Source organism: Amphiura filiformis, chromosome 14 (genome assembly GCF_039555335.1).
Source record: "Amphiura filiformis chromosome 14, Afil_fr2py, whole genome shotgun sequence".
Taxonomy (NCBI): domain Eukaryota; kingdom Metazoa; phylum Echinodermata; class Ophiuroidea; order Amphilepidida; family Amphiuridae; genus Amphiura; species Amphiura filiformis.
In genome coordinates this window covers 65,108,569-65,180,657 of record NC_092641.1, presented here as the reverse complement: position 1 = coordinate 65,180,657, position 72,089 = coordinate 65,108,569, and the positions used below count along the sequence as shown (strand labels likewise).

The 72,089-nt window shown below is 38.4% G+C and overlaps 4 protein-coding genes and 1 non-coding gene across 5 annotated transcripts; 4 read left to right on the top strand and 1 right to left on the bottom strand.

Annotated features, from left to right (window-relative positions):
- The first annotated feature begins 7,965 nt into the window (after window positions 1-7,965).
- Window positions 7,966-17,396, top strand: LOC140170449 (uncharacterized). The gene is made up of 6 exons (XM_072193817.1): window positions 7,966-8,124; window positions 8,731-9,653; window positions 10,623-10,850; window positions 11,488-11,589; window positions 12,036-12,236; window positions 16,557-17,396. Exons 2-6 carry the CDS (start codon window positions 8,783-8,785, stop codon window positions 16,841-16,843), a joined length of 1,689 nt encoding a protein of 562 aa, XP_072049918.1. The 5' UTR covers window positions 7,966-8,124; window positions 8,731-8,782; the 3' UTR covers window positions 16,844-17,396.
- A 2,532-nt stretch (window positions 17,397-19,928) lies between these two features.
- LOC140170448 (uncharacterized) lies at window positions 19,929-40,639 on the bottom strand. The gene is made up of 20 exons (XM_072193816.1): window positions 40,534-40,639; window positions 39,675-39,869; window positions 39,020-39,319; window positions 38,194-38,319; window positions 35,970-36,071; window positions 35,387-35,611; window positions 33,893-34,021; window positions 33,245-33,466; window positions 31,914-32,018; window positions 30,877-31,122; window positions 29,805-29,927; window positions 29,274-29,488; window positions 28,213-28,381; window positions 27,708-27,812; window positions 26,178-26,338; window positions 25,722-25,844; window positions 24,921-25,032; window positions 23,799-23,895; window positions 23,137-23,236; window positions 19,929-22,270 (listed from the first exon to the last, which is right to left on the bottom strand). Exons 1-20 carry the CDS (start codon window positions 40,589-40,591, stop codon window positions 22,181-22,183), a joined length of 3,003 nt encoding a protein of 1,000 aa, XP_072049917.1. The 5' UTR covers window positions 40,592-40,639; the 3' UTR covers window positions 19,929-22,180.
- Window positions 40,640-46,818: 6,179 nt separating this feature from the next.
- Window positions 46,819-54,766, top strand: LOC140169121 (cornifelin homolog A-like). Its single transcript, XM_072192383.1, has 5 exons — window positions 46,819-46,973; window positions 49,322-49,481; window positions 50,635-50,698; window positions 53,014-53,153; window positions 54,018-54,766. Exons 2-5 carry the CDS (start codon window positions 49,416-49,418, stop codon window positions 54,108-54,110), a joined length of 363 nt encoding a protein of 120 aa, XP_072048484.1. The 5' UTR covers window positions 46,819-46,973; window positions 49,322-49,415; the 3' UTR covers window positions 54,111-54,766.
- Window positions 54,767-60,187: 5,421 nt separating this feature from the next.
- On the top strand, window positions 60,188-60,911 carry LOC140169584 (bcl-2-like protein 1). The gene is made up of 2 exons (XM_072192849.1): window positions 60,188-60,679; window positions 60,789-60,911. Exons 1-2 carry the CDS (start codon window positions 60,188-60,190, stop codon window positions 60,909-60,911), a joined length of 615 nt encoding a protein of 204 aa, XP_072048950.1.
- A 5,992-nt stretch (window positions 60,912-66,903) lies between these two features.
- On the top strand, window positions 66,904-66,975 carry Trnaw-cca (transfer RNA tryptophan (anticodon CCA)). The gene has a single exon. It is a non-coding gene; the product is annotated as a tRNA-Trp (tRNA).
- The last annotated feature ends 5,114 nt before the right edge of the window (window positions 66,976-72,089 follow it).

Below are 72,089 nucleotides of genomic sequence, written 5' to 3'. Positions count from 1 at the left end.
TATTGCTGCAAATCGAGAATACATTGATGTAAAAAAGGTAATTCGTTATTTAAAATATTATTATTTTGTTAATTGGGTCCGTCGGTAACTTTAAAATTAACATTATATCAATCAATCAGTTCAGTAAAAGTATTAATCAATCAATAATATAGATCCGGGGGTATTTATTAATCAATCAAGTAAATAATCAATATAGATATAGATAGAGCCATCCATTAATTAAATAAGAGAAACCCCTCGGCGTGAATTTTTAGGGAGCATGCATTTGGAAAAAAAAACACCATAAACACGTTTTTGGACCGTTTTTGTACTTAGGCTAAAATTAAAATTGATATAAAAGGTTCGTTTTGATGTTGTTGTTGTTGTTATTGTTGTTGTTAGTAGTATATGAGCTTTTACACTCTAGCGATGTGTACTTAATTCTAATTACTAATTAATTCTTTTGTTCTCAAACGTACATTATAATAATTATAGAAGATATTTATGAGACATTAACGGAAGACAGGGAGAGAGACTCGATCAGTGATCGTAAGTAAAGTCTTGCTTTATTAAAATTCACTTTAATATTATTCTATTATACCAACATATGCTGGCATCCGGGTTCTTGGAATAATTTGGGGAAACTCGGGTCCTTTAGTTTGCTTGATTTTGTTAATATTGCTAGTGGATTAAGGTATCGCCAGAAGGAACCAAAATAATGGGTTTAGTTGAAATTCTTAAACTTCGTATTTTGTTTAAACAAATTATTGTACGTTGCCACTAAACAGATTATATTGACCCCTTTTCTAGAAATACTTTTGACTGTTTATAATCTTAATTTAGTGTGTCAATTGTAAGAGCTTGCAAACTCATTTTCATATCAAAAACCATTAATCAAAAATCCCAATCCCGTTTTTAATTATGAATATTTTTTTAAACATTTTATCCAAATTGACTTGAATTCTCAATTCTCAATCCCATTTTTGGATAATTATAAAATTTCGGCTTTTGCAAAATGTTGACAAAACTATTATAACTTCTAATTATTTTTGGTCTCAAATATACATTATAGACTCATACGTGGAATTTCCTGGCCAGGAGACACAAACAAACGAGCGTAAGTATTTAAAGTCTGCTTAAATGATATCACTGATCATTCTATTCTGTTCATTTTTGAAACCATCTTCATTTTTAGCAATATATAAGAGGAATGTGAGGTTCTATGGAATTTAAAAGCATTGGTATTATTAGTATCAATAATTATTGTTTATCACACCCGAGTTTGTAACATGTTCGTTTAATTAGACCTAATAATAACTAGCAAGATGTAATGCTTTTCAAATGAGTACACTTGAGGAACACGAGCTTTGTTTAGCATGGGAGCAGAAGGGAGCACACCACTAATTCAGCGTCCCATTGAAACACACGGGAAACACTCCTTTTCTTTGCGCGATTTTAGGCCTTTTCGGCAACAAATTGACTATAAAAATACTACCAATCGATTGCAAATCGATGAAAATTTAATATATGTTTCAATGTACGGGTAGTCTTCCCATTAAATTTCGAGATATGGGCGTTTAAACAGCACCATGACCATTTTCGACCCGTTTTTACCCTGAAACCCCGTTTCTGGCCATTTTCTCAATCCGAGGGCCTACTTTTTTCAAAAATTGGGTAATGCAACTTTTTTGGGATCAAAGTTCATGTATAGGTCTCAAACTTTTATATAAGCTATAACATGCTTTTCTTTTTGATTACAAGTCCACAGAAAGGCCCAGAATACCTCAAAAAATAATTAGGTTTTACCGGAACTCATTAGGGTTACACAAATGGCGCATTGATTTGGAGGTGTGCGCCCAGAACACCGAATCCTTCCGCATTTGGTGTAACCCTTGAGGGCGCACACATCCAAAGCACTCCGCGCGATGTAATGTGGACGAGTTCCGGTAAAACCAAAATAATTTTTGAGGTATTTTGGGCCTTTCTGTAGACTTGTAAATAAAACGAAAATCATGTTATAGCCTACATAAAAGCTCGAGACCTACACATGAATTTAGATCCCCCCAAAAAAGTTGCATAACCCAATTTTTGAAAAAAAGTATAGGCCCTCGGATTGAAATAATTGCCAAGAACGGGGTTTCAAACGCCCATATCTCAAAATTTAATCAGAAGACTACCCGTACATTGAAACATATATTAAATTCTCCTTTCATCAATCGATTGGTGGTATTTTTATATTCAATTTGTTGCCGAAAAGGTGTAAATTCGCGCAAAGAATCGCGTTTTCACGTGTGTTTCAATGGGACATTCTATTGGTAGTGGGTCTCCTTTGGGAGCAAAATTATTGTTTGTTATGATGAAATTAAATGATATGTAATTGATCAATGTTCGGAATATCACACTAGGATCACACTAAAATGCCTCCTAGTGTCACATGGTACATCTTGACCACGTCAAAAAGTAATCCGCGAACGAAATGGTCAGGCGGCATTCGTGCATGCTAAAAAGAAAGATAACGGCCAAAGGGAGGCCAGCGGTTTTTGACAGACCATTTAAAAATTCACCACCCCGGGCGGGGTACTCATAATTATTGCACTACTGTCTATTAAATTAGCTTAGATTCTTGTATTTTCAAGATATTGGAAAAAAAAAACATTGTGGTCAAAGTCATCAAAGAAAAGTGTTAGCACAGCCTTAGACCCAACGTGATTTATACTTTTCAAATTCCAAAGTTCAATTTAAAACCCCGTTTCTTTTCAATTTTGCCTCATTTTAGGCAGTTACTTGGATCCACCAAAAGGGTTCGCGACCTTTTCACAAATCGAGTAGGACGGTCCATTCCAAACTTAGGGCATAGACCCTATCCAACTTAGCAATAATATCTGTCCACCAATCAGTCCTGCTATTTCAATTGATATACCGTTCCGGTTATTGGATAGGGTATGGTCCACTGGTTTTTGTTGCACGAAATTAGGTAAAGCTTTACGATTACGTTTTATGCATAACATTATTCTGAGCATTATTTTTTCCTAAACAATGACATTAAAATTATGGATTTCGTTTTTATTTCAACTGGTTTTATCGATATAATGTAAATAGATGTTAAAATTTTGTTTAATACCATCATTCCTTCCCAAGAATATCAGCATTCACTTGAAATTTTCAGATACAGTGACTTTACCAGAATTGTGTTCTGTATAAACCCAAGTCATTGTTTTAAATAATATTTTCTTGAACAAAAGTTCTTGTTTCCACATGTCCTTCTCATAGTTTGTATTCAACAAACAAATCGAAATGACAAATTGAAAATAAATGTGTAGTTTTATAGTAGGCCTAGGCCTACACCTTCTCAGACCCATTCACACAATAAATACATAAATAAATAAATAAATAAATAAATAAATAAATAAATATAAATGCCCAAGTGAAAAACGGGTACTTGTCTTTAAAAGGGCATATCTTCAAAAGTTGTGAGCCGATTGAAATAATTGTTTTAGTTTATTAAAGCTACTAAATAAAAGTTTCTTTACATATCAAAATATATTTGATTAACTTTTCAAAAATAGGCGAAAAAGAGGGCGCAATGAGGGGCCTCTTTTTTGGGGGACACCCTGTATCTCAGCGCATCTAATTATTATGACACTCGTCCCCATTGCACTAAATGGATTGATTCAAAAAAGTTTATGGTACCCGGCGTTCTACGGCTTTTTATAAAAATATCGCGGGAAAAGACCAAAATTGAAAATAAATGTGGTTTCAAATTGAACTTTGGAATTTGAAAAGTATAAATCACGTTGGGTCTAAGACTGTGCTAACACTTTTCTTTGGTGACTTTGACCACAATTTTTAATTTTTTCAAATATCTTAAAAATACAAGAATCTAAGCTAATTGAACAGACAGTAGTCCCTAATCACTTTACAGATGTAAGGATATTAAAAGATCAATTCATTTACGTAATTAAAAGTTCAAAATTTATACCTCCTGTTCTTAGCTTTGCATGTTAATTGTCAAAATTCCGATTGTTCTGATTTCTTACAGATCCATCACCTGGCAGTGGCCTGCACTCCGACGGAGGGAACATTTAAACAACTTAGTAGAGTAACTTTACCATGCGTTATATTCATTTACGCCCAAAGGGTACTTATATTAGATATAAAAAAAATATCGCTTTATATCTAGCAGTGGCGTAGATTTCTTTTTGACATTGGGGGATGGGGATGGAAAAAGTATTGAATCCAATACGGTGGGCAGCACCTTTTGTCGACAGAATAAGCTTATGATCCCGGGGGAGGGGGCACTCAACACAAATGACCATACGGATATGCTCCCCCGGAAAGACCCACCTTTTTGGGTTTCGCAGCTCCGAAAGACCCACTATATTTGACCAAAATACAGCTCCGAAAGACCCTTGATTTTGATAATTTCAGCTCTAAAAGACCCAAAAATTGCTCATTCCTCATATTTCTTGTTTTTTCAGGCGATTTTCAACCAAAAAGCCAAGAAAGACCCTTGATTTTGACTTTTCGCAGCTCCAAAAGACCCCATTCTACTTGTTCACAGCCCGGTTCGCAGCTCCGAAAGACCCCTTTTACCGGTACGCCATCAGCTCCCAAAGACCCACCACCTCAAAATTCCGGGGGAGCATACCCACCAAATATTTTTGATGTGCTTATGATACAAATGCGCGCAAAGATGTGCACTTTGGGGTCAGTAAATGGGGTTAAAATGGCCAGATATGAGGTTAATTTGGTCAGAATCCCACATACAGCCGTCAACATTGGGGATGATTGTATGGACCCCCCTGGCAAAATCCCCCCCCCCCCATGAGCTACGCCTATGATATCTAGACAAATCATAACTTAGCTCGTGTAAGCGCATTAGTTATATACATAAACTTATTCCTTTAATTAAAATATGGCTTCATTTTTATTATATATAGTATAAGAGCAGAGAAGATGTACCTTTTCTGACTTCATGATATCTGAAGTTAACGTCCAAAGTATATAAAACTAGATATATTTGACAGGAAATAAATTCTATAGTAACGTCAGATTTTTTTAAAGTACAGTTTTGGAACAAATCCCTGAAATACACTTTAGATATGGCACGGTTTAGGGGAAATCCACGGACATGTTTTCAAAAGAAACTCTCAAACCATATAATTATTTCTTAAACACTTACGAAAGTTCATGCAATATTATTGGTTCTTAGCCGTGTGGTATGACACGAAAAAACATACTTTAGCGCGTGCGTGTCGACACGATGCTCGTATGCACTGTTTGAACCAATCGGAGGTGCATAGCAACAAAGGGACTAATCGATTCTAAGCCCTAGGTAATTCCTTGTAAAATGTAGGATTTAATTTGATTACAATTTGGTGTAGTTATGATTAATATATATATTTGAATAAAGGTATTGTTTTAGCCGATGTCGAACATTTATCGTCTCATATAACATCATTATTTTTGGCGTAAAACATACTTAATGATGTCGCACGACGTGCCAAAAATATTTGCTCTTCCTTCGTCACGAAGGAAAACAAGGCGGCTGGAACAAAGACTAACATCTCATCTGGTCAAAAGAGGGCGAAACGCTTGAAATGTAGTGGTCAGGCGGCATAGGAAGCGCGACCGTGACGTACGAGGCTGGCGAAGATACCGGGCTGACAGCCCCATTCAAAATACACGGTTAGCAATTACAAATGGAAAATTAACATACTTGCAGTGGGGTACTTTGCAGAACCCCGACGGTTTTAGAGTAAGATAATTTTGCTTTGACACCACATAACAAATTTAGAATTGTTTGTGAAGATTTCATGATTATGTGTTAATCCAATGGCGACCTCAAAATTGGCGATATCGCTTCCATCACCGCCTGGTAGTGGTCTCCGGTTCTCATGTCTATTTCAATACAGCATTGGTGTCAGACCTATTATAATGTTCATTTTAACCGTTATTTGTTAAACTGCAATTTTACTTTTGAAAGTAAATATGGTATGAACTTCGTATTTGCTGTGGAGAATACATGTCACATGTGTATTCAATATTTGTTAACAAAAAATTGTGTCTGTATATCTTGATGCAATATTTTAGGTGAAATGCATTACTATGATGATTTTGTTAAATTTTGACCAAAAAAGTTAATTTTACATGGTAAAAAATGGAATTTGTAAAAATATTTTAAATATTTTAAATAAAAAGTATACCAATGCATTAAAATGAATAAGCATATCAAAAAAGTCAATCATGACTTCCTGAAACCAGAGGTTTTTGACCTATGACCTCTTGAAAATCGAAGGTCAACATAAAATTAACGTTTTTAGCAGTTTTGCCTTCAAAATGGACTGAAAATGGCGGGAAATGCGGTTGTTATGTAGCTGATCAACCTGTGACTCCTGCAACAATCCTAAAATTGTGATACTAGTTCATATAAATAATATTAATTGCAATAAAAACTTCTGTATAGCAAGCAACCAATAAATATTTTGAAAAAATGACCATTTTTAGCCAAAAACAAGCATTTTATGATGACCTTTGATTTTCAAGAGGTCATAGGTCAAAAACCTTTGTTTTTAGGAAGTTGCCATGATTCACTTTTTTGATGAACACATTCTTATCAATACATTGGTATACTTTTTATTTCAAATATCTTAAATTTTAATTTTTTTCCATGCTTTACCATGGAAAATTCACCTTTTTTGGTCAAAATTAAACAAAATCACCGAAATAATGTATTTTCCCTCAAATTGTTGGTCTAAATATAAAGATGCAATTTTTTTGTTAACAAATATTGAATATACATGTGACATGTATTCTCCACAGCAAATATGATGCCCATACTATATTCACTTTCAATGTTATAGCTGTTTTAATAATTGACATTTTTGGTGAAAAAAAAAGGTAAAACAAATCACAAAAACTGAATTTTTCAACTCAAATATCTCAGCCCACGTCACTTTTCAGAAATGCCAGCCGGGTAAAATGAAAAGATCATAGTGTGTGGATACATTTTAACACCATAAGAAGCTTTGTCCAAAAATGTTGGAATAAAACTTTAAAATCACTATGTAAATCTTAAATCATCGGACTTGTTATTGCGGCCTTCCTGCTATTGGCCTATGTATTTAAATGTATAAAAGTGGAAAAATCCAAAAAATATGTATTTCATGTTGAAATGGCATATGCTTTTCTGAAAGGCATAAGTCCAAAACTATGGGTCACAGAAATAAGTCACTGTGAACTTTTTCAATTCAAAGATCCAGCTCAATACATTAATATACATTTCTTGTCAAATAAATATATTTTCTCTCCAAAAATAAATAGCGTAACAATGGGCATTTTTAGTATAAAAAAAATGATAAAAATCATGAAAAAAGCAAAATTTGCCTCAATATGGTACGAATAGTTTTGTTCACAGATATAAAATATTCATATGCCCTCATTACTCAGAAATTAAGGTTGCAGTCAATTTTCTTTTGAAGTTATGGCTACTTTTAGATTTGACCTTTTTGGGTAAAACTTGAAAAGAAAGTCACAAAAAACACATTTTAAACCAAAATATCTCAGTTCACGTCACTTTTCAGAAATGCCAGCCGGGTTAATTAGAAAGATGAGACTCTTCTGGTTAATTTTAACCCGGCTGGCACTTTTGTCCAAAAAATGTTGCACGGGACCCTATGCAGCCAGAAAGTGGCCTTTCTACTAACAGGCTATTTAAGTACATCATTGGGCATTACAATCGTGCAAAAAGTAGAAAATCGATAAAAATTGAGGGCGCTGGTCGCTGTGAGCAAATCACCATGTCAGTATACATTGATGTGCCAATATAATACGGACACAGATTATGTAGACTTTTTCGTAGCCTAAGACCAGTGAAGGTCACAAACTATCAAAACAAACCGTTTCCTTTATATGGGTACACCATCCTGTGGTAACTGTACAGTTGAATTTGTCTATGAAATTACTAGTTATGCATGGTGACACACACCCCAACCAACTTCCTTTTTCAATACATATACACCACATTTTATTGATGGAAACATCTATCTGACTGAAATTCGCGATCAAGTTCATGATCAGTTCCAGGTAGCGTTTCTGTAATAATTGAACTGATTTATAGTGATTGCAGTCAGCAGGAAAATACAGGTAGGTAATATGTCTCAATATGAGTAGAAAATATCATAAAAAGCTAATTTTCATAGATGTTCCGATTTCAGTTTAGACACGGAAGTTTAGACGTTGCAAACGAGTAAAAATACACGTGACCCAATATGTTTGAAAACGAATTACAAAAGCTACAGTTGACCGGCTTTTTAGTTCCATTTTGCTATAGATCATACATTTGATACGAAGGGTGCTGGCATGCAAGTTATATAAGAGCAGGCTAACTCCATGAGGCAACAATATGCTTATTGGTAGGCCTATATGTAGTTGAATGCAGTGGCGTAGCGTCATAGGGGCACGTGGTCCCCAATCGATTGCAAATTGTAGAAACTCCCATAGGAAAATTGCAAAAAAAACCGGCTAGTGCCCCCCAATCTGACCTGCCCCCCATCATGGTCGGTGCCCCACCCCCACCCCAATATTATGACCTACGCCACGCCACCGTTATTTGTGTCTCCTAAAGATGCATTAGAATTATGTCCACCTATGTCCCTATATCATAGACGTCATTCAGAGTTTACTCCAAATGTTCGTAAACACAGATGTTGTATACTAAGTTGATTTAAATCAATTGTATTTGACATACAGGGACATTATACACTACAGATATTATTAGGTATTCTGGAATACGACCAAAGATATGGCGTCGACCACTACATTGCTTGAAGTTCAAAAAACGGTCTTACTTCTAAACAAAGCTACTGACTATACACCGAAAGAGGTCCGTGAAGCTTTGAGTTTCTTGTACCATGTCTTCTGGACCGACCAAAGCCGAACTGCAAAAGAAGCTACAAAACATGGATTGGGAAACTTATTTGTTAAAATTTCGAAGTTTATGCTTACGCAAAAAAGTGAAGACTTTAGCATGGTGGTAGCCGTCTTTTGGAACTACACCGATGATTGTCCAGAGCTTGGATGCGATCTTGGTAGAAATAGAGCAATTGATTACATCATAAGCTTGTTGGATGGCTCAGCTCCGGAAACGTTTAAGAACAAATCAACGCAAGATTTGTTTGGATTGCTCTCTATTCTCCATAACTCAATCCGACACGACGAGTGCTCAGAGAACCGTCGTATCTATCGTCAAGCAGGAGCTGTGGAGCTGTTGAAGAAATGGGTTCACTCATCGGAAATGGTGTTAAAAGTGGAATCGTTGCTAGTTCTTGCTTATATCACTAACGAGGCAGAAAGCGAGCTTCTCGGGAAAGACGACCAGGCTGTAACGTTCTTGGTGGATATGCTGAAAAAGGCAGTACAATCAAGCGATCACAATGTAGATGTTAAATCTTCGGGCTTCTCGGCAGCAGAAATTCTGAAAGGTCTAAGTCATCTTGTCATAAACGACTCCAACAAGAAGGTTGTGTTTAAGAGTGGAGGTGTGTCGACGATCAACCGGATGCTGAAGTCGGATTTTACGGCGGAGGAGCAATGTTTGGCTACTGGTACACTATGGAAGTTAGCATTTGACGATACCGTGAAACAAAGTGGTGAAATCAAAGAAAGCTTGAGAGGTAAGATTGTTATCATAATCTACGTTTTCTATAGCAAAATGCATTTTAAGAATAACTCTTCAAAAATATTTCTTGAACCTGTGTAAAAATATTATGATAGTGCAATTATATCGTACACCAGGTCAAACTACCGTATATGTTCGCCCGATGGCGCTATGGGCTCCTTTGACAAAATTTAAGGCATAACTTAAAAGTTCCCTCCCGTAAATTTACCGCCAGCAAATAAGGGCACACAACCTTAATTTTTATTGGGATTTCTTCAGAGAAGGGACCTCTCTATTTGCGCATGAAATTTACCCCAAAGCAAAGGAGCCCAAGTGCGCCATCAGCCCTGTATATCCTAAACAAAGACAGATATGTCATAATCTGACCCAGCAGCCAATAGCCATGGTAGCTGCATCTTTTAGCTCGGATTTAAGATCTCACGTTCACGAAAAAGAGAACTAGCCGTGCTTTCCATCGATTAAAATTAACATTAAAATGCAAGTTTTGATTTTTGCTCCTTTCTTGGGTTTCAGATCACTGTTTGTTTAATTCCCAACCGATTTCAACAAATGAGGTCTTAAATCAGAGCTAAAGGGTACATATATTGGCTGTTGGTGTTAATTGTGACATATTTGTCAACTAATATACAGGAGTGAACATAACTGGTGCCTTAATTTTGTTGCGGTCTATATTTTAGGAACAATAACAACAGCCAGCAAAAACAACAACAAGAACAACAACACAAACTTTATAAAACGATTCTTCATCTACATGTAGCTATTATGCTATGCTAGGTGTGATGCAAACCTAAACACAAAACTATTTCCCTTCCTAACCAAATAATAATGCATTATTTACTCAAACCCTTCCCATTGTTTGGGCGCATTTTATTAATATCCTTGTATTTGCATTCCTATGAGCGTATAGCACGTTGTGATGAATTTTTGGGTTACTATTCGTATTTCTATCTTTGTTATTCCTTAGCATTGAAGCCTTTGACTACTTCTGATAATCACGATCTACGGACAACGAGCAGAAGCGCCATATGGCAAATAAGAGCGCAACCCTCGGAAGACAAACATACAGGAAAGAAGCAAGAGGGACAGCACATCATGATCAGTTACAACTGGACACATCAGAAGTTAGCCCTAGCACTACGTGATGAACTGGAAAGAGCTGGTTACCGAATTTGGATTGATGTAGACAAGATGCGTATGTTTGCTTTCCTGTATGTGACGATTGTGATCTGCTCCCACGCGGAATGAACGTAAAGTCGCAAGTTCGTAGCTTCGAGACCTTTTGGTCGCTGAGTTAATGATCTTTGTTTGACCCGCACCTGTGCCAGTAGTATGTCTCTGTGAATAGGACAGTCTGCAACCTTTGTGAATGGGGCACAATGAGCATTCCAAAAGGTCAAAGCACGTACTGGTTTGTACAGGTGCGGGTCAAACAAAGAACGTTATCAAATCAGCGACCAGAAGGTCTCTCAATCCGTGGGAGCAGATTCAAAGACTTTAACTCTCTTCACGCGGGTGTCGACTGCAGACGACAAGTTTTAAAAAAAATAGAAATTCAAAAATTTCAGAAATGTAAATTTTCATGACCATATTTGGAATCAGCATGAAAAATGCATTAAAATAAGTACAAACAAGCCTAATATTGATTCAGTAGTTCTTAAGATAGCTCTTGATATTTTGAGAAAATATTTCAAAACTTTTTCCGTTGAAGCGCATGGCTAGCACAACTGTGCTAGCACGCAGAGCATTAAGGAATGAATTCGAAGAATGTGGGTTTTCGAGGTTATTGTTTTTCATTACTGTTTTTCCGATGTTTATTTTGTTTATTACAGAAGATGACATTTTGGAAGCAATGGCCAAAGCAGTAAACAATTCTGCAGCAGTTCTGATTTGTATGTCACAACAGTATTACGAGAGTCAAAGCTGTCGCTCAGGTAATTGCATTAAATCTTTGGAATGGTGAGAGAGAGGGGGAGGCGAGCGAGGGGTATAGGGGAGTGAAAGAGGTGAGAGAGGGAGAGAGGAGATGTAGAGATGAGTTAAGGGAAGGGAAGAGAGACACAGAGCGGTGCAGAAAGATATACAATAGTGAATTGCAAAATAGTGGCGTAGCTGAGAGGCTTTCGCAGATTACAGAACCAGTGGCGTAGCGCCATACGAAAATTTCCAAAACACGGCTTATGCCCCCCCCCCCCCATCAGCCCCGGTGCCCCCAATCATGGTCGGTGCCACCCCCACCCCCATATGATGACCCACGCTACGCCACTGTAAAGAACACTCTGAACATTCGGAAAGTACGTGCCACAAATACCCCGTATATTACTGTGTATAGCGTTTTACACACAATTAATATTGTTGATTTTTATTTTGCTACTTTTAGAAGCGACATACGCGTACAAGAAGCAGAAACACGTGATACCATTGCTAATGGAAGACAACTATAAGGCTGAAGGCTGGCTTGACATCCTCATCGGAACAAAGTTGTATTATAAAGTGTGTTCCGAGTCGCAGATACGGAAAAACATCACCGATGTTATAAAAGCAATAGGAGGTAGAGGAAAAGGCACTGATGACGTTGATGGTAAGACTGGTTGAAATTACTGCAACCACCACTTCTCCAAAGGACCCAAGAAATTGCTCACTACATTAGAATTAAACCCAGCTGAGTACACCAGAATAATACCTTTAATTTGGCGTTGCAGACTTGCTTCGTTAAATAAAAGTAGGGATAACCATCAAAATTTCATGTTGCCCCTATTGCTACAAAATATTGTTTTCTGGATATAGAACTCATCAACAGAAGTATTTTGGTGGTTAAATGGTCAAAATCGGTCAAAAAAATTTCGAATTATGAATTTTCAAAGTTTCTCATTCTGACCGGTCATTGGAACGAAATAAAATGACAAAGTCCAAAAATAGCAATTTTGAGCAAAATTGGCATAGACATATCGTTATGAACACGGCAGAGTGCCGAATACGCAAAATTGCTGTTCTGAGTAAACGGCGTTTGAAAATCTTGGTACCATTCCATTGGTCCCTCTAAAAATTTAGAACATTCGTCAGCACTCATTTGACATGTATATTATAGAAGTGAATGTACACGAATTATTGGCAATACTTGCATGTTCTGAAATAATCGATATATCCCTCAAAACGCGTTTTAACAGCTATTCGGCTTTATGATGTATCCAAAATGTCTCTACCACTGCGCAGAGAAAGGTCGAATACGCATTCAACTACGTGTAAATCATAGCACGCATTCTTGATTTGGGGCTTTTGTGTAGAAAATACTGGTTGTCCTTAGGCTATGTAGACTTAACTTGCTATATAAGTTATAAATAGTCATCCCTGTAATATTGAGCAAAAACTCGAGGATTTTAAAGCAAAAATAACAATATTGGCCTATATTTTGCGTATGATTTTCCGGGATTTTCCAATTTCACGGGCGCGCACTCACATTATTAAACCACAGCAATGTCATGTGGGGAATTTTTGTACTTATTTTGGTATCACTAGATAGAAGATACCTACAGCTATACGTTGGTATCAAATATATTAGTATAGGACATGTAATATAGAACATTCGGAGTTTCCCGCTATACAATACTATAGATCATGATTGAACAGATTCATCAGGATCGGTATAGTAAACTGGTTAACAAAGTTCTTTGTATCTGATCCAGAATGTTCACTTACTTGTGTACGTTTCAACAACACCTGTTGTCTTTACCAACGCTTGATGGGTAGTGACTGCTACTGGCAACCGACGCTAGAAGTAGTTCCAGCGTTGATCTTGGAGTTGCCAGTCTGTTTTCCTTCAAGGGATTTTCTTGATCCCTGAGTCAGGAACTCATCAAAAATGTGAGAGAGTTGGTACTGTCCTTCATCTCTGTTCATGGCAAATCGACCGTTGTATTGGACAAAGCTGAATATGAAGAGAAAGTTACTACCATGCTTGGAGACAAGAAGACGTACGAGGAACTACCGGCTGACCCGACACAGAGGTACAAACGGAAATTAGTTACCAAGTTGACAGGTCTCAAGAAGGAAGGTAAGATTGAAGTATAAACAGCTCTATCCAACGGCGGAAAATGTACCCAGATTATATTGTACGCCAAAAATCCATAAGCTTAACACCCCATTACGTCCAATCGTAGACTATACAGCAACCATCGGGTATAGCACATCGAGATGGCTCGCTGATATTTTAGGTGCATTGGTTGGTAACACTCAACATCACGTCAAGAATTCCAAACAATTGTCTGAAGATCTAGCTAAAGTGGTCATAGATGAAGAAGACATTCTCAACTCGCATGACGTAGTTAGTTTGTTCACCAACACCCCTATCGACCAAGTATTAGACATTGTTCAAAGCAGACTTGAGAATGAAAACATATTGCGTGTTTACAACAGAGAGACAGGGCTTAAGCTAACCAGTAAGGATGTGGTAGAACTTCTTGAGTTCATACTAACTACCACATATTTTACCTTTAGAGGTAAGATTTACCGCCAGCTTTTTGGTACTGCGATGGGCAGCCCTGTATCCCCGATTGCAGCCAATATATTCATGGAGGCTCTGGAACAGCAGGCAATTGCTACGGCACCCCTAGACTGTAGACCTAAGCTATGGTTGCGTTATGTAGATGACGTGTTGGAAGTTATAAACAAAGACAGTGTCCAGCGTCTTACCGATCATATCAAGTCGGAATCAATAAAATTCACCTTTGAGCAAGAATCTCAAGGCAGCCTTCCATTTCTGGATACGTTGATTGTGAAAAAAGAAGACGGCACCGTAAAGTTACTGGTCTATCGCAAGCCAACACATACAGACCAGTACCTCAACTATCAGTCTCATCACCCTCTGCATCAAAAGCTTGGAGTGATACGCACTTTGTATAACAGGAAAGACAGTGTTGTGACAGAAGAGGAGGATAAAGTGGAAGAAGAGAAGAAAGTATACAAGAAGCCCTCAGAACATGCGGCTATCCTGACTGGACCTTTAAAAAGGTCAAAGACCAGATACAAAGCGTCAAGCCCAATAAAGTGAGCAAAAAGACTGATGATAAAACCAGGAGTAAAGGCATGGTTGTGCTTCCTTATGTAAAGGGTGTCACAGAAAGAGTATCTAGAGTTATGAAAAATTACAACATTTCTACTGCGATGAAACCGCACAAAACTCTCGGAAAACAACTGGTACACCCGAAAGACAAACGCGATCCAAATAACACCACTGATACAGTATATAAGATTCCCTGTATGAACTGCGAATTGTCCTACATAGGGGAAACTGGCAGAAAGTTTGGCACGAGGCTTGAATAACATAAAAGCGAGGCGGAGAAAGTGAGTAAAACGGTAACCAACAACTACACACAAGTCAGCCATTACTGATCATGTCGTCGACAAGAATCACGTCATAGGATGGGGGAAGCTGAGGTCATCGGCACAGAGCAAAATAGATACACTCGCTGGATAAAGGAGGCTATAGAAATAAGAAAGCGGAGGGGCACCACCATGAACAGAGATGAAGGACAGTACCAACTCTCTCACATTTTTGATGAGTTCCTAACTCAGGGATCAAGAAAATCCCTTGAAGGAAAACAGACTGGCAACTCCAAGATCAACGCTGGAACTACTTCTAGCGTCGGTTGCCAGGAGCAGTCACTACCCATCAAGCGTTGATAAAGACAACAGGTGTTGTTGAAACGTACGCAAGTAAGTGAACATTCTGGATCAGATACAAATAACTTTATTAACCAATACTATAGATCAACATGATTTGTACAGCTAAGTATACGATTCGTCTCTCTGCCGAATTCATTTATCGCACTTAGGCGCAATTCGTCCAAATCAAAATTTCAATAACTACGTCGGTGAGTAAGATTTACCATTAATTTTTGGTGGAAATAAAAGATAACCTGAAACATAATCAAATGCATACAAAAACTCAATTTGCTCAAAATTCTCGATTCGTCACTCTGCCGAATTCATAACGATATATTTACCTTTATATATTTCTTTATTTTAACATATATGCAAACATGAAACAAGCATATTGTGAAAGTATCAAAGGGGTTTCTTATGAAATGGGACTTTACTAGTCAATGGCATAAATTATGTTTTCAAACCGAGGCATTGAAATCATGCATTTAGACAACATTTGCCAAAAATCATCCAAAATGGTCGATATGGCACAAAATCAAAATTGCACTAAGTCCAGGTGAACTTTTTTTTCACAACCAAAGATTTCAATGTTATTGGGTTTAATATGACCAATTAGTAGGTGTATGCAAACAAAATCTTAAGTACCATTGACTCATTCACAACAATAGAGGTTATCCACTTCACTCATGTGTGACTTTTGTGTGATCTTATTGATCTGAATATTTTGTGCCATTCTTGAGCAGTGCTGAACTCAGCCACTGGCAATTAAGCGCACTGTCACGATGGACCAATTTTGACTCGCACTTACAGGAAAACAAAATTTTGACTCGCACTTACAGGAAAACAAAATATATTTGGCATTAATTTCCCTAATTTTTACAGAAAAATATTGAAAAACAAAAGAATGAGCTCAATTTGGAAATATCTGTGCAAGCTGTGCACAGCTGAGCTCCCTGCATGTCTATGGGGGTGTTCTTATCAAGTTGATGGTTCATTGGTCATCCCTAATAAAAGCAGAGGACAATAGAACGATAAACAAACTCGAGTTAGGGAACAACACAAGTGGTATAAACGGTGTTCTGCTTACAATACAACTCTCTTATAAAGATGAGACTCAAGTTCAGTATCTTGTGGTGTTGTCGCGATTGACATGAAGACAACACGTAACCTTCAAATTTTTGGTGTCTTTTTTCCTTCTTATTTTTTTAAATATTGATTTGTGGTTCTTCCTCTATTATAGGTCCGGTGAGCGCACAGCATGCCGAGACCACTGGAGCTGTTCCACCAGCTATAGAGAGTAGTGTAAGTTCTTGGTCTACAGAACGCGTTCAGGTATGGTTTGAAGAAATCAAGCTCCCTCAGCTCAAGTCATCGTTGGATTTCTTTGAAGGCAAAGATGTTGAATCCCTGTACAAAGATTCATGTAATGACAAGTCCAATGCATATCGTAAAACATGTGAAGAATGCGGTCTGAAAGAAATCGAAATTAGACGACTGACGGCAGCCCTGAGAAAATTATTCGTGTGAATGGAAAGTATACAAAGTAACAATTCTTAACACCAATTTTCCCTCAATTGTAAAGATGTATCTAATAAACCAAAAACATCAAGTAAAGAGAACTTTTCACATATATAACCAAACTAAAACAAGATTGTAATCAAGTGTAAAATGTAAAAGATACACAAGGTTCTCTGCCATATTGTTGTAACTATAGTCTTTTGTATAATGTTATTGAAACAAAACGACGGTGGAAAACGCATATTAATCCGAAAGCTGGCTGCACATCATCATCGTCGTGCCTAAGGCTATTTGGATTATAGAACCATGGCGATTATAGCCATTATATCAAAACGAATGTATTTATACGTTTTCTCTTTCCCGTGAAAAAGCATGCACATGTGCCGGAAATTACACCCCTTTTGCAAAGCACTGTGATCTCTTTTATATAACCCATACTATTCCTCCTATGTGTCACCTATATGTGACCGTACGCCATGAATGAACCGTAAATGTCCTAAATTGTATTCTGCGTTACAGTGTAAAATATGCATGAAGGTCTTATTCATAGGTACCTCAAGTTGGTATTTTGATAGCGCTAGTCAAACACCTGTTAAACCAATCAATAATCCTATTTTTGAAGAGGATAATAAGTTTCTACCTATGTTTATAGAATTCTTAAGTTGCTCTAGTCTTGGTTTGTTTTGGCTAAATCCTGTTCAAGCGGTGGGATACAAAGCATTGTATTTTGTCTATGTATAACCAACAATTAAAATATAACAATAAGAGGACATTCCTGAACCTCGTCAATTATGACTGTTTGATATTAATTACCAGCAATGTGGAAAAAGAGACACATGTAGAACCGAAAAAGGTACCAGTTTGTTGAAGGAGCAAGGTTCAACAAATCCATAACCTCCCTTCTGGGTATCGTTTGAAGTCAAATGATATACCATTTTAAAGCTTATGATATATATTTTCTGAACACGAAATAAAATAAATTGACCGGGCCGACTTTACGGCTCATTCGTGGTGTACGGTCACATATTAGTCTCAATTGTTTAAGTGCAAACACAGCCAGACCATACTTTCCTCTGACCCACCTTAAAGTAGTCCTAAAACATGCGCACATTATGAGCAGCATCGACTGTAGGGGACTGGACGATCAATTTTATGGGCGTGTTTGAAAAACGGCCGTGGAAGACCTTAGTAAAAGGAATAAAATCTCCACCCAGGTTTCGAGCCACTGCTCAGTACTTGCTAAAAAAAGGAAAATGCTAAAAATGTAAACCCGGCTGGTAAACTAAGTTTTTCACTAACTATGTTTATCTCCGGAAACTTCGTTTTTCAGCTTGAAACCTTAAGTTAATCTAATTACCAATTACTTAAAGAGTGTACTATAGTATCTGATATCGACTCCAGATGTCAGTAAGTTTAATAGATAAACTAAGTTTATGTTTGTTTGAAAAACTAAGTTGATCGAATTACCAGTGTGTTTTATATGACGCAAACACCTTTCTCGACTTTTGGGCGTTTTTGTTGCAGTAGTTGCCAAATGTGTCATAAATTCTAAATGTGACGCATAAATGTAACAGAGGGCAATGAGGATGAAAGTAAATGTGAATAAGATAATAATATATAAATAAACAGGACATTTCCGTGAAAATCAAACATCTTGTATGAAAACAAAATATTACAAAAACAATGGATGTTATCGTTGATTTCTAAAAAAAAAAAAAAAATTATTTAATAAATAAAACATTGAAACAAACCGGCTGGTTCCCGGTCTTAAACTGGGGCCATGAAATTAGAAGTAATGCTCTAAACGCTGGGCTACTGGAAAATGCGATATAGATCGATGTGTGAAAGTACAGTATTTACTATGATGCTGTCGTACGGAAAGAACAAAAGAATTGTGATAAACCTTTTTAACGCCCGAGTACACGTCTTGTGAATGTAGTGGGGCCTCAAACAGATTGTGCGAAATTGACCATTATTCTGTGCAGCCAGCTACAATCCCATATCTTCACAAACTGGACCCAATGCATCCTCCAAAATGACAACGCTCGTCCCCAGAGCCAGGGTAGTCAACGACTACCTACAGAATAAGAGAGTATAGAGAGAATGGAATGGTCTGCCATCAGCCCAGACCTCAACCCGATTGAACTACCTTGGTCATGCTGTGCGTGGCAGAGTAACCAATGCAACCACATTAAGTGATCTGCGACGAATTCTGGTTGAAGAACAGCAAATGCCATCCCACAGCAACGTGTGGCGAGGCTAGTGAGCAGCATCAGGAGGAGGTGCCTGACTATTGTGCCTGCGTATGGTGTTTCCACCCGAGGTTAGTATTGTTTGAGCACAGAATAATGGTAAATTTGGCACATTCTGTTTGAGACCCCAATACATTCACAAGACTATCCATTGATATGCAACACGATATGAACATGTCACAAATATTCTGAGATATAGATACTTGAAAAAAAATTCCAATCTTTTGTTGAGGAGTTTAGAAAAGTAAAACCAACTCAAAATTGAATCCACTCTGTATAGCAAAATAAAACCCCAAACACACCACGCCGTGGTAGATGATCATAAACCAGTTCAGCAAGAAGAATCTTTGGATGTGGAGTTGTGTAGGCCTACTGTTATGTGCCACGATTCACGGTTTTTTAAACAATAACTCTTTACGCAGAAATGCATGATTGTTTGAAAATGGAAGTTGAACTCTAATTAATAAAACACATTTCGAAATATATTTCATTTATTCAGATTTACTGTGCCACAAAAAACTACGTAATAAAAGCGACCCTTAATATCGACGGCTTAAAACTAGAACCACCTATTTCACAATTACATGGTACTCATTTAACAACAAATGGATGGTTAATTCTACCCTCCGTTATAAATGTAAATGACTTTGGGGTATATGCATGGTCAATTGCGTCTATTAACTATAAAGGACCATGCATATACCCCAAAGTCACTTGAATTTATTATGGAGGGCAAAATTAACCGTCCTATTTGTTTCCGAAATGAGTAACATGCAATTATGGACATAGGTGGTTCTGGTTTTGATATTGTCGTGTTAAAATACAAGAAAAATTCAATACTAAAATGTTATATTGTCTTGCCCTTGAAATTCTTGTATTTGTTGTCCAATTATTACTTATTGTTTATTTTAGACAACCAAAATGAATATTCTGCGCAGATAAATTGATTATAGGTGACCCCGGAGTGACGTCACAAGCCGTTGACCTCCGTTGACAACAAATCCGATTCAGAAGTCAAATGTGTAGTTTTCCGAGGTTTGTCCCTTTTCAAATCGGCCAAAATACTACCATTTCTATAACTTCTCGACATGAGGCCTCCAGCCAACAATAAAAATAAAGACTCTCCTCTATTAATGTGTTCAGCTTCACATAAAATGCAATTTTCGCCAAGTATTTAACCTTTATTTTACCGAAATCGGCCCAGAAATTAGCTCGATTCGAGGTCAAAACAAATGTAAACAGACTGAATCAGCCTCTGCTACAAGTCTTCAACTAGTCGCACTGCTCCACTGTCTATTGTGGGTTGAAAAGCGTAAGTGTAGGCACTGTAACATCATGTAAAATAAGTACCCGGATGGCCGGGGTCACCTATAGTTGAAAATTTCAAAATACCCCCTCTCCTCGGTCTGTCAAAAAATGCCGCCCGGACTGCCAAAGTATTTATCAAGGGGACTATGTAATCCCGTGGGATGGTAATGACTAGAATATCCCACCCCGGGATCCCAGCTATCTGAAGATGTTAATTAGGTACCAAAGTACAAGAAAAAACAAGTTGGCAATTTTTAAAGTGCTGCAGAGGACATCCATCTTGGATTTCAGAATGGGGGTACTTCGACATTGTGGGGGTACCCCCCCCCCCCCACAATGATGAAGACATCTGCAAATGGTATTTTAGGGGCTCTGGAGGGGGTAGGGGTAGGTCTTAAATATACCACCAGAGTGACACACTGTACATGCCGCCATCAGCCACTATGGGAGTATCAACACACAGTTTCATACCCCCCATAATGTATGTTCATACCTATTTATACCCCCATAATGTCATGTTGTACCAAAAAACATACAACATACACGAACCCTATGGGGGTACCCCCCAAAATGTAGCTCTTGCGGGTATGTGTGGGGGTAGGGGTGGGTGGGTGTGGGTGGGGGCGTGTATGTGGGTGTGTGTGCCTTTCCCTTTGCATATACCAAATTGTTGGGAACTCAATTATTTGCTAACCTTAATTGTTAATGGTACTCTAGATAATAGCGTGGGAGCGTTGCAAGCAGTATACTTGCTTCAAGTCCACGGGCATGTCTTTTAATTCTTTGAAAAAAATCAGGCCTATAAGTTTTTAACATATCAGAAACCATGCTCCATATGGCTATTTATTTCTAATCAATCGATACTAACCACTGTATCACTGCAAGTCAGTAGCTGGCCAATATTGGCCCCTAAAGCAACCTCGCTCCGTCACACGAGACCAATCATAAATCGTGTACCGCTTTCAGAATTTATTATGAATACACAGAAATTCTAGATTATACACGAATAGCGTTCTCTGTCTGATTACAGTTAAAACGTTTCTTTGGTATTCTGCCATAAGTGCCATTTCTGACGTTCTAGATTATACATGTATATATATACAAGTATAGCTTCCTCCATTAAATTAGATTCAGACGTTGCATTTGAACTTTTCTGCATTTCTGGGGTTCTAGATTATACACGTGTCTTAGTCCATTCGATTAGCGTTAGACCGTTTCTTCCTGAGACGAAAATACCAACAGGGATCGGAAGCACGACCAAATTCACCTGTGTGCAATGAGCCATGTCTGTTACGTTTTTATGTGCATGCTCAGATCGAAACAAACTTGACAGAATGGACAAACTTGTCCTTCAAAATACATATTAATGCAAAAACTTTAAAATGTAAATTTAAAGTTGCCCATGACATGGTGCATTATTTCCTAATGCATTGCAATGGTTAAAAATAATGATGTATGTCTTAATAATATGTAGTTTGAAGCACAAGTTTGTTCCCAATTCACATGCATATCGTCCATCCTGTCAAGTTTGTTTTGATCCAAGCGAGGTCATTTTAAATGTGGCGCCAGTCTAATTAGACTGCTCATGCGCATTAGGTACAATTAGTTATTAACCTGGAAAATTGAGTTGATTGATCTGAGCATGCACATAAAGCCGTAACAGACCTGGCACACGGGTGAATTGGGTCGTGCTTCCGATTCCTGTTGGTATTTTCGTCTCGGGTTCTGTCTGTGTTCTGTCCTTTCTGGTGCTCTGGATTATACACATATAGCTGCAGCCATTTAATTAGACCGTTTCTTTGGTGTTTTTCTCCCACTTCTGACGTTCTAAATACACATAGCTTCCTTTGTTTAGGCCCTTCATTTTCAGATATCCCTGCAAAGGAACCGCAAGAACAACAGTTCAGATATATTAAGGTTGTTGTGAAGGAAAAAAGGGTCTGTTTTGATTATTGTATACTGACGAAAATCAGACAACTACAGACCGTTCGGTGTCCTCACTATTTTGTATTACTAGTCTGCTATATAGTGTTAGGCCATGCAACGTTGGGCCAATGTACCTTAATGAATTGGCCCATGTCGTTTTGTCCGGGCGAACCATCGACAGCCTAATACTACTTCACTCTTTGATGATAAACTAATGTTGGTTACCGATTTTTTTTTATTTGGCCCAAAACGTTGGTGACACCGACAGCTGCCGATGGTGCCGAACATTACCAACGTTGGTCCAACTTTGTATTACTGACAGGATAGGACTTCAGACCGCTAAAGAATTACGGTACCAGTAATGCTCATTGTTCACCACTGTATATCCTAAACAAAGACGATGTCAAAATTAAAGCAAGCAGTCAGTACCCTTTAGCTCTGATTTATGACCTCAATTGTTGTAATTGGTTGAGAATCAAAGAAACCTTGATCTAAAACCTAAGAAAGTAACGGAATCAAAAGTTGCACTTTTATGCTCTATGTTCTAATCAATGGAAAGCACGGCACTGGTTATCTTGTTCGAGGCCGCTTTGTGTACAAATTGCAATGGAGCAAACTTCAACTTTTGAATTTACATCTTCCTTTGGCTTTTGGATCATCGAGTCTTTATTTCTTGAACGATCTTTAATCTGGGGTCTAAAATTAGAGCTAAAATATGCAGTTATTGGCCGTGTTACTGGTACCTTGTTTTTAAGCTGTCTGATTAATTACATACAAACAGAGAGACAAACAGAACAAAGAAAAAGATAAACATACGCTAGCATCGGCCTTCATGATTTCAAGCTGTGTCCGTATATCGTGGAAATCGGGCCTTCTCTTCGGATTATCATTCCAGCACTTCAGCATAAAATTGTATCTGAAAGATAACACCGATAGAAAACTCGTCATTCATAAGATCTGAATAAAAACAAGTAATGTACGAAAATGCTTGACTTCATATATTGTATACTTCATATATTTAACTATTGTATCCCTTAATTGTCGTAAAGTAAAGGAATCCTGTTGTTTATTAATATAATGGTAGAAGCTTTGTCTCGCTCTCCCTCTCATTCCCTGGTATCTCTTCCCCCCCCCCCCCTCTTGTCCATGTTCCTCTGTCTCCCGTTCTCCGTCTCTCTCTCTCTCTCTCTCTCTCTCTCTCTATTATTTTATATCCCTGTCTCCCACTCTACTGTAGCGGGTGGGCTAGATTCCCTCAAACAGGGGGATAACAATGGGGTACACATGAAATTGAACCAGAGTAGCTTTTGGCGGGGAAAAGTCAGCAAACTTTACATTCTGATCAAATTTCAAACTTTCTCAAATTGGGTTTAAAACCATATCAATGTATTCAAGCATTCATATTAACATGTATGGTAGCATAGCAGCTCCCTCCCCTGAACTCCCAACCCTTTATAGCTCACCATCTATATACTCACATAGCATCGTTGCAGTGGTCAGGCTTATCTAGACGTTCTCCATCACAAACCATCTTTACCACGTGTTTAGCATTCATTCCTGCGTAGGGATGAGCACCTGTAATGTTGTCAAAAGAATAAAGAAAGATTTTTGGCTATTCGCCGTAGAAGTGGCGTAGTTAACTACCATAGCAATAGATGAATACAATTTTGAATATATCACCCTGCACTACAACATTCACTCGTACCTCTGCATTGAACCATAGATGTCAAATAACAGGGATAAAGACCTGGATCGTAATTCTATAGAATATTCGTGTCTTGCTGATCACTCGCACCTGTAAAATTAATATCTTTGAAAAGAGTGGTATTATATTCATCTATGATTGCAGACAGACACAGGTGATGAGTGCAACCTACTTGTAGTGCAGGGCGATCTATTCAAAAATGGAATTCCGATTATTACGTCACTTCTACGGCGAATATAGACCAATCCAACGTGCCAAGTGATGGTCAGTATTCATTCGGGTTTGATGAGACCCATCAATGTCTGCTATTGAGATAGGAATGGGTGAAATTGAATTCGTCTATAACAGGTGACAAATATTACACTGCAAAAACTGTGTTATAAATATATTTACAATTTAACATCAATGTATGTCAAAATTTCAAACATCATGTGTGTGTTTAATTCCAAAAAAACGGCCATCAAATTCTTAAGCATTATTTTGCATGTATACAAATCAATAATTTGAAAAAGGGAGTTTTTTGTTTGTTTTTTTGTTTTGTTTTTTTAAGTCTAAACACTGCAATATAATTTATTCAGCAAGAATATTTAGCCATGTAGTCACAAAATACATGTATAGTTTTAAAGGACTGATTTAGGTATTATGTTTGTCTGTTTTCTAAAACATGCATTGTCTACTGAGTTTTGATCTTTTTCTAAACAAGTTTGTAACATCACAGAACATGAACCGTTTTGACCTGTCAAGAAACACTTCATTACTATAAGCATGCAATACGACTCGTGTTTCCATTGAGTTCTAGTTTAGTCCACTGGGCAAAAATTATACTACCAAACATACAACTATCACCCAACAGCAACTGACATTGGGTCTTCGATTAAGATGTTTGCAAACTCACCCATAGTAACTAGTTCCCATAGAACTATACCGAAGGACCAGACATCCGTCTTAATTGAATACTTGTTGTCTTTGATTGATTCAGGAGCTAACCAACGGACGGGTACTCGACTCTGAAACATTATTGACCATAAAAATATCAATGAGCACCTTATCAACATGACCACACGTGTACGATATGGTTAATCTCATAACACATTTTCGGTATTCGTTATTTATTACCACTGATATCCATTTCTTCATATTCCTAGTAATGTACAACATACATTACGTCTGTCATTAAAGGAAGTCAAGAACGAATCACATGGTTTTATTTATAACAAACTCATATTGACCATAAAAAACGAATAAAAACAATTGTCTCTCAAGAAGCGATATTAAAAATTCCCGCGCCGAAATTGTCTAGGGCAATGACGTCATGGTTATTAATATGCTCAACTGTCGCCAGCCTTTATTGTATTACTGGGGCGTCATTGCACCAGACAATTTCGGCACCCGGGAATTTTGAATTTGTTTTTATTCATTTTATCGTCAATATGTGTTTGTTTAAAATAAAAACATGTGATTCGTGCTTGATAATAATTTTCCTAACATATAAGGCACACTGTTGTGATTGCCGGAGAATTCCTTTAAAAACTAATTTCACTCGTAAAGTTGGTTATAATAATGACATAATCTACATCGTAAAGAAGTTCGTTCTCATTATGTAGTTGAGGTATAATATGAGTATGTTGAAAAGTATTTGCTGTTTGAATATATTTTGGAAAGTCACTGTCATTCGCAAATACATCTAATAACTTACATCGGATTTCATCTCATACAGGTGCTTTGTTTCCATGTCTCTCGCTAACCCAAAATCGCTGAGTTTACACACCTTTTCCTCACCAAGTAAGATATTTCTTGTCGCCAAGTCTCGATGAACGCACTTTATGAGCAACGAAAACAAACAGATATTATTTTAATGTCACATTTTGATATAACTAAGAAACAATCTTAGGTTTACTTTTAAATTTAATTTCGTCAAGAAACAATGTAGTATTAAGGTCTATAAGTTGTAAGCCCTCTCCTCTGAGCCTTTCGGCAATGGCGCAAATGCCCTGTGTATTGTATTGTATTGTATTGCATTGTATTGTATTGTATTGTATTGTATTGTATTATATTGTATTGTATTGTATTGTATCAAATAAGCGTCGATGATTAGAAGATCCTAAAATTAAATACTTAATAATGTTTGTTGACATTCTTAGCGATAGCTTACATTTTTAGAAGATATATATTCCATTCCTTTAGAAACATCGAAAGCAAATCCTATAATTTCCTTAGGCTGTAACACCTGTTCCCCTGGTTCCTTCCTGATGGAATGTAGATATTCACGTAAGTTTCCGTTTGGTGCGTACTCTAGCACAAGGTAGTAAGGTTCTGAAAAGAAGAGTGTTGGAGTTGGAAACACAACCTTGCTTGAAGCTCTTTCTTAAACTGAAATTGCTTAAGGGGTACTACACCCCTGTGGTAAATTTGTGACTATTTTTGCATTTTTCTCAACAAATAATAACACATAACTGGTAACAAAAGTTATGTATATTATTGGGGCAAGGAAAGCAATTACTACACTGAAATGTTAGTGACTCAAGACAAGCGGTTCAGTATATATGATAGGAAATGAGGTACATCCTAGCGGTACCTCGTTTCTTATCATAAATAACGAATTCCAGTGTAGTAATTAGATTCCTTGCCCCTGTAATATACATAACTTTTGTTACCACTGAGTTATTAGTTTTTGAGAAAAATGCAAAAATAGACACAAATTTAACGAGGGGTGTAGTACCCCCTTAAACTTATTAATTACAAAAGCTGAATAACATTGATAAGATCAAGGGTGTTTTTGTAATTTTGATTTGTTTTACTTTATAAATGACATTATATCGTTACCCTTTATGCTGCTTTTATTCTTGCCACCAACTCTGTAAACACGTGTAACTTTTTACAGAAAACGATTGGCGGGTTATATAAAACGTCTTAATAACGTTCCAAAAACATTTTTGAAAACTTAATGCAAAACATCCTAACATAATGTTAGAGGTGACAAAAATATTTTGCAATAAATGTTTTCAAAAAACATTTTGACAACATTTTTCTAATGATGTTTTATGTTTTTTCATACAGAAACCTTTTCAGAACGTTTTCACGACCTTTATATAACCCGACATTTAAATGTAATTAAAAGGTTTTGAATAAAACCAAAACGTGTTTACAACGCTTTAAGAACAGTTTTGTGTTTATTAGGATTTATCTATATGAACACTTTTTGAGCTAACCATGATTGACTTCTTATTTCAATGATAGGTTGATAACATCACTGAGAAATATTATTATAAATAAGAGAATAAATGTAGAATTTACTCCTATTTTTTTCTATCACCCGGTCATGTTAACAATATGTGACCTGCTCTCCCACGAAATGAGTGTAAAGTCGCAAGTTAAGTTGGTAGGTTCGAGACCTTCTGGCAGCCGAGTTGATGTTCTTTGTTTAAACCGTACCTGTACAAGCCAGTAGTATGTCCTTGTTGAATGCACATTGTGCCCCATTCACAAAGGACATACTAGGCTGGATTTTGCAGAAAATCCCATTAAAATTGAACAACCAGTTCCAAAGATATGAGCAATTAAAGAGTTTCCAAATCAACAGGAAACAAAAGGAAATATTTGCTTTGTTTGGCTATATCTCAAAATCAATATTTTGGAGTTCCGATTGATTTTGCTTGAGTGGCATGAAACCTTGAATACTTACCTTTGTCCGTACAGCAGCCAACGAAGCCAATGATGTTTGGATGCGGATCTAAGGATTGCAAGAACTTCAATTCTTTCATGAAATCACTGGACTGTTCTTTTGAATCTGTAAGAAAACGTTACATCAATCTGATTCTCGTATGCCAAGCTTGAAAGTTGAGGTAAATGTGTCAACAGAATAACTTTTTTCTGTTTTATAGTACTATATTTTCATTCTGACAACGTGATACCCATGACGAAGCATAGTAGCCGTGTGTTATCATAAGTGAACTAGCAACAAACTCTTTATTGCGACTAAATATTATACACGTTTCATATTAACAGATAATTATGTTAAAATGCCAACAGATATTCGCAAAAACCTTGTGCAAAAGTAGATGGCTGTTTAATCATGCAATAGTACCAATTTTACTCTGTATGCCACTGTTTTTTTCTTCCTTTTTTTTTTACAGCCATCATTATTATTTAATTTCACTTATCCTATTCACTGAATACGTAATCTTTACCTTTCAATACTTTGACAGCCACATGACTCAGTTCCCTATCCCGTCCAATATTACGCGCCGTTGCTAGGTACACCTCACCGAAGGCTCCACTACCAATAACTTCATGTAATCGTATCCTAGACCGTTGTATCTCACACTTTCGGCTCTCAGAGTCCAGTGTTGGTACCTCCTGGTGGGACAAAGTTAAAGCATTGTAATTATTCAAACATAAGCTATGCAATATTTTGCTTTCAATGATACTTGAAATCCATACACCCCCTATGGAAGGTACAAAAAAAGGTAAAGGAGACGACCCTGTATAAACAGTGATCGGAGTGCCCATCTCTCTTTCATTGGCGATTGGGCCAGACTCCCTCCATGTAATGTTGCTATAGGGGGATCGCTACACCTCCTCTACAGCGAGTCTGTTACCTTCCCAGCATTTAAGAATGCCGGTACCCATTTAAACACCTGGGTGGAGAGGAATAATCGAGATAAAGTGCCTTACTCAAGGGCACAACACGATGGCGTCGCCGGGGCTCGAACCCACAACCTTCCGATTATGAGTCAGTGCCCGTTCCGCTCGGCCACCGTGCTCCCTTATGGAAGACATGACCTTAATCTCCAACATAGGGAGTATAGATTTCAAATGAAGTTAACCCCTTTTGAAATTAACACTCCCTGTGTGGGAGGTTAAGGTCATGTCCTAGATAGGGGTGTATGGATTTCAACTGGAATAGCTTTCCTCAAGAAATAGACATCTTCAATTACCGTAACTTTGGGCTTACACGACTTGTGTATTATGCTTAGGGACGGTTTCAAAACTCGACCGCTGGTTGCCCACCGGTTCCACCCAATTGGAGTCGGTTTCGATTGTTCTAAACAATGCAACGCGGTCCAAGCGCTATCAACCGCAGGTCAACCGGCGGTCAAGTTTTTAAGCTGCCCTTAAAGGATTCTGCGCGTCTGGTGCTTGATTTTTTTTTTTGCACTGTAAAAAATGACTTGTGTTCTCATATTTCAAATCGGAGAACCATTACAAGTTTAATGTTTGGACTCAATGATATACTAGATTCACCTACCCAGAGTTCGAATTGCGGATTACTTTGCCCCATTGGTGTGAGATAATCATTAGTAACTATCCCTTGTTGAGAAATGGTTCGACTTCTTTTGACTGACGTCTTCCTCTTCTTGTAACAACAGAATGCAGCCAAGATGAGGATGACTATGATGGCGATACCAACACCGGCGATGATGAGGATATTGGTAGTGCTGAACCAGGTTGATGATGTTTGCTCTGAAAGGGATTTGGAAAAAAAACTTGCATTAAACAAATAGAAGAAGAACAGAGATAAAACTAAAGGACATAATTAAAACATTATCATAAGTGTAGAGATGAAACAGCAATCTATTTTGACCCAAATATAAGTGTCATGTCATGTTTTAAGGTATGCAATAGGTGTACTAATGTGCGTCTTTAATCCCAAAGAAATTGTTACCATACAACTTTGCTATATGCTAAATCTTCTCCTCACCAATCAATATTATACCAAATCAAAAACACAAGAAAGACACATAACAAAATTAAATAGAAACCTGTTTTTGAATATTACCTGAGCAATCATCTCCTTGATATCCCTGTATGCATTCACACACGTATCGTCCATTGCTTTCCTCACACGAAGCCCCATTTTTACACTGAAGCTGCTGGCAAGATCCTATTATCATGGATTCAGCTGTAATGAAAGATATGCAATTAATGATTCATTCATTGCACATTATCATAGATTATCTTGATAATATAATTCAGCAGGAACGATTTATTTGCAAAACTACAGATTCTTTCCAGGATTTTTGGCAAAACAGAAACACAGATTATTTGTTCTGTAACCCGCCCTTCACGGTGTTCACGATTTTCCATACACCTCATCAGAGGCTGTACGTGTTTCCATACGTGACCTGCTACCACGACATGAGCATAAAGTCGCAAGTTGGTAGTTTCAAGACGCCCTGACTGCTGCGTTGGTGTTCTTTTTCACATGGCTCAAGGCAATAGTGTATGTCCTTTTTTGAATGGGGGCACAATAGGCCATTCACAAAAGGACATACTACTGGCTTGTACAGGTGCATGGCAAACAAAGAACATCATTACAGCAGCCAGGATGTCTCGAAACTACCAACTTCCGACTTTATTCTCATTTCGTTGTAGCAGGTCACATATCTGCAGTCAAGAATCTTACCTGTAGATGTACCTAAAGGTTTTCCTAATGTGCCAAGTTATGAAGTAAGGAATCCTAAGAAGCTGATGAGCTTGCGATTATGTGATATGTTTTAGATAGCATCTTCCAATAAATAGTAGCCTTTCTTGAGCAAAGTGGGGCTGTTGCAAATTGACAAAATTTTCTGATTTATATGCAAAGCCTTGTCGAATATTATGAAGCAGTAAAGTGATTTATTTTGATAGAACAAAGAAAATATTTGTGTCAATCATTGCTAATACTAAATAATTCAATACAATAATTTGTTTAATCTATCTCAAATCAAAACGAAAGTAATAAAATGATGAAATTGAAACTCAGCCCCGATACGGAGAGATTGTTCCCATCCAGTCAGAATGTCGGTCTATCTTCTTTTGTTTAATTACACGAAAGGGCTCACAAATCATAGGCAGATAATATAACGTACTTGTTGGAGATGGAGATTCGTCATCAATTATAGTCACTGTCACTACATTTCTATTTTCATCAATGATTCCATGCCCTCTTATCAGCTCCAAATTAAGAGAGAACATCTCTGTTCCCTCCGTTATGTTGTCATCGTACACTGATATAATGACTGATGATTTCTCAATATTAGGGAGGAACGTAAATTCTTGGATCGAATTGTCAAAATCAATCATTCCTTGGGCTGTTCCAGTTTGCGATGTAACATCTGTGGACAGACAAATATAATAAATGAGATTAGTCATGGATTTGTTAATTAAGCAAGCTCAGTATGGTAATCATGACTTGACCACTTAGGGTGATACAAGTAACAAAGGTATTCCACGTCGAAAATGTTTTTTTGGAAAATGTTGAAACTTTGTTGGTTTCGTTGGTTAGGTGTGGAGTGGGTGGGTTGTGAATAAATCCAAGATGTGAACAATAGCCACTTCGATTGATATGCTATAAAATGGGCATCTAAAAAAACCGCAGTGGTTTATAGAGCGATACACACAGACATAAACCCACAAGTTTCAGCACACAATTCGCTGACCACTGTGGCCTAAGACACACCAAATAAACCATTTAGCAACAATCAGAGACTTGCAGCTAATAAGTGCATACCCTATACACACCAAAATTAACAGTCGCAGCCGCGATCAGCTCCCCGATTGAGCTAATGTATACATATAATTCACAACCATGCATGTTTTAAAACCTTAATGTACGATTTCCGTCAACTTTTAATTTTGTTAAGCTGAAATAACAAGGTAAAGTAAAAGAAACCCCACTGGTTATTTTGACCATTTAACATGCAGTTCTTTTGGAGGACATAAAGTTATAATTTTTTTATGTCGAAATTTTCTCTGTTGACCTACAAAGACAACAAATTTGGCCGATTCCACTTAGGTGCAAATTGGGACATGTGTAAAGATTACAAATATGCAAAAAAAATCAGGTTTGAAAATAATTAACAAGTGTTCATATTGTATGTTCGTACATTATGGCTTTATTACTTACGCCCAGATACAGTGTCAGCGAGCTCTCCTTGTCTGGTGATGATAATATCTTGAGAGCCACTTGTTTCATCAATAACATATTGTGTAGTTTCAAACCCGAACAAATCTGAGGGGGAAAGCCAAATACAAAGTACTTTTCAAACTTAATACATGTGTATAATGTGTACTATATATTATGTGCTAAATATATGTTGGTACTTATTTTTAAATTCAAGGATAATCTATCCTACTCATTATTTACGCTATTTAACTCTAACGTCCAAAGGGCTTTTTGGCGACTGGAAGGGAAAGAAGGAAGGAATAAAGAGAGAAAACAAAATAAAGAAGTTGTTTGTTCTTGCTGGGATTCGAACCCGAGACCCCTCGCATGCCAAGCACTAGGTCGGTGACACTTAGCCACGGGTCTTTCGCTGGCGGGCCAACGAAAGCGTGCCTATATATTACTTAGGGTGATTGCGTCATCGCATCCCGTGGGATGCACGCACGCGCAGCAAAGTTGTTTGTAGTATTTTGTAGTACTCAGGGCTGTTAGGGTCAATAATTAACTTGTTCGTACATATGATTGTTCCTTGTCGCCAAGCCCAATTGCACGTATTGGGCTGTGATCACTTTTGTTAGAATACGGTGCAACATTTTACCAAACCAGCCCAATATGTACAACAAATACAACCAAATCTGTTGAGTCTCTGTTTGTTATCTAATTAACCATGTATGTTAATTTCTGTATCAAAGGTTGGTATTCGCCGTAGAAGTAGTGATGTAACATGATTAATTTCCATAGCAATGTCGTCTAGTGCAGAGCAATACATTCAAATTCCATCGCTATGGTAATTAATACTGTTATATATATCACTACTTCTATGGCCAATTGGCATCAAACACAGCTCGACCCATATCCTGAGCTTCCTGTGAAGTCATGCGCATCCCATTAACATTAAGATACAACTCCTTCAGTTTATGTTGCAAAACATATCGCTGTATAGAGGAAGTTACGCAATTGCCATAACAATGGGTTTGCACTATCTTTGAATGTATCGCACAGCACTATAAGCAGGATACACTCATCAGATATGTATCTGCTCAATGATAAATTGACGACGATACCACTCTTTTCAAAGGCACTTATCTTACAGGGCTGGTGCGGGTGATCAGCATGATGTGAAAATTCTATAAAATTACGATCAAGGTCTTTATCATGTACGGCGTCGCGTCTAGTGCAGAGCAATACATTCAAAAGTAGAGTAAAACCATTGCCTCTGTTACATCACTACTTCTACAACAAAATAGAGAGTGATCTAAATACAAAAAAGCCATATCATCTTTCTACCTTACCATCGTCATCCAATATCGTCACGGTCACCTCTCCAACTGCAACTGTCGCTCCTACTGAATTGTGCAATTCTAAAGTTATTTGCTCACGTGGCTCGTGCAAGTTATCGTCTGTGAGAATTACATTAACGTATTGTAAAATCTGTCCTGGATTGAAATTTAGTCTAGCGTATGGCAGGGAGAAGTCGACATTCTCTGTCGCTGTGCTTAAATCAGTGTTGATATCTGTCAAATAAAGTAAATTCAAGTTTTGCTTTTTAGTTGCTTTCACTTTTAACATTGCACCAATAAGTCTTTTTGAAGTATGGCGGGCACAAAGGAGAGGGCGTACTTTGATTTGGGTAATCTTTTGTCAGTTGGGAAGGCAAAACAAGATTTAAATTACCCAAATAAAAGTACGCCCTCTCCTTTTGTGCCCGCCATACTTTAAAAAGCGTGATTGGGTTCTACTTTGAAAACATTTTGAAATTGAATTCTAGGTTTGTCAGCTAGTGTTATTTGGTGTCATCAGAGACACTCACAATCAATATACAAAACGAGTAAGATCCAAAAATATATTTGGACACTCTTCTCCCGAAGCTCAGTATCGAAGCTAGGATGTTGCCGGATTCTTCTGTTTTTGGCATTCCGTGATATTTCAATATAACTTACCGGCTGTGCAACAGGATCGAGTATCTCCGATTCGACTGATTACAACTGATACAACACCTCCTTCAGTTTGTGCCTCATCTGTTGCTGATGATAACGTAGCCCTTAGAGATGGTGTCAATGTGCCTGCAACTGTAAACATGGTCATGTAAAAATGCTCTTAGTATGTATAGCGCTACGAGACATTCATCTGAGCTTTGTTGAACCAGCCGAGTTTCTTTTGTACATATAGATATATATTTTCAAAGTCCAGAGACCTCATAGTATAATGCACACTACCGCGATTCCCTGTAACCAGTTGCGTAGACACCGGGCGTAGCCAGGTGGGAGGGGGCAGCAGGGGCATAACCAGGCCTGACCTTCCGGGGGTGGCAAGATTGAAAAATTTCCCAATTCTTGACCAAAAGTCGCGAGCGGCTTGCCGTGAAGCGTTAAACGGGTGGGGTCCAGGGGCCCGTCTTAGGGGCCCTGGTGGGGTCAGGGCAAAGCCCCGGCAGGTGTAAAGGGGCAGAGCCTGGTTCCTGGTTTTGGCATATTAGAAGCTAAAAATCAGTGTTTCAGAGTACAAATTTCAAATTCCCTCTTTCTTTCCTTTTCTCTTCTCCTTCCTCTTTTTCCCTCTTTTTTCCTTTCTTCTTTCCCTTTCTCTTCTTCCCTCTTTTCCCCTTTTTCTCTTCTCCTTCCCTTTTTCTCCCTCTTTTCTCTCCTTCCCCTTTTCCCTTCCCAATTTTTTGCTCTTCTTCCCAGTTTTTTTGTGTCCGGGGGGCAGCTTGCCCCCCCGGCCACCCCACTGGTTACGCCACTGGGGGGCAGCGTCCCCCAAGTGAGAAGTCTTGCCTCCCCTGTGTGATGCTGGTCGTCCTGATATTTTAGGTTTTAATGCTTTTTTTGTACTTTTTAACACATTTTTTACAATCATTCGTCAACTTCTGCCTTCTTGAAAGTTGTCTCCAATTAGAAAAAGTAATGACTACGCCATTTCTCGTAACAAGGTGATTTGTATGTCAAAGCCATTTCTTCATGGAGAGAACTACATCATGATACTCAGCTAAAATAATGTGTAATGAAGGCTCCGAAGTAAGTAGTGCCATCTTTAACTTTTGAATCTTATCAAATATTTACTGACTTATTTTTTATTTTTACCAATAAACTAATAATTGGCATTGAAATTTGCAATGCATTATGGGACAGTTTTTGCAGTTTTGGGACACTTTGCCTTCTGATCTATCGGGAAAAGTGTTTTTGTGCGTACAAAATATTATCTGAAATGTTTTATTAAAATAAAAATTGTTTTAAAAAATATGAATAATTACGTTAATCAATTTTTTTAAATATTGTTAATGATAACAATATTATAATGATGAATGAATTAATAACAATTAGAGCAATTTCTTTGATATGTCAAAGGTCCAAGTGTCCCAAAACTGCTCTCAAAAACCAGAAGTTACGATGACGATTGGGCTTCATATAGAACTGAGAGAATAAGACTGGTCCTACCTTCTCTTCCATACACTATGACTTCACACACCACAATTTCTTTCATATTCCCTGCGATACTGATGTAGACATATTGTCCAAACGAGTTTATTGGACACTTCCGTAGGACAGGTTTGTTGATAATGGGTTCCTTCTTCGTCACAGCTAGCCCACATTGGTGATTTAGCGCAGTAAAGTCACTGTTACAGGATCCTACGTGCACAGTGGCCCCTTCAAACTTATTCGCTGGGCAATATAACAAAAGGAAATTTCTTCAAGCCTTATAACCTTTTTAAAAGCAGCTACAGTAAAGTCGATCAAATATGACTCTAGAAATTCACTTTAAGGTGCATACGTAAATATGCGGCTTATATTCCAGACATTAATTTTGTTAATTCGGCTTCAAATGGACAGAAACCTTTCCTGACGATCACTGATATTATTAATTCAGCATTTTAAGTATTAAGAAGAACAAAATTATAATTTGATGTAAATCGTATATTATTTCTTTAATTCGTTAATTTTAGTACAACTTTAATACACATCACTGATTCAACTTATTTCTTAATAATTGTAATTCACTTATAAAAGTTGTAGTAAATACCTTCAATGGCCAGATTCGTCGCTGATGGGACGACTATCTCCACCAAACCAACATCATACACTTTTCTAAGATCAATCCTCACCCACGGGTCTGTCGTCACCCCTGGAAATATGATAAAATTTGCAATTTAGAGCTGGGTGCATGTCTATAACTGGACTTCCTATAGTATTTTGAATTGGATTTAGAAACACCGTGAGGCTAAATTAATGATTACTGAATATCTACTCTCTAAATGTAAAAGAGTGAAAATTTCACTCGGAACTTGGAGTGATTTCATTCTCACTCTATTCGAGTGGTTAGTCATTCTTTTAGAGTGAAAAAAAGCTTCTACTCGGTCAATCTAGATTCACTCCTTACAGAGTGATCCAAAATTACCGCTCAATTTCAGAGTGAAATCAGAATCACTCTTTGCGGAGTGAATCCACAGTTCGTACAGCCAATCAGAAAGCCGGATTTTCGCATGAAAAAATTGTGATTATTCATTCGGCGAATTAATCGTTGCAGCATGCAATGGCGGTGGAGTTGTCAGTAGTCAGGAATGGGCGAGGCAGTTTGGCGAAGAAATAGCCAATATTTTCGTCGGTAAGTATACTTTGAACTATTTTATTTATATGTTGAATCATTGCAGATTGTAATCGACAACTAAAATCTGATGTTACTGTCTCAAAGGTGATAATTGTACCCATGAAGCTTCTTCATTTGTTGAACACATTGATTCACATTGTCGGTCCGGCATTACGGTGGCACACTCATGGACTGCTATGCATACCTGGTACATGTATTACTTCGATCATAAACCTGTAAATGATTGAGTGTACTTGTGTAATGTTTGTTATACTGCGTCAGCGTTTTTATTGTTAGTATGTACCCGATCACATCTCCGAGTCCGATACGCTAGTCATGCTATACATACCAGTAGCCACAGGATCACATGCAGCAAGGCCAGGCCATACCTAGCTAGGCTTAGGCCATAGGGCCAGGCTAAAGCATAGGCATGTTATCTCTGACCAGTCTCTAATTTATCATGTTTATATACTGCAGCATGTTATATCTGCATGTGTGATGCCAAAAGTCACAGAGGACTATAGGCCTCTATGTCTGACCAGTCTCAAAAGGCTTTACTATAGTACAGCACGTCTACCTGCATGTGTGATGCTAGGCCTATAGTCCTACGTCACTAAGCTTTTAAGCATGCCAAAATTACCATTTTAATCTTAATTAACATGTAAAAATACTTATTGTGTTTTAATTCCTTTGCTCACAAAAATACATGAATGAATGAACATTTTGTGCCTATTTCTGTGATTATTTTTTGTCAGTCTCATTCACTTCTTTATTTCAGAGCTATTAACTCAAAAAGAGTGGTTTTTCCACTCCTCTTTGGAGCTGTATGAGTGACCACTCCTTTTGGAGTGAAATTCACTCTCCCTAAAGAGTGATTTTATTCACTCTTTTTTTTCGAGTGAATTTCCTCACTCTTTTTGAAGAGTGAATTTCACTCTAAAGGAGTGGTCACTCATACAGCTCAAGGAGGAGTGGAAAACCCACTCTTTTTGAGCTGTTTTTCACTCTTTCACATTTAGAGAGTATATCAGTGAATTTTCAGAAAGGTTTAGTGAAGAAGGAAGCGGCCTATATGCTTCACCCTAGCAGGGCGTAAGACAATGCGAGACACAAATTAATATATGCTAGGATCGGAAAGAAAAAAGCGCAGTGATTTATAGTGCGCTACGCACAGGCACAACGCCTAGACGTTGATCAACAAGCCTCAGCACACTTTACAGGTTGTTGCTGACCACTACAGCCTCACATCATTCCATACACATTTAACAACAATTCAGGCACTTTGCTGCTACAAGAGCGCACACCCTAGCCATTCCACAAATAACCTTCACAACCAGGATCAGCTCCCCGAGTTTCGTACGGGTTACAACGAGAAAATTAGCAGTAAGTTCCTTGTACAAGAGAATTACAAGCTAACTCAATTTTTTCCATGAGACCGTAATAGACACCACTAGGGTTCGAACCCGCAACCTCTCGCACCGTAGTCGAACGCCTTATCGATTGAGCTACCTTGACTGCTATAAACCGATGGAAGTCCGAGAAAATTAAGTGTACAGAATTCTGAACCTTCGATATAATCATAGAATTGTCACAAAAGAAATTAGCAAGTGCCGGCACAAATCAGGAATCGAACCAGCGACATCCAAACCATTAGACTCACCTGTAAGTAAACAATAATCAAGCTGTGTGTTCTCGGTATTCTCGTCGACAATTATCGATCCATCGGAATTTGGTGCAGTGCTCACAACAACTTCTTTGTCGACTGATAACTCTTGGAGGGATTGGTCTGTTACAGGCATACAAAACATAATATTATCAAAATGTGGATTTGCAATTCAGTGTTTTTACTCTGTCCATTATAATGAGAGTTCATTTGACGATATCAGATCGACATAAAATAGACAGTATATTAGTTAAGCAAACAACTGTGCAAAACATTTTAATGTGTCTTCTGAAGATCGCACTTCTAGAGAATGTGCTGTCTTTCTTTTTAACATGAAACAACCTAATACTGTACCAAGCTTCGTCACTGAGCAAGGCATATCTTTTTACACAGTATTTTCAGTAATAATGTTATCATAATAATGTTGTTACTTTTTTTTACTTTTTATCCCTTAGATTATTCACTGTATTAGTGTTTTAGTCATATCATGTGTAAAGTGCCTACAGGCATTTGTCATACGCGATTGTTGTTATTATAATTATTATTTCTTGAAGGTTTCGATGTGCAGTGCAATAACTTTGAATATGAAGTTGGCTGCGTTACCAGGCAAATTTCACAAGCCAGATCTGAGGTTTTCCAGCGTAAGAGGTTCGGATGTGCGTTAATAATTGAAGACCGAATTAAAAAGACTATTTGCGTATGACGTCCTGACAACCAGACCAAAGATGCCGTACTGCGCAGGTCAGCAACCAATCACGTCGCGCCTTTACACTGACGTCAGACGAAAACTAGTGTTTTTAATTCGGTCTTCAATTATACCTACCGTCATTGTTACAGAAGTCCCAAGTGCCAGTGTTTCCTTCTGTTCTTATTCCTACGTATTGTGTATTCTGAAACGCACTAGGAGCAAAAGCTGTTATGAAGGGAAAAGGTTCATCATCCAGTCCAACTAATAATTGTCCCGCGGAAAATATTTGAATGTAAAATGGACGGAATTGAGATGAAGACAAGATGTTTGTTTGATGAGCGACGTCTATGATTGTGTTCTCGATTGCGCCAAAAGTTGACCACGTTTTCCTTTTCAGACGAGATCGTTGTCCTGTAATTGTGACATACCCTATCTCTGCGAAATAAAATCAGGATACACACAAATCAATTACGGACCGAATTTGAAATTGTCAACGCCAGTCACAATTCTCTTTGTTACCCTAACCTTAAACCCAATGTTGATAACAACATCGAAATGACTTAATGGTTAATTTTCCTTTAAAATGCAAATCTCGTTAAGGGTTATGTTTCGAAAATCTCTGGTCGCGCATGTGTAGACTATGAAACTTCAGTCCCCCTCTTAGATTTTGACATTGTTATCCGGCTCTTGGCGAATGACTGAGGGCGCTTTACGGATTATATAGAGGTTGGTTTATACATATACGTTAATCGTCTGTATGCGGTGATGACGTTTGAATTATTATTCTTACCAACAATGTAAACTTCCCCAGTGTTGTTGACGTCCACGGTATCATAGGCTTCAGACGACACCATAAGATATGCGCTGGATTGGGCTTGAACTCGAAATGAAAACTTGTCGTGAAATGACGGTACGAAGGGTCTTACAAATGTGTAACCTGAATCTGATCCACCAGTTGTTTCAAAGCAACTTTGACAAAGTGCCTCTGTTAGAGTGTTGAAAATAAACTTGATTAAGTGTTTAGAGCAGTCCTTTTGGGGTGAACCAAACCTGCCTGGTTATCAAATTAATCAGTAACAGGGTTAGCTCTGAATTTGACAGGTGCTAATTAATGCAATAACATTAAAACATCAATTAGCACCGGTCAAATTCAGAGATAACCTTGTCACTGATTAATTCGATAACCAGGCAGGTTTGGTTCATTCCAGAAGAACTCTCCCCCTCCCGACAATTTCTCTCTCTCTCTCTCCCTCTCGCCTCTCTCTCTCTCTCTCTCTCTCTCTCCTCTCTCTCTCTCTCTCTCGCTCTCTCTACCCTTGTCTCTCTGTCTCTCTCACTCTCTCGCTCTGTGATAATGACTTAAAAACAGATAACATCCGCTAGTAATTTTCCTAAATGATCTATTTTCAGATTTAACTAAATAGTTCACCAAACACGTTAATACCTTGTTAAAAGATGTTATAACTTTATTTTTTTAAACTGGTACATATACATGATATACCAGGTTGCACTATGATTCTAATTTATTATACATGTTGTTAGTTGAGTCACGAATGTATATCAATTTCCTTTTTGCCCAGCAGCGTGGCTATATATTATTAATAATCATTTCAATGCAAAATGTAAAAAATACAATTTAAATTACTTACCATCAGAAATCAGAAGAATTATTGCACTTAATATATAGTGTTTTGATATATTATCCATGTTGCAACGTCTTTAACATATATTTTCTTACTTCCTCATGTATTAGACATAAGGCAGGTTATTACATTACACTATGGACTACAATGGCATCATCCCAATGGCATAGTCCAATAACCTCAATTAAACAATCATAGTGCAAAATTTAACCTCAAGTTGCAGAGGATGAGTTTTTGTACCCAAAAAATAGGTCATTCAATTAATGTACAAATGTATTAGGGTTAAAGAATTGTGTCCTGATAGATGCGCATACTGTGGACCCTGTGTTAGTTGCTCGATTACGAAGCTTTGTCCGATTCAGTTATTGAATGGTTCATTGAGTCTTGTACAAAGAGATTGATTTGTTTTGACTACTTAGTGTAAAGAATGAACTTGACTTGAAGGTTATTTTCAGCACTAAAGAATGAACTTGGTTGAAAGGTTATTTTTAGAACTACTCCTTATTCCAGAAAAATACAGCACTGTTGTTGTTGTTTTGGGGGGGGGGGTGGTTATTTTGTTTTTATTTTGTTTTTTGTTTTGCTTTTTTGTTTTGTTTTTTGGGTTTTTTGGCGTTGTTGTTTTGTTTATTTTTTATTTGTTTTTGTTTTTTTTTTTTGTTTTGTTTGTTGTTTTTTTTTGTTTTGTTTTTGTTTTCCTTTTTTTTTTTTGTTTGTTGTTGTTTTTTATTGTTTTTTTTTTTGTTTTGTTTTGTTTTGTTGTTGTTGTTTGTTTGTTTGTTTGTTTGTTTGTTTGTTTGTTTGTTTGTTTGTTGTTTTATTACAACAAAAATATTATCCTGTTTTGCCAAATGGAACATAGCTAGATCCTTAGCTAACTGAGAGTTAAAGTCGTAATTTTTTTGGAAATAATGGCCAAAAACATGACGCTGTGACAATCAAGCCTTGAGACTTATACACTTGTACTTAGACTAATTTCAGGTTATATGCTCATTTAATTTGTTTAAAGTACAGTGTTTATTATCTTTTCTAACCAATTATTTTAATGAAACATAAAATATTAGAATTATGAGCAAACTCATTAGCCTATAGGTAACATTTTGAATGCTTAGACTTATGCTAAGTCGTTGAATTTTGTGATTGCAATTGTTGGAAAACATGCACAATTGAGTGTGTGATTTTAGCAAATTTTCTTTCAAATTGCAAAATTATTAAAATTTTAATTGCCTGTTAAGACTAAATAAACACTTTTATTGCCACTTAGAACTAAATAAAGGATTACAATTTAGCTGTTTCATTGGAAACACGGGATAATTACATTGTTAATCAAGAAGATATCACTGTGTTTTTCTGGAATCGGGAGTAGTGTTCCAGGTCAGTAATAAACCTTCTCTCTTATGGCATGATAAATTATTATCTACAGCCTGTCTCAAAAAAGTTGTGCAAGTGAAAAGCGCCCTCTGTGGCAATTAGACAATACCTTTGTGACATGATGCTTACATTAACGTCAAGGGAACAATCTTAGCTCTCAAATACCGTTTGTTCTGTTCAATTTGCTTTTTTAAATCTTGAGACATATTTAGTTAACGAAAGGGTAAAATCACAATTGTGCCACTTTTACTAGGGAATAGGGCTGTACATGTAAATCAATGATAGCGGATGTTGAAGCGTCTAAAGCACTCCCCCTTCGGGGCTCGTGCATTAGAAGCATCGACATCAGCTCGCGTGCATTTCATTAATTTGTCATATTTCATGAACTTGTCTAAGTTCATTAATCTGTAAGTGTGCAATATTTGTTTGTCTTTTAACATGTCTTGAGTGACAAAGAAAACAGTTTTTACTATGATAAAATTATTGACATGCACATGTATTTAATTTTACAGCAGAATGTGAAATACTTTATTTGCGACAGCACACCCGGTCCCCATACCATGCACTCTCTCACCCCAACACCACCTTTTTAGGGTAGGGCATGAACGATTGGACAGTAATTTCTGCGGGACATATGAACACATCATACATATCGAAGTGCACTCTGAATACGAAGAATGTCCTTCTGATATCAAATAATTTAGATTTTTTGAAGTTTTATGGCAAATGATTAAAAATTTATGTTTTTGATATTTAACAGTGCTCGAAGTAAACTTTATGAATCTGATGATATGTACTTAAAGTGTATGTAGCTGGGATGAAAAGCCGACGATCAATTGAAAATTTTGACCTTTCGTATTGAAGATATCGATTTCTTTTTCAAGAACACCATAACAAATTATCTTCAATATGAAAAGTCAAAATGTCGGCTTCCAAAAATCAGATTTTGACCAAATAACTTTTATTTTGTAGCCAAGATTTAAGAGTATAATCACGGGTGATTTCAATTTCCTGGCACGTAAGAAAACAGAGAGATTATGATGGAGGTAGAACTTTTTGAATGACCCTCATGCAAAACAGGACATTGTCATACAAATTTAGAAAACGCCTCGTTTACGATGTTGGTGACGAGCTTTTCATATCCTCGGTACGCAGCCAACAATATCTTACAAGTATAAGTAGTCGTGGGTGTGACAAATCTCAGAACATCTTTACATAATATTGGTCGAAGTTTGCTACTCGTGAGATGATTGGTTGTTTGTGATTTTTTACTCGGCGATTCGTCAATTTAAGAATCCCGCTTCATCTTACACGAATAAGATTCAATCTTACGCAAACACCGGCAGGTAGTAGTGCATTGACTACTTAAATTAATTCTGGTTAGCAATTTCCTTTCTTTGAAGGAATTGGACTGTAAGCTTATTAGCTAGCTAGCCCAGATCAACACTATAAACTGTGACAATATTGTGTTTACATTTTCTTATATATCAGGCAATGGAAAATCCCAAGAATTAATAGCCAAATGTGATCTTGGGAATTCCCAAGCCTTCATTATAACATTAACCTTTCTCATTACATCACTTCCTTAGGGGCATTCCATTACATCATTTTCACTTTACAACCTCAGGGTTTTTTCAAATATTCCAAATTAGATATGATTCAACTAGTTTTGCTCAATTTGAGAGGGGAATTCCCAAAAAATGTCATCACTCATGTAACTTTGTAAACAAAGATAAATCTTCAAATTAAATTACTGAGGGCACATCACAATATATATTAAAATAAAGAAATATTAAAAGGTAAATATATGCTTATACCAAATTTGCTCACATTGCTATTTTTAGACTTTGTCAATTTATTTCGTTCCAATGACCGGTCAGAATGGGACACTTTTGACCGATTTTGACCATTTAACCACCAAAATACTTCTGTTGATAACAATAACAGATTATTGATGACAATAATCTTTTGTAGCAATAGGGGCAACATGCAATTATTATGGTCATCCCTAGTATAACATTGGTTTAGTGTCAGTTATTTGTCAAATTCATGTAATGATCAATAAATCATTAAGTAGTAAATTTTACTTTAATTGACAAAAATACACAATTTATATATCTTTATATTATACAATGCTAAAATCAAATAAAATCGTGGGACAATATAATGTTAGAGCACTTTGATTATCGTCTTGTCACCTAACGTACACTGCAAATGTTCCCGAACAGGTGACGCCTCTCAGACGCGTCCGAGGTGTTCATAATTGTCTGTTTAGAACACTAGTGTATTTGAAAATATGATAAGCCTTGCACATTAGTGTTCTTTTAGTATAATGTAGAACACATAGTATTGATCAGACGTGTCACAAGTGTTCTGAATGATTATATTGAATACTGGTGTTCAAAAATGGAACGCATGAGCAGATAGAGGCGTTGGAGAGCTGCGACGTGACAGCGAGAAATACACGGTGCTCCTTTGAAGGAGGGATATAAATAACAACAACAACAATGGCGATACAACGTGGAAATGCTTCCGGGAAACGCTATAACAAACTGTCACCGCCATTATCTTGTTTATACTACCATGCATTTGCTTATTGTCGAGTAATGAGATTTTGAAAATGTATAAATAAAGGTTGAACACCAGCATTCTGAAAATCAATGTTTGAACACGTGTGATGTGTTAAAAAACCGTTACATTTCTTTCATGTGTCCGATGTGTTCATAGATAGTAATTTTGAACACCAGAGTTTAAATGATTAGAACATGTTACACTAGTGTTCTGAGGTAATAACACCTGTGTTCTCTACATTAACACTAGTGTTCTCTAAATAAGTTGAACACGTGTCATGTGTTAAAAAACCGTTACATTAATGAACGCGTTCCATGTGTTCTGGCCAATTTACAGTGTAGCGAGGTGATATGACACCGAAAAGGAATGACATTTATTTGTCTTTATACTGTGGTAGCTTTACATAGTAGAAAGTTGAACTGTTATTGTTCCTACTAATATGCATATATGATTAGCTTTGAGTTGCATTGAGTAGAATTTTGTCTAACGGAGAAGTTATTCATCATTAACGGGGACAAAGGAAGACTATTCAACAGGACATCGGAATTAGTATCAAAGTGTCACCATCAAAACAAGTTCAAACTCGCAAATTTCATCAAGGATATTATGTAAGTATTTCTCTCACGTCCGCTATACCTGTCTTATTCCGCCCTCTATGATAGACCAAATTTCCCTCTCACGTCCGCATTAACAGGATAAGCCCTTTGGCAGTGGCGGATTTAAGCTGTCAGCAAATCAGCAAGTGCTGACAAGGCCCACCTGTTATTTTGGAAAAGCACCCCCCTGCTTTTTATTGCTTTAATTGTTTTCTGCGAGGTTCAAAGGTCCGGTGGGTAGAATAGTACTGAAAAGGTTATACCCGTGCATGCAAGAGGACATTCTATTTATGCCTGCATCTTGAAAAGTTTCATGCGCACGTATCTCATAACATTGGGCCGAACTAATGATCACTATCAAATTTTGTTCTTACTCTCCTCCCGACAAAAATGCAGGTACGTTCCTGATTTCAACTCTTTACTATTGGGCCCCAGGATATTTTGCTGACAAGGCCCTTTTCCTTAAACCCGCCTCTGCCCTTTGGTAAGTTGCTAATAGTCCGCAGTTGTCTGATGATCGCATTAACGTGAAACAACTTTCGTTCCGCAAGTTCTTCTCGTATTTATTTATTTGTTTATTTTATTGTTTCCATAATCAATTTTGAGGTGGTGGGTTTTGGTAGCTGACGGGTAGAAGGGTGTCTTTTGGAGCTACAAACAGTCAAAATCAATGGTCTTTTTTGGCCTTCTGGTTGAAATGAGCAATTTAGGGGTCTTTCAGAGCTGAGATTTTCAAAAGTGTCTTTCAGCGCTCTGCTTTGGAAACATTCAGGGGTCTTGCGTAGCTGTACGGTCCAAAAGCAGGGGTCTTTGGGGGGAGCATATATGTATGGTCATTTATGTTGCATGTAGTTCAAATTTGCAAAAGTATATAAAAAGTCCAAAAATTTAAGAATTTGTTAACGTGACCAGAATTCGGGTACTCAACTGCTATGTCGTCCCTGTATTAATGTATGGAAGTGAAGCATGGTCAATAACAACAGACATTAAAAGGAGATTGGAGAGCTGCGAGATGTGGTTCCTTAGAAGAATGATGAAGATCCCGTGGACTGATAAAGTGTCTAATGACGATGTCCTAAGTAGAGCAAATGTGAACAGGAAGCTGTTACGTGAAATCAGAATTAAGCAGCTCAAATTCCTTGGTCATATCCTCAGAAAGGATGGTTTCGAGAACCTAGTATTGACAGGAAGAATAGAAGGAACAAGGAGCAGAGGCAGGAAGAGAGTGATGTGGTTATCAAATCTGAAAGACTGGCTAAAAGAAAGGGGAGCTGAACATAAAGCGATAGAGCTTCTGGAGATGGCTTATAACAGAGAATTGTGGCATAACATGATCACCAACGTCTTAGGATATGGCACCTAGAGAGAGAGAGATAAAAAGTCCAAAAATTTAAGAATTTGTTAACGTAGCGGTCAAAAAAGGTCTAAATTTGGGAAAGAAAGTCCACTTTTCACAGAATTGCCCCCCCCCTTTGAAAAAAGACCACTTTTTCAAAATCAGCACCCCCCACACCCCCCCCCACACACACACACACAAATCCTGGCTACGAGCCTGAGGTACCCCATTTGAAATGCACACTCCATGTGTAAAAGAATAAAGTCACGTCTTTCAGAGGTTAGAGGTTGTATGGTTTTCAGCTGAATAGCGGAATTTATTGTTGCAACTTATTCAGCGGTGAAAAATCATTTCAGGTAATATTTTGTATAGATGTTTGTATCCATATTAGGTTATGTGATATCACGTCGTGTCATTGCCAAGTTAAGTTATTGTTATTTAGATCAATTACTTCAATTCTGGTCCTATACATGATATATCTAGGTGCGCATTCGGTGAATCAATTCATACCAGTAGAAAAGGATCGACACAACCAGGGTTTGGACTAGAAGAACAAACTTGTGGAATCACAGGTATATATGTGCTTTGATTAGGGATATAATTATACAAAACGGTGTTACAGTTTGTGATTGAAGGCGCAGTGTGCTTGAATAACTAGTATTTTCAGTTCTTATGACTTTTAAAAATAATTTTGTTTTTAAACCTGGTATTATGTGTGATGTTTACAATTGTCCCAACTTACACCTATTTGGAATCAGCCACATTCGTTGTGCTTGTAGGGCAAAATAATCAGAGGGTTTTTTTTGTTTCATTATTTCGGTTTAAAGGGACAAAAACCTTCCTGACAGTAGTTCATTTGTAGTACTAATATTATTTCATCATTTTTGGTTAACAAAAATTGACATAAATCATGCATTGTGGCTTAGACTGGTACACAATTTGTTGTCAGCCAATCCCGTAGATTTATTGGGGTGGTGTGGCGGGCTCAAAGGTGAACCTTTTGTGAATTTTCCTTCGAAAAAAGGGCAGATTTACAACGTTAAGTTACAGAAAAAAAGTGGACCTTATTATGTCTTATGTCTTAAATACATGACTTTCGGCTGAACCACTAGCGTGCTATGTTAGCACATTATGACAAAGACAAAGGTATCAAAATCTGAATTTTGATAATTTTTACGATCTTCCGAATGAGCAAATCAATAGGCCTTTAAAATATCAAGGCCTAGAATACAGGCCTAGATGAAATTTCTATTCAGTCTCATTTAAGGGCTGGGGTATGAACGTTTGGACAGTATTTATTTTGGGACATTAGAGCACATCAGACATATCGAATTGCATTCTGAATACGAAGAATGTCCTTCTGATATCAAATAATTTTGATTTTTTTTAAATTCGCAATTTTATACACATTTTATGGCAAATCATTAAAAATTTATATTTTTGATATTTAACAATACTCGAAGTAAACTTTATAAATCTGATGATTTATACTTAAAGTGTATGTAGGTGGGATGAAAAGCCGACGATCAATTGAAAATTCTGACCTTTCGTATTGGAGATATGGATTTTTTCCCAAAACACCAAAAAAAATTAGGTCTTTTGGGAAAAAAATCCATATCTTCAATATGAAAGGTCAAAATTTTCAATTGACCGTCGGCTTTTCTTCCCAGCTACATACACTTTAAGAATATATCATTAGATTTATATAATTTGCTTCGAGGACTGTTATATATCAAAAATTTGAAATATATCAAATTTTTTTAATTTGTCATAAAATTTGTATTATATTGTGCTTTTCAAAAATTAAAATTATTTGAGATCAGAAAGACATGCTTCGTATTCAGAATGCAATTCGATAGGTCTGAGGTGCTCTCATGTCCCACAAAAAATACTGTCGAAACGCAATAAACGCTCATTCTAGATCCCTTAATAATGTTTTATTCCATAGAAATTGGAATCGATTCCCGACACAGTCGATATAACAATACGCTTGCCTTAGGCATGTTAGGATAAATAATGCTGAAACTATGAATGTATAGGCCTACATGATAAATGGCAGTATGGAAAGCGAAATAAATATTGAGTTGTGGAACCAAGTGGTACCATTGCAGTTCAACCATAACCATTATTATATACAAGGCGTCGGAAGCATCACATACTATTCTGTATATTAATGACAACACATATTTCGAGTAAATTGTGTTTGAAAATCTGTGTGCCGGATTTTGCGTCAAAAATACCCAGTTATACCAGTTTTCAATAGAAAGAAGACAAATGGGAGATATGTGTATAATTATGTACTCCCAGGAAGAAGGATCGTAATAATAATAATAATAATAATAATAATAATAATAATAATAATAATAATAATAATAATAATAATAATAATAATAATAACTAGGCGGTTTTTTTACTAAATAGACCTCAGATGACCCCAGATGACCCCAAAATGACCTTCCAAAATGTGCCTCTAAATGTTGACTGTATTTTAAAACCAGGTTTCATGCCCATACGATAGTTTTTGCTAATTTGACCTCAGATGACCCCTAGATGACCTTGGGTGACCTTGACCTACTAACCAATACAAACTTGTTCTGTATGGGTCAAGCTGCACCTACCCACCAAGTTTGAGGAACGTGTCGCCCCTAGTATCACACACACACAGACAGATAGACACCCAGACAGAAAGATAATAATAATAATAATTATAACACTAATAATACTAATAACAGCAATAATAATAACAGCAATAATAATAATAATAATAATAATAATAATACTAATAATAACAACAACAACAACAACAACAACAACAACAACAGTAATAATAATAATAATAATAATAATAATAATAATAATAATAATAATAATAATAATAATAATAATCCTCTTTTTTTCTTATGTCTCTCAAATTTTACAGATAAATCATAGCCTGAATTCTTCGAGACGCCTTTATATACCCACAATCCTTCACCAATAGCAGAGCGTTGTAAGGACCCAAACTAGATAAAAAAATGGCAACCACGACGACAACGGTAATAACACAGCAACCTGGAGCAGGGCAGACACAGGTGGTTCAGGTATGGCTTAATTACATATCCGTCAGAGAGCCCGCGTGATAACATGTGACATCTGACAATAAAATGCTTGAAATCGTTCACAATAGATAATGTTATGAGTTGTACTGACTCACGACTGACATATATCCTTGTTCACTTCTCCTGCAAAAGTCACTGTTCAGCGAAGTCCACTGTACACTTGTATTGCATTTATAAATCCTTTGCGTGAAAAATTTTCGCACAGAAATGGTGCTGTTTTCTCAAATAACTCAACTCCTTGCACAGATGACAATCTCCAAAAATTGTGCTTTCCACCAATCACTCTTTCTGCACTGCTCCACTTTATTAACAGATGTGTTGTTTTATAATTCAGACTCCAGCAAGTCTCAAAATCCCTCGTAGCACATTATTAGCTATGCAAACTGGTTCAAATGCACAGAGCGACCAACACATAGAGAGTTTACAAACTACATGATATTTTGCAAAGAGCAAACTAAAACTTTCGCCCTTTTATACTCCCAAAAACCCAATAATCTATTAATAGACCATTCTGTCACATTCACTTATTTAAGAAATGGGTTTGTTTACTGTGCCCGAAGGGGTTTTCCCTAAAACATGTCAACACACAAACTCTTGGTTTTCCCCTTTCTCTTATCTCTCATGAAATAGCTTCTACTTGTAAACGAAATTAAATAAGTAAATTAAATTACTCAGGGCACATCACAATAATAACTATAAATAAATCAATTAATTTATGATGAATGTATTGTTGTTGATTCTGGTATGTTGTTTGTGATAGGTTCTTATTTTTACAACATGGCTCAATAAGAAATTTGGAAAAATAAATAAATAATAATTCAACCCTTTTCTCTTTTTGGTAAGACCAATAATTTGGTGTGGTGAAAACGAAAGGCATTCTTGTAATGAACAAATTTGCAAGTGACTTTGGGGTATTATACATGGTCGCTTAAACAGTTAATTAGACGCAAGTGACCACGCGTAGACCCCAAATTCACTTACATTTATTATAGAGGGCAGAATGAACCGTCCATATGTTGCCAACATGAGTAACATGTAATTTGCACTTACCCACTTCTGGCACTGAGCAGTCGAAATACGACTTAATCGACGACTGTCACAAAATGTGTTGCCTTGTTTGTTTCATATACGACAGATTACACAAAATATGAGAGATTGGAATAGCGACTTATGCGGATGCTTTGAAGACATTCCCAGTTGTAAGTAAAACGTTTAAGAAAGATGCTTTTCTATTACTATACCGCCACACAGTGTCATCGCCCCGATATCTTCATGGCAGAAATCTCCATGGTAGGTTGAATCCACCGCCACGCATGGCCATTTTGTTCCGACCTGTTTAATAGTTTTGAGACGCATAATGGGCCATCTGACTAAGGCTACTGACAATAGCCCGGTGACCATGGGTGACTGACCTCGCTAGTGCGTGAGTGACCATGGTACGCCATATGTCATCTGCTTTTAGACTACCTCCACGATTGGCCTATACACTGCGCTATATAGTCGGCACATATAAAATCAGAATTATTGTCAGTTTTGATTTAAGACGCAAGGTTGTTTCTCAAGACGCTAGCTAACGACTATCATATCTATTCAAAACACATATTCAAGTGCAAGGAACCACATCTGGCTTCTTTAGACAAAATCATGTACGGGAGATATTCATCATTTTCTACCCCGGTATCCAAAGATTTTCGTCTGAATATCAAACTCGTACATAGTCCCGGGTATTTATTTTAGTATCTCTGATGTACCAAGTAATTATTAGCCAGGCGATGTCAGTGTGCGCCATTGCCTTGTTTCAAGTGATGAGTTTGAGGATTGGTTTTGGGCACGTGGATTTCTACTGACCTGTCTAAGCATTCTGACGTTATTACCAATACATTAAAAAAAGTGCAGTGATTTATAGTGCGCTACGCACAGGCACAACGCCTAGACGTTCATCCACAAGCCTCAGCACACTTTACAGGCTGTCGCTGACCACTATGGCCCCACTTCATTCCATAAACCATTAAACAACAATTCAGGGACTTGGCTGCTTCAAGAGCGCACACACTAGATAATCGACAAAAAACCATCGCAACCAGGATCAACTCCCCGAGTTTCGTACGGGTTACAACGAGACAAATTAGCAGTGAGTTCCTTGTCCAGGGGAATTTCAAGCTAACTCCACGAGAGCGTACTAGGCACCGCCAGGGTTCGAACCCGCAACCTCTCGCCCCATAGTCGAACGCCTTATCGATGGAGCTAACATTTGTCTGTAGGTCACCATTTGTCATTCTTAAAACCAAAAACCTTGAAGAAAGCAAGTTCGGTTTTAATTTTAGTTCTTTACGTAATCATGTGACCGCATAATTTCCTGGTTTGAAGAGACCTAATAACCCTTCACAACGCTAGCTGGTAGCTTCTTTGTTTTGCATAATCCTGCTAAAAGTGATGTCATATAAAAACATAGTACTTGGACCGTAACCATTTAACAACAACTCAGGGACTTTGATGCTTAGAGGCGCACACCCTAGACATTCCACAATTGACTGTCACAGCTTGGTTCAGCTCCCAAGTTTTGCACGGGTTACAACAAGCTATATTCATTTGGATGCCCAAATAAGACATGGTTTGTACAATTTTCACTTTTCAGGAGTTCACGTATGTAATATTTAAGAGAACTTCAGCGGTGGCTCTTACTAACATCAAACACGGAAGTGAGGTTCTGATTGGCTAATTATAATTAGCTACGACTGGTCGGAACCTGATCGATGTCTGATTGGCTCTTTTGCATGACGCGTGCGTATATATTTACATGCAACATCATGCCACCGCTGAAGTTCTCTGGTATTTACTATAGATGGCAATATCTGGCCCCATAGGGCTATTGCAATTGAATTCCTTAAACCCGCATGGACGATATGCCATTAATCTCACGCACAGGGGGCGTATATTTCAAATGGAGTCACTCATTCAGGTAACCGCATTTGAAATTCACATTCCATGTGTAAAAGACTAGGGGATGTCTTCCATAGGGGTGTATGAATTTCAACTGGAATAGCCCAATAGATAGCGAGTAAGTGTTGCTGTCAAGTTAGCTCAATCGATAATGCGTTCGACTATGGTGCGAGAGGTTGTGGGTTCGAACCCTGACGATGGTTAGTACGCTCTCGTGGAAAAATTAAATTATCTTTGAATTGTCCTGGACAAGGAACTTACTGTTAATTGTCTCGTTGTAACACGTACGAAACTCGGGGAGCTGATCCTGGTTGCGATGGTTATTTGTGGAATTTCTAGGGTGTGCGCTCTTGAAGCAGCGAAGTCCCTGATGTGTTGTTGTTAAAAGGTTTATGGAATGATGTGGGCCGTAGTGGTCAGCGACAACCTGTAAAGTGTGCTGAGGCTTTAGGTCTAGACGTTGTGCCTGTGCGTAGCGCACTATAAATCACTGCGCTTTTTTTTTTTCCTTTTTTTTTTAATTGTGTTTATTTCATTGTAATATATTCCTCTAAATGAATGATTTCTATTTCAGGTCTTTTGTCGTTCTTGTGTGGACCTTACTACCAGTGTTATTTGGCGTCAAGGATGGGTGAATGCTGCTGTCTTCCATACTGTGTTCAGGGTGGTATCATAGCCATGCGAACCAAAATAAGAGCCGAGAACCATATCCAAGTAAGTAATGAAGGTCTAAGAGAGGAGTTTTATATAGTCCCTATTATTGACTATTATTTTTGTCGTGAAAAGCCCGTGTTCTGCTGCTGCTGAAGTAGTAACATACCGTATATCATAAATATCTAACCCAGCAAACACAAAACGTTTTCGACATCATTCGCAAAAGGTTATAAAAGGTTGTCAGAAAACGTTTAAATGTCGGGTTATATTAAGGGTATATTAAGAGTATAAAACGTTTTCATAACCTTAAAAACATTTTTGATAATCTACTGCTTAGCAAACAAAAATGTTTTACAGAAAACGTTTAAATGTTGGGTTATATAAAGGGTATAAAAACGTTTTAATAACATTCCAAAAACATTCTTGAACACTTGATACAAAACATTCTAAACAGAATGTTATTTTGGGGATGAAAAAATATTTTGCGAAAAATGTTTGCCCAAAATATTTGCAATAACGTTTTAAAAACGTTTTCATGACCTTTATATAACCCGACATTTAAATGTTATTAAAAGGTTTTGAAAAAAAAACATTTTAAGAACATTTCTGTGTTTGCTAGGTTCAAATATTTTAACATAATGTTATTTAAGTATTGACAAAATATTTGGCAAAAATGTTTGCAAAAATAGTTTACAATAACATTTTTTGAAAACATTAACAAAATATTGTTGTAGTGTGTTTTCATACAAAACGTTTTAAAACGTTATCAAGACCTTTATATAACCCGACATTTTAATGTTATTAAAACGTTTTAACCTAAACCAAAAGCCAAAATATAACTTATTTAAAACGTTTTTAAAACGTTTTTGTGTTTGCTGGGAACTTATCTCTGTCTTTTCTACATTTTTCTTGTTCAAATTCCAGGGAACTATCTGCGGTGATTGCTGTGTACTAACGTACTGCACGCCTTGTGCTGTGGCACAAATGGCCCGAGAGCTGGACCATGTCCAGGGATAAGGTCTTAAGAAGAATGTTACCAGGGCAGAAAGTTAATATCGCGAATTAAATATTAAATCTGCGTATTTAATATTAAATGTGTGAATTAAATATTAAATTTGTGAATTCAATATTAAATCTGTGAATTCAGTATAAAATTAGTGAATTTGATATAAATCTACGAATTTAACATTTTAATTTGTCACTTTATTATAGGATGCTTGTGGGTAGGGTGTATATATACTAGGGGTGTATGTGATTTTTTCAGTTTTTTATACCAGAATGAAGAGCGCCTCATATATTTGGGTTGTGTTATAGCTTGTTTTTTTTTAATGTAAATATGTGATACAGCGTTAGCTCTGGTTACGGTTATTATAGCTTATACATAAATATAAATTAGTATAATATAATTTTCTGCACATTATTAAATTAATAAGAATAATCCGATTGATATTTGTGTTTACAAGTTTGTGTAATTCGCCCAGGTATATTTTTTTTAATTAATTGGAAATCATATAACAAATCAAACTATTCAACTGGACTCATGTTTCTTTGAGTTGGCTACGGTAAAGCGAGCTATGATAAGCAAGCGATCTATGTTTAGAACGAACGACCCTCACTCAACACAGTATCGTAACCAGCGGAGGGGGAGGCAGGGGGCAGAGTGCCCCCCCCCCCAAATAATAAAGAAAAAAGTGCCCTCTGACCATAGGCGTAGATCCCGGGGGATGAGGAGATTTATCCCCCAATATTTTGCCAGGGGGGTGCTCCATACAATCACCCCCCCAATGTTGACGCCTGAATATAGGTTTCTGACCAAATTAACCTCATATTTGCCCATTTTAACCCCCAAAGTGCAAATTTTCGCGCGCTTCACGCGCATTTATTCCACGTTCGCACCATATTTCATCAGTTTAGCTTCAAAATAGCAATTTTTTGGCGCGCTTCGTTCGCATTTGTAACATAAACTTATTTTGTCGCCAAAAGGTGCTGGATCCACTATACTTCAAGATTTTATTCCAACTCCATTCCCCCCCCATGTCAAAAAGAAATCTACGCCACTGCCTCTGACAAAAAATTAAAGAGAAAATTTGGAGGGCAAGAAGCCCCTTTCCACCTTTCGACCAAGAGAAATTTGGGCTCGACCAAATTTCACCCCAATCATGGGGTAAAATACACAATTGTTGCGCGCTACGCTCGCACATCGTCCCAACAAAGCCTTTTTGGACTCGCGAAGACATGTCTCTCTATAAACAAAACCAGTATATGTATTGTATTATGCAACTGCAATTTATTTTTCGTCTGTGCCCCCCTCCGCCGACCAAGAAAGCTGGCAATGCCCCTGACTCAACAGGGGAGGCAGCCATCGCCACAATTTGGCAAGGACCTACAATTCCATACAGAAAACCATTCCTACGAATTTGGACGAAAAATCAACGACCAATTTGTCACAGGTCAATGACCAATATTGCTGGCAGATTATCAGTCAGCCTGAAGATGCACCCAGGATTGATTAGTTGATTAGTTTTATGATTTCCAATTAACTTTTCTCAAAATTTCATTTATAACGTCTGTACAACCTTGGCGCCTCATATAGTAAACTCATATATTTGAACTGGGTAAATAATAGTCGCGACCAACTCTAAAGAGGAAATAAGAAAACACATCAGCACTAATAAATGACCATTATTCCAAAACGGTTTATTGTATGCCAAATGCATTCGAAGCAGCATCTATTTCTGCAACTCATTTGTTGCAATGGTAACAATATTGATGTTCAGCGTACATTTAAATGAAGGTTTTCTACCTACCATTAAGTTATTGCACTTCGTAATTGAACCAATCACAAAATATGGTTGAAATCAATTAGGCTATTCCAAGAATTTGTATCTATTAGTTATATTATCTAATGAGCTATTAAAGAATTGATCAAATCAATGTATATTTTTTTTTTTTTTCGTTTTAATTTCTTCTCAACGCGATTGCTAGTTGGTAAAAACGCAAGTAGTGTTGCTATAAAGACACCGTCAGCGAGGAACGCACGAGGATATATTGCTCGAAGGGATAGCTTGGGTGTCGATGTATATAAAAGACACAGAGCCGGCAGGAAAACAAAAGTGATACAAGTGGACTTTGGTCGTGTTACTCAGACAATGTCCAAATCTAATCATGAAAGTGGCATCGATCAAGTGGAACAACTTCGAATTACGAACTCACAGTTAGATCAACTTGAAAGAGAAAACACGAGATTGGTGGATCAACTGAAAGAAGTTATTAGAATGAACACACATTGGCAACGGTACGACGCACAGAGAGAGGAATACGTTTTGAAGCTCACGAAAACCAACCGAGAACTGCGGGATAAAGTAGCCGATCTTCAGGGCCAAATCTCAGAGTTCGACAAAGATCTTGAAGCGAAAAGGGAACGCCCCAACTTATCAGAATTGGGATTTGAGAGTCTTCAAGTTGAGGATCAAGAATCCAAAAATCGTCAAAGAAAGACGGGGCATCTTGAATCGTTGTTGCTGAGAAAAGAAGACGAGATAGCCGCCCTTACGGATCATATTGCCCAGTTGAAAGTTTTTCAGAATTGGCATTTGAGAGTCTTCAAGTTGAGAATGAAGAATCCAAAATCGTCAAAGAAAGACTGGGCATCTTGAATCGTTGTTGCTGAGAAAAGAAGACGAGATAGCCGCCCTTACGGATCATGTTGCTCAGTTGAAAGACAGGATTGCCGAACTGGAGAATGGTAGAGACACCCGACGAGAGAAAGAAGAGGAAAAGGTTTTGTTGTTGGGAGAGCAGATTGATGTCTGCGTGGAAGATTTTAAACAGGAGAGAAAGGACAGAGAAAGATGCCACGATGAAAATATACGATTAAAAGACCGTCTGACGCAGGTAGAGAACGATTTAAGAGCTCACGAGGAACAGGTAAAGTTGTACATAGAATTAAATTATCAAAACGTTAATATTACGTAACGACATTACATCGGGAAATTAAATATAAAATTGTTTTATTCAGCATTTTAAATGATCTAATGTTCGCTTTTTCTTGTTTTTCCTGTTAAAAGGTAAGAGAAACACGACAACCTTACTATTATGGCGATGATTTGACCGAATTGCCCAGTGATGTTGAAATCGACGGAGGCCCGAATGAGACACAATGCGACGATTACGATGTTTGATATCGTTTGATGTTCACCAATCAATACTTGTATGGCCTGAAATGAATAATTTATTTTCCGCCATTGCCAGTGACAATAAAACGAAGGAAATGAAAACGTATATCTTAACGTGTCGTATGTTGTAAATATATTGCACGCTATGCTGTTGAGTTGTATAACTACAGTTTAAATTAAACCTCTTTTAAATTACAATTCTTCTCTCTCATTTTATTTTCCTTTCCTATGTGAAAGATCAAACTCTTTAATACTACACGACGCTATTTAGCGTTTTCCCAAACCCACACGACACCTTTCTTGGGGGGACTAGAATCTGTCGGCGATGATTCGATAGCCGCTCGTTTGTACGTCTTCAGAAGGGTGCTTTCAAAGTCACCGTCGCTTCCTTCAATTTTATAATATTTCACCAAATTTGATGCCAGTAAATCCTTCAAACTGTCGTCCTGGGTGACTGGCGTGTCATTAAAGTCGAGATCTTCAAACATGCTTCTTCTGTACACCTGCACACCGTAGTTAATGTCGATCGAGTGAAACACCGAAAAAGGCTTCTTCACGTTGTCGCTATAGCAGTCGCTCGTAACTTTGAAGTAGACGTAATCTCCCCAGCCAATGGTTCGTCGACTTGTTTCGGGGATGGGTATGTCCGATGCATATTTGTCTAGTATAACGGGCAGAGCGCGGTACAAACGATGTTTCAACTCGATACGGTGTTTTTGCAGGACTTTACTCGTGGTCCGAGACGTCAGTGATCCATTAAGGGATTGGTCGTCTTCTATTTCACTGTCTTGAGCGATCGTTAGGGGCGATGAATACTTGGTCCAGTAGGAGTCGGAAGCCTCTGATCGTCGTATCTCTGGTTGCATCGGACCCTCGGCGTCGTAGTGATAACGGTCTACAAAGTAGGACCCAAAAACGCTGACGAACTTTTGACGATCCAATCCGCCGTCGCTCGATCGACATTGTTCGAACAAAATGTGATCTTTTTCACGTACGCAAGTATACCACATGTAGGTGATGTCGAAAAGGATCTTGATTAAAAACATCTTGACGGAGCGCAACTTGGCACCCCATGTAGGCGCCTGGTCTGTCACGGCTATCACGTATCCAGCCGTGTTCAACGCGACGGGATGCCGTGATTTGGAGTTATGACCTTCTTCAAACGTGCCCAATTCGCTCAAGCTGGCAAATTTCACAAAAACCCAACCGGTGCGGAAAAATTCCTTTACGGTCTTTCCCCGTTCACCGTCCTCCTGACGAAATTCGTAGGTGCCGCGGTAACGCGCTGTCTGATCTGACTTGATGTGATCCGGTCGTTGCTCGTCTTGTCGCTTCTTGAGAATTATTCGCTGGACTCTCAGGACGTTGTACTTGTCGAATTTAGTTTTGGCTTCCATGTTCTCGAAGATTTTGGCGACATTTTCCTCCAACGGGTACGCCTCCGGTGTTGGCGCGTCCGATCGAAATATCGGCGCAAGAAGAGGTCGTACGGTGTTGGCAAACAGGTCGGTCGACACGAAAAAATTTAAAAAGTCTTCCGGTGTCCCTTCAATCGGCAGGTTTTCGAGTTTCTGGTCACTCAAAAACAGAGTTTCGGTATCCCCCCGTAGACATTCTGAATTCAGGATCTTTACGAGACGATCTTTGGGTAAGTCGCTGAATGTTAGGTAATCGAGATACCTATCTTTCGACTCCTCACTGTCGTCGTAACGGAAGAAATCGCAAAGTTCAGCCATTTTGGTATTTACTGTGGACTCGGAGAAACTTGGTCTTTTATATACAACTGCAGTTTAAGAAATAAACACGCAATCCCTTTTAAAACACATTTTTTTCTCTCATTTTATTTAACTAAGTGAGATATCGACGATAACATAAAATAATTCAAAACCAATATAACATCCATCTAGCATAGTTCATGTTGCAATTGGCGGCCAGTCCAAGAAGAAAATTTCTCTGTAGAAGAGGATAGTTTGATTAATTATCGATTTGCATTCTTCGTCACCCTGAACGTACTTGTTGCATTCGACGTTCCTCGCGAAGTAATTCGGATCTATCGCTCTGACGTAAATGTTGGAAAGAATTCGAAACATGAACTCGTTTCTATTTTCCTCGTCGTGACTTATCCATTTGCACGCCGCTTCGAAAACTTTTTCTTCTTTATCGACGTGCAGGGTCCTCTTTTCGATAATTGTAATCAACTCGTCGATGGTTAGATTTAGGAAACGGTGTGGAGTTTCGGTCGAAGCGTTGCCAACTATATCCTGGAAATATCCCAGTATCAAATCAAACCCACGTTTCTCTAGTTCGACGATGGACGTATTTTTGCCAAAACGCCATATCTCGATAGCATCGGTATAGGAGAGGTTGTCGATGATGTGTTGACGACACACATCCATCAAATGGGGTACGCCGAGAGCGTCAGCAAGAATCAGTAGATCTCTGGCGTCTCTCGTCGTAGTAATCTTGACGTCTTGAGCGTAAGCGTACTCCAGAAAAAGTTCGAAAATGTTCGAATTTAAGTCGAACAGCGACACAACGTGGCTGCAGCAATTCCCGGTCGTGAAAATGTTTCTGAAAAAGGAACTGCGAGACGCTAGGACGATCTTGTTGGCCGGGAAAACTTTTCCGTCGACGTGTATCGTTACATCATGCAGTCTACCATCTTTTCGAAGTTCGTTAAGTGCCCGTAAATAATCCGTCGTCGTTTCACCACACGTCATTTTTAGGGTTCGACGATAACTGGACATGCGATTAAGTACTCGAGTATTTATATATCGATTGCGACGTCTGGAATCCAATATATTGTTTATTCGTGTGTCAGTATAAATATTATGTAATAAAAAACATCAGCGTCACGCAGTATAGCTAACAAAGTCCCAACATCCCCACGGAAAGAGGAAGTATCACTGCACCGCCGATATGGAACAACAAAAGTCATCCAATCCTATACCAAGTCCTACGAACACCGATATCGAGGGTAATGTGGACTTAACCAATGCAACAACAATTACAGAAATTGGAAATGTTGCTCGTGTACTCGGCGATGATTTCATTCGCTACAATCTAGGAAAATGTTCTGCACCACCACCAAGCAGAGAAGCCGAGACACTCCGAAGGGTTGGAAAAGAAGTCGACAAAAGATACGAAATCAGTCTGAACGGATTGATAACGAGTCTCAAATTTGATCCGGAAAATGGAGGCGAGGAAGCTTTCGTTGAAACCTTAAACAGCTTATTTGAGAAAGGACCGTGTAACTGGGGAAGGATAGTTATGGTGTACGTGTTTGCAGCACGTTTGGCAAAATATTGCGAAGATCATCACAAATCTGAGTATGTTGATAACATTGTTTCGATATCTGGAAAATATGTAGCTGAGCGGTTAACAAATTGGATTCAAAAGCAGGGAGGTTGGGTAAGTAAAAAAAAAGGTTAACATTTGAAAAATAACTATGACCATGTCGATGATAACATTATTGCGTCGTGATTACCTTAACAGACGGAATTTTTTTTTTGTATAACAGGAGGATTTTAACGAGAACTACAAAGCCAAGGACTGGAAGGAAAAAGTAGCGTTCAACTCGTTACTCGTCACTGGAGCACTTCTTGGTGGTTTGGCGGTCTTACGATTTTATGCAACACAATAAAGAAACGGAAAGTTAATCAAAGAGTGATGGAGTTAAATGTTCTCATTGACGAGTGTGTGTGTGTGGGGGTGTGCTTTTTGAAAACGTAAATTAATATTCACTGGTTGATGACAGTTTAACGCTACTTTGACGATCGTTTATGGTTCAATTGTCTTCGTCTTCACTCGTGATCTCAAAGGCGGCCTGAGGGCGCAATCACGAGTTACTGATGATCGCGCGTGTATCACAACCAATGACAGACGTTCGACGACGAACTAGTTAGTTCGGCGATAGCTAAACTCGGAACGTGCGTCGTCATTCCTTCTCTGGCAGTCGAAGCGAGCGGTCGATTCTTCAACAGCGTGTTTGTATCCGAGACGATGCAAAGTATTTCGGACGTCGCTCTCTTATCTATCTTCCAGCACTTGCCTATTACAGATAGAATTACCGCACGTAGTGTTTGCAGGCGATGGACACGACTACTTCAACTCAACGTTTTGCGCCGCAATCTCGACTTTACTACTTCGACTAACTTTTTACGCGGCGTTAGGAAACGTCGTCACGATTCCAAATGCGAGCGACACGATAATGAAAAATGCTTCTGTTCGTGGCGTCGTCAGATGAAACTTTTTCAATTCGGTGGAGAAGCTACCCGAATCTTACGTCTACCCAAATGCATCGACGTCGCTGCGATCGGTTGGTTGATGCATAATCGTTACGTTAACCTGATCAAACTTGACATAGCGTTGCAAAACTTCGAAACGGAGGTTGATTTTTGCAATTTTTCCAAAAGGCCTTCTCGATCTGACAGTCAGAGTCGAGACGAGGTCGGACGAGCTGCAACGACGTTGGGCTCCGATCAACGTGGAATATCTACAAGACGTTCGTCGTTTAATTTTTGAAAATGCATTTGTGAGTCATCGCGACGGCTGTAGTATTATGAAGAAACTAAACCATCTAGAATCCCTAACTCTGCTTCGATGTTACCTGCGCACGCGTTTACAACCTCGCGAAAGTGTCGAACTTCGGTTCGTCGAGTGCGTCGTCATTTCCTAAGTATTTATATAGCCTGCGATGTATGGACATCATTTATTTAATCGAATAGAAAACGTGAACGAAATGGCCTCTTCTTGCGACGTTACCGAGCTGTTATGTAGCGACGGACATTTTGAATTCGGTCTGCGGATCGTTGGAGAAGATGGCAAACTCAAAAATATCGAGAACAAAAAAGTTGACAATCATGAACGATGTCGAATGTTATTCGATCTGTCTGTTTTCCAAACGCATCCAAAACAACTCGGCGGGATTGCTTCCTTGCGCAAAAGTATCGATCGACGGACATGATCTGGGTCTATTCATCATGATGGATCAAGTGCTGCAGATAGACCGATTTCCGAACAACGGAGATGTCATCTGTTTCGTTACGTGCAGTACAGAAGATGCGTCTACCGGACAACGGCAACGACCGTTTCAACAACGATCTTGGATTCCCAATATCCCGGCTTTCAAACAAGTCTCGACTGAAAACATGGGATTGATAAAAGTGATCTTTGGCGTGTGTGAAGACTCGTTCGTAGAGAACAACGTAACCGCTTATTTCGTTCAAAATTACCGCGTACCAGATCAGTGCAAGATTTCGAGTCGTGACGTGGAACCGTTACTGCAAAACTTGAATCTAAAAGAGAGAAGGTGCGGATGCGACGAAGTAGATTGCGGAGCCAGGAAATCAGGACTGACCATCGAGGGTGGCACGCTTCGTTTTGGTAATGAAAACACTAGAAAATGGACTACGGAGATGTTCCAGACTTCCGCTGTCAACCATCAGAGGGACACAGCTTGCCTCGCCGTCCGACTTGTTGGGACATTGCAGAGTCCGAAGAGTTTCGTGGGCGTGAAAAAACTCAACGTGAAGGGAATCAAAGGAGACTTACTACACAGTAACCAATATCGGACGAGCCAAGTTCCTCCTACAGCCGACGTGACCTTTTAAACGTAGAGAAGATATTATTAGCAGTAATTAAACATTCGAGTGATCTAATAAAAGAGAAAAAAAGAAATGAACGAGTCCATATTGTGATTTTGTCACCCACATTCGAGTCAATAATGCCTGCTCTAGATAAACGCGTGTTACAATTAAACGAAGTGTTCGATTCTTTTCTTACTCCTTCGAATGCTCATACCGTGGGGTCAAGTTTCGAACCTATATGTCCAAACGTTATCGTCGGTACGAGAGATTTTGCAAACGATATCTGGAAACTAAAGCAACTGGGAGTTACCCATGCACTGAACCTATGCAATGATCTGAAGCATACCAATCGTGAAAAGTTTAACTCGTCTGGCATTATTCTCGCCCATGTTTCTTTCAAAGATGTTAAACACCGAAAGAGCGATTGTCTATCTCTGTTTCGTCTAACGTCAGGGTTCGTCAGAACAGCTTTATCGAGCGGTGGAAAACTTTTGATATACTCCTTGCTGGGCGTAAATCAAGCACCGGCAGCGCTGATAGCGTATTTTGTCGAAACATATCGTTTATCGGTGGAACGGGCGTCGCTCGTCGTCGCTATGAAACGTCTCGTTAAACCGAACGATTTCTTTTGCAACAGCTGATACGTCTGAGCGACGAAACTCTGAGAAGACGAGACAAGAACGATTACATTTTTATCGACGAGAGCAAAAGATTGATGAAAGTTTTGAATTTTGTCAACGGTCCACGCCGACCCGTTCGTTACGTGAACGATGCTCGCATGATCATATTCAACTTATTCGTTGGATCGTACGACGTAGCATCCGACGTGGTGCAAATTGCCAAAAATCACATCTCGCATATATTGGATTTGAGTGGAAGAGACGACAACGACGACGATGTTAGATATAGCCAAGAAGGAATTAAAGTAACGAGGGTCGGGCCATACCAGAACGTTTCCTTCGATTTGGAATCGTTGATAGAAATATGCGTATCCTTTATCGGAGATTGTTTGAATCGGGGTGAACGACTCCTTGTTCTGGGGGATCGGAACGAGCGTTTAGCAGATGTCGTAATTACCGCATACATCATGGAGTCGCACGCCGTGAACGTGGAAGAAGCTCTGTTTGCAACCAGCGAAGGACGTTGCGTTTATCTAGGAGCAAACTACCTTCATTTTCTATTTTATTACGAGGACAAACTTCGTCGAAGAAAGCAGAAAATACTGCAGCAGATTACGGAAGAGACATTTTATTTCCCAAAGAGCGATATAAAATTTAAAAATCTAAATAAGTTAAGTTTTTTTCGGGTAGCGGTGGAAACCTCGGTATAATAACGATACAGAAATATATATATGATAATAATAATTCGTTATGAGTAATTCGACTGCAGACATGTCGCACGAGCGTGACAATCTAAATTTTAAAGTTTTAGGCGTTGTCGTCAATAAAATTCCCGTTTTCTGTCTGTACGAAAAGGTACGATAAAATATCTGTACAAGTGCACCGTAACTGCTCGCATCAAGAATAAAATTCGCAGTCTTGGATGCATTTGCCGTCGTCGAAGATGCGGCGATGCAAAAACAGCGAGAAAGGCTCTAGTACCGTATTTGATCGGCATGCTCAAAGCTAATAAAGATTTGAAATGACAATTTACATCTTCTCGTTAACTGAAATCTGATAATCCGTGTCCCACCTGACATTTTCCAGCCTATCGATTTCGCATTTTGTATCGCCTTCGTCACGCGTAGCATTTGGCACCCAAAACCTTTCGCGAGTGCTAGGAATAAATGCTTGGTCGTAAATCAAACGCGTTCGTCGTTTTCTATTCTGAGGTGCGGGTAACGTATCGACAACAACGGGAACCTTTCTCGTCAGTAACTGCTGCATCTCCTCCAAATTCAGTCTTTGCTTGGAAAGTCTGTTCACACCCCACGTCTTCCAATAGCTCGATTTGGTTGAAAGATTCACGCGCAATATACGCCCTTGAAAATATCTAACTTTGGTACGACAGAAGCATCCCAAAGAATGCGCTCGTTGTTACTTACTCTTCCCTCCTATTCACCACCGAATCGACCACCCGTCATCGAGCTAGAAACGTCGCTACTTACGGTAACCGGAACCGTGATCGTTTCCCAATACTGATCAGGGCTACGGCGACGTCTCAGTATCAGTAAGTCAAACACCTGTCTTTGCGAACCGCCGTACTTCGAGACGAGGAGCGGTGCTCGATTAAGTACGTCGTAAAACACGGAAATATTATGCTCATATTGATCGCCGCTCGCGTCAACAAACTCTTTGGGGCAAGGCGGATAGTCGAAAAATGCAACTTCGATATCCTTGCCCGTTAAGATGTTGTCGAAATGCACCACGTAATCGCGTACGATCGGTTCACCATATGCGCGCCCGACGAAATACATCGCGATAGAAGTGTCTTCGGTGGTGTCTGGTTCGTAAAGCTCCGACGACGTGATCGGATGCAATGCAGCGGAGAACGTTTCACACATTTGACACTTCGTGTCATTCGTGTCAAACTTGACCGACTTGGATGTTTTACTGCGTGAAGCCACCAATGAGAACTGCCTACACAAGTTCGTTTGTAGAAGAAGATCGTCGACGAAGACGACTTCTCGTGCGCGGTTCTTGGAAATACAACTTCGTCGGTGGTATTTTCAACGGTGTCAACTTTTCTCCACTTGTAATTCGTAGATCCGGTATGGAAAACGGTAAAATCTAACCACCAAACGTTCATGCAATATAGTTCCCTTTCAGAAGGGTTCTGAGAAAAGTCAGAGCTAACGGTTCGTTGGGTTTCACCATCGCGATCTTCTGTTTCGCGCCGTCGCAAATTACGTCCGTAGGTGGCAAGCATAGCAGTCGATACGATCTCGCGTAGGAATTATATTCCCAAAGGACGTCGTCGTGACATATCAAATTAGACTTGGGGTACCTTGACATCGTAGGTTTTTGGTGCACAAACTCCTTGCACAGGTAAATCGAAGATGCTTTTTGCATTTCTTCCAAAAAGTTTCTACCGCAATCCATGGACGTCTCCGTGAAAAGCAGTTCTTCGTCATCCGCTTCATCGCCAAAAACAGCAGCTGCGGCTCTCTTCAGAACGTTGACGACCTCCAGTCCATCGACGCCGCAACGACTGGACCATCGCGTTGCGATATTTTGATAACATCGAAACGTATCGGAAGGAAATTCGCGCCTTTCGCTTCGAAGAGAGGAAACTATACCCATTAAAGATCTCATGGTGAAAGTGGTGAAATCACTCTCTCGATCCATATCGTTATCGGCGTCGAGCATCGACACCAACCTGTGCAATACGATGAGACTAAGATCGCCTTCCAATCCCACGGATCTTTGAGAGAACGAAGATAGATCAACGATCATCTTGTAGGGTAATTTAGCAAACCATCTAGTGTGTACAGCACGGGAAGATATCCATATCAATAAGTTTTAAAGGCGCATCTCAAACTGGAAAAGTAACTATTGTATTTCCACAAGATGTTAGCGCTTTCGGCGAATAATTCCTTCTTTCTTGCTAATTTTGATTTCCCGTCTGGACGAGAGAAAGAAGATCGTTCCACGATCGACCGCATCCGCAAGAATTTCATCTAATCCTTCGCACGCCATCAGAACCGGTATCGCTTCGAGCACAGCCGGAAAATTCGACTTGGTGATTCGCTCCGTAGATTTCGTTACGATGCACGTTTGTAAAATGTCGAATATTTCCGGGTGAACTTGATGAGGTAGATCGATTTCATTTGATCTTCTTCGAGATCGTCGACGAACGCGGTGAAATATGAAAAGTATCTGACGAGTTCAAACGGTGAAAAATCCCACGACCTGTCTATCGCTCGGACGACAACGCCGCTCATCGTGATGCAAATGTATTTGAAAATTCACTCGATCATATTTTGAATAATAAAGCCTCACGTAAATAGTTGTGCTAGTATGCCTCGTTAAATTTATTTTGCGACAAGTCAATGTAAACCAAAATTACAATGATATATATTTTACTTTTCCACTCAATTTACAAGCTGACCCCGTGGCGCAATGGTAGCGCGTCTGACTCCAGATCAGAAGGTTACGTGTTCGAATCACGTCGGGATCAAGAGAGCTTTTTTTTTTGCTCTTTTTCTCTTCAACAAATATATTTTTCACTAGAGATAACGGAACAAAATATCTTAACTATAATAATACTACATAGTACACACTAGTAAAATAATATTATTAACATTTTATTAAAATTATGACGTCTATTTCGCAGCTACATTTAGATTTGCCAATATCCAACAGGCTTATAATTCATCCTCCATCGTTCACAAATAGTCTATAATGAAATTATTGCGATATAATTAATGGCATTAAAGTCCAAAATCTGGATTTGTCCATAGTCAATATGTTCTTTGTCGAACGGCTTTTGCAAAGTTCTGTTCACCACTGTACGAAAATTCGTTTAAACCCAGACCATTGCGTTGCTGACGCATTTGATTGTCATCCCTGGGGTACCAGCTGCCTTGATGGTAGATGCTGAAGGCCGATTGAAGAGGTGCCGAAGCGTGATCATGTCCAAACGTGTTCACCATCCTTCTGTGGACGTAGTAGGGGAACAGGATATTCTGCAACATCGTAACGAAGGGTCTCAGTTCCAGGTTGTCGTAGATTCCGTGGTTCTTCTTCATCCAAGACTCCAAGGCGGAAAATAAGCACAACTTGAAGTCACGGGCTTGTTCCGTATCGGCGATTTCATGAGCCAGTTGACGTGCGTCGTGGATGACTATCAGTTTTTGATGCCGATTTCCATCTATTATCACGACGTGACGTCTCTTCAGTCCGGCAACGGCCGTAATCACCGATTCTCTGTGACATCGAAATCGTTGATAATGGTCTATGTGAGTGACCAAATTGTGTCCCTTTGAATTGCCGACGTCTTCATTCGGAGACTGCACGAACCATCTTATCTCGGTTTGTCCATTTCGATGCACAACGCCAAGAAATGTGAGAAATTCGTCAAATTCACTAACAGGCAATAAAGTTTGCAGAGCATCGTCGGTGGGTAAGCTGATCGTCTTCATGATGATAGATATAGGTGGTCTATCAAAGTAATAATGAATCTCAGCGTACTCTGCTCCGTTATTTATACCCTTTCTGTTGCTGAAAACGTGACGTCACGCGCGGGTATTGGTGTAAACGATAAATCGTGTCGTAGCCACACGAAATATTTGATCAAACGTGACGTTACGATTCTCGCCCGTTCAGAGTCAATCGACGCGAAGACGCTATTTGAGGTTTCTGTGACGTCACTATTCTACATATATATTGTGACATAACGATTTCAAGTATCAATCGATCGAGGAAACGGTATATATAAACTCTCTGTAATGGAAAGGGGAAAAAGGCGACGAAAAAAGCGTTCGGTCGTCCCAAAATCTCACTACGCTGGATCGAAGGTACACACAAGCTCACCCGAAGCGAGTTGCCTCCCTCCGCCGCCAGCAAGATGGATAGATGATCTGAAAAAACAAAAAACAAATCTAAAGTAAATCACATCAAATTGGATCAAGTTGTTGGAGAATAAGTTTAAAGCTATAGAGACCATCGTTGAAGACTAGAATCATTTAGATCGCTTTAGATAGATGAGCAGCGTGGTTTTTCCGGCCCCCGGATGTCCAACGACGGTGATTATTATTGTGCAATAAGCTTCGTTCAAATAATGGATGACACGATCGTTGCAGTATATCCGAAATGAGACGCGACGAGCCAACTATACCGTGGACTCTTTTACCTATCGTGGTTCTAAAGCAAGTTTTTCTCTTTCTAGAAGTCAACGACAAGCTGGTATGCTCGCGAGTGTGTAAGGTGTGGTATCGACTCGCGAATCTGGGCCAACCGTGGTCCGAAGTAAACCATGTAGTATTTCACTATCGTTTGGAGATCGACGCTTTAGATAACGTGACGCATTTGTGCCCCAATCTGGTCAAACTTACATTACGCACCTTGTCCGTGAAGATGAAGGATTACGAACTCATCAAGAAGTTGTCGTTAGGTTGCAGCAAGCTCGATCACATCGTATTCGATGAATGTCAATTCGACGAGGATTTATTACTTATACCCAAATTTATGTTTAAATTTGGAAATTTGGATTGGAACGGCTTCGCATGGCTTTAAGGCAGCAAAATGGATAAATGATCTGAAAAAATAAAGTAAAGGATAACTACTCACATCTTGATGAAAACAATACTAAACATGTACAATAAAAACAATTGTGTCAAATTATTTACTACTATAAGTATTATAAATGCGTGTTCGATGTCGTTCTTGTTTACTCGCTTGTGAGGGTCCCAATTTAAACGTCAACGTCGGTGCTATATAATTTTATGCTCGACCCGAGCAGTGTACTCGCTTCAACCAATTTATCGTCATTCATTCTTCATCACCGATTAATAATGGGCGCCCTAAGGGTACCAGACTACGATAAATTTTTACTCCAACGATTATACGATACAGTCACTGTTACCGTCGACATTGTATCGTCGTCTCACAACTGTGGTGTCGTGACGTTTGATCATACAGTATTCCACGACATCGACGAGAACCCGGTTCTCTTTTCTCAAGTTTTCATCAGCGTTCTACAGATCATACAAGCCATTTTTGAGGGACGACCAGTAATCACCCAACACGCTGTATTCCTTGACGCTTTATTCTTAAGCAGAGATAACGATCGCGCCTATAATAGGGAAATTCTCGATGAATTGAGCAATGTTCTGCATCTCTTAAAGGGCGTAACAAACGTATACGAACCTTCATTCGCTTTCTGATTGAATGCATTCCTCATATTAGATCTCGGTCAGCTGAACTTCGTCTCGTCTAGAGCTGTAGTCAAATTGAAGAATAACTCGACAACTATAGAACCCACAGACACCGTCGGTGAACACATTGAATCTACCGAGCCATGGCCACTGCAGAGATACCAGACTACGACGAGGATTTACTCCATTTGTTATACGATACCGTCAGTCCTACCGTTCACATCGTATCGTACAAGAACGGCAATTATGGTCGCGTGACGTTTGATTATACGGTCTTCGGGGACTTAGATAAGAAATCGGTAGAATTTGTTTTTGCTTTCAATAGCGTTATACAGAACACGAACACCGCTTTTCACGAACGACCAGTAGGCACTCATCTTGGTGACCAGGAATGTCGTCGAAGGCTAGCCTCTTTGATTTTAGCTACGATAACGATCGCGCATACAATAGGGCAGTTCTAGAGGAGATGAACAACGTTTGTCATCTCTTAAAGGGTAGTAGCCAACGTATGCAAACTTTTAATCGCTTTCTGATGGAGTGCATTCCGTATATTAAATCAGGGGCAGTTGAACTTGAGCTCGTGTAGAGTTTAACAAAATGAACACGCTTCGTTATTTCGTAATATAACATCGTCGTCGAAGCTACTAGAACGCAGCTTTGTTTGGTAAATGTGTAAAGTCTGACTTTAATAAAGATTAACTAAAGTTAACTAAACAAGATGCCGTTCGTGTTAAGAATCGACACCGTTCGATGTGTCTGCCATTGTCTATAAAAAGAGGGTTTGTAAATATCGAGTTCATTATTCAACCAAGCTCTTTGTCAATCCAGTCTAAATATTTTCAGGTCATTATGGCCTGCACCAAACTATTCAGTTGCTCTTCACCGTACAGAAAACGTACATCGGACGAAAACGTATGGGATCTGCTCGAATCTGATAATTTAGAATTATATTACGGCCGTCATTGTCACATCACCGAAAAATTGGACGGAACTCAAGTTTATTTCGACTATAAGAATTTAGATATGTACGGATGGGTCTCGGACGGTGTTTTCAGTCACAGCGGGCAACAACTGCTGTGGGTCGTGGACGATTTCCTCGTTGGTTCTTCTCAATATCAGGGCTGCTCGAATTTCAAAGAGTTGGCTCTGGCTGAAATCAAACGGCACGGAGAGTGGTTGGAATCTGGTGAAATTTCCGCCAATGAATACGTCAGAATTTACGTCGAATTTCTGCATCCCAACGCCGGTAGCAAGTTGAACAAAGCTGCCAAAGCCAACGTCTACGCGGAGGAGGACAAACTGAACCGATTTTATGCCTTTGAAATTTGGGTGGACACGACCGATACGTCTGATCCCAAGAAGGTGTACAGGATGCCTGATTTGCCGGACGGGGTTCCGAGCCTTTTTTGTAGTTGTAATAATAAGAATAATTGTAGACAATTCAGACCCATTTTCACCGAAGACACTTTGGTAGAAATTTGCAATTACCTAAAGCAAAATTATACAAGAGTTGAAGGAGTTGTGGGTATTTCGATGGCCGTGACGTGGAGGACGTATCGGAAGGTGGAAACTTGCGAAACCAACGCAGAAAACGATGGGCTTCAAAGTACGTTCGGGGTTGATGGAAACAGCATGTATCAACACGGGGATCTACACCGCGAGCAAGGTATTCCGGGCGTTGTCGGACATGGTAGCTTCAACTCGTGCCAAAAGCAGTAGCGACAAAATGATCACCATGGCTAGCAAAACCCGCGATAAATTCGATTGGCGAAAACGTGCCCTTGAATACCTCGAGGTGAACAACGAACTGGAACTGCTGAATTTGAGAGAAGAGGCAACGACTGCAATAATTAAACAGGGTATCAAGGAAAAGTGGAACGAAAAGAACATGCAACGCTTTGTAGCCGAATTGGGAGACAATTTCCTGTTCGGAGAAGAAGGACAGGATCACTGCTGCGAATGGGATGTTGTCAAACCTAAAACGAAAGCTTCAACTCTAGTATAAGATGCAAATTGATTACCTCACGAACGAAATAAATCGATATTGACTAAAATTATATTGCTATATATTCTTTGCATATTGTTTGGTATTTGAAATAAAGCTATGAAGATGATAGTTTAATCAAAATTGTTTAACGAGTATTTATTCTCGTAGGTCGCATAAATACATAAAACTAATAAGTGTACACCTTTGTCAGAGGAAGTACGTATTTCGTATAAAACAATTTCAATTTAGGAAACAGTCGATTTTTCCAAAACTCATCGTCAAATTGGACACGTTCGACAAATATATCTCCCGAGCTTGGATGATAGACGACGAAGTCGCAAAAATTAACTTGACATATCGCCATCTGACCCTGAATCTGGCAGAAGTGATGACTTTCCTTCTTCAGTTGAAAATGTCCATCGAGTAGTC

Bases quoted from the DNA above. Each gene is read 5' to 3' on its own strand.
- LOC140170449 (XM_072193817.1), top strand. From the start codon at position 8,783: ATGGCGTCGACCACTACATTGCTTGAAGTTCAAAAAACGGTCTTACTT. The intron at 9,654-10,622 runs GTAAGATTGTTA...GTTATTCCTTAG, and splicing joins AATCAAAGAAAGCTTGAGAG to CATTGAAGCCTTTGACTACT. The intron at 12,237-16,556 runs GTAAGACTGGTT...CCTCTATTATAG, and splicing joins AGGCACTGATGACGTTGATG to GTCCGGTGAGCGCACAGCAT.
- LOC140170448 (XM_072193816.1), bottom strand. From the start codon at position 40,591: ATGGATAATATATCAAAACACTATATATTAAGTGCAATAATTCTTCTG. The intron at 32,019-33,244 runs GTAAGGTAGAAA...TTTCCCCCTCAG, and splicing joins GACGATATTGGATGACGATG to ATTTGTTCGGGTTTGAAACT. The intron at 28,382-29,273 runs GTAGGTGAATCT...TTGTCCCACCAG, and splicing joins ATCCGCAATTCGAACTCTGG to GAGGTACCAACACTGGACTC.
- LOC140169121 (XM_072192383.1), top strand. From the start codon at position 49,416: ATGGCAACCACGACGACAACGGTAATAACACAGCAACCTGGAGCAGGG. The intron at 49,482-50,634 runs GTATGGCTTAAT...CATATACGACAG, and splicing joins GGCAGACACAGGTGGTTCAG to ATTACACAAAATATGAGAGA. The intron at 50,699-53,013 runs GTAAGTAAAACG...TTTCTATTTCAG, and splicing joins CTTTGAAGACATTCCCAGTT to GTCTTTTGTCGTTCTTGTGT.
- LOC140169584 (XM_072192849.1), top strand. From the start codon at position 60,188: ATGGAACAACAAAAGTCATCCAATCCTATACCAAGTCCTACGAACACC. The intron at 60,680-60,788 runs GTAAGTAAAAAA...TTTGTATAACAG, and splicing joins TTCAAAAGCAGGGAGGTTGG to GAGGATTTTAACGAGAACTA.